We start from the raw sequence: 72,089 nt of genomic DNA, 5'->3' as shown, positions 1-72,089 counted from the left end.
CTGTGATTATTTAGCTCGTTAGTAAATAAATGATTAAGCCAAATGGTGTATGGATGATTCATAATTTAGGCTGGGTTCATGCAAATAACCAAGAATTCTACAACGTTTGAAATGAGACGTAAGGTAAAGAATATTTCATTAATAGAAGACTAATTGATAAGATAGTAAAATATCTGAAGAGTTATATTCGGAAAAGTATAGCTTTGTAATCTGAAGATTTTCCGTGGTGCCCCGACTTCCTAGTTAATTACATTTACATGATTAGTTTAATCACGTGCTAATAATTACAGAGAATTGATTTGATGAAATAACAGTCTTCACCTTTAATGATACTAAAGACACAACGCCTGTGATGAAATGTTTTCCACACACATAGCTACATTTAGCTCTAGGTCGGGTTTTTACACCTGGCTACGTGTTCATTGATCAACACAGCAGCTTTTCAGCAGCTTTTGTTATTTCTGTATGACAAATAAAATCAACGAGGAAGTTGCCTCTTTTATAATGTGGATCAATAAGAAAGAATGTTGGTTTTCCCCAATTTGTGGGCGCAGTCAAGGATAATTCCTTATTATTTCACTAATAACAACTGGGAGTATAAAAAATCTGGCAAATAATGACAGGAAGGCAGTTTATCAACTTCCATTCAACCTTCCAGGAAACTGAAATTTTGTAAAAACACAGGCTCTACAGGAAGCTATGAGAAGAGAGTGTACCGTAAAGTAATTAAGCATCAATTACAGACTTATAGACTTCTCACATGATACACCAAAGGGCCTACCGTAAGGCATGGCAGCACTAAGCTGGTAAGAACACAGATATACATCTGCTGAATTTAAAATAATATACAGTACATATAGCCCAGTCCTACTCCATCAAATAGCATAGCGTTCCATCACAACTACAAAGGAAGTAAAGAAGTGTATGGAGTGCCAGATCACCTACTCCTCAGACAGAAAACATTTCAATCTTTGACTGAAGCCACTGAAGACGTTTGATTTGGCAACAGGGATCTCCCTAATCAGTGTTTGTCTGTGTGTGTGTGTGCATGCGTGATACTTGCTGTTCCGCTCTGCACAATGGGAACATCAATCCGATCCCCACGTGCATGCTGCCTAGTGCCTACCCATGTAGACAGACACTGAGCAGCATAATATGCAGAACACAGGAGGCTGCCAGCCTGGTCCCAGATCTTTGCTGTCTTATTGTTAACTATAGGAGTTGGCAAGACAGCAATAACAGATATGACCAGGCTAGGAAGTTGCTGCTCCCTCTGAAACAGTGTCACAAGTACATCTGTAAATAGCCCACCCAATCTACCTACCTCATCCCTATACTGTTTTTATTTTATTTACTTTTCTGCTCTTTTGCACACCAGTATCTCTACTTGCACATAAAAAAAAAATAAAAAAAATAAAACAACACAGGTAAAGCCAAAATGTCCTTCTTTCTCTCTTGAAATGTGGCTGTGATCGCCTGATTAAAAGACAGAGTACTGCATTTGCATTACTTATATGGCATGGTTAGCTCAGTGAGTGAGAGGAGGCGTTAGATGCCTGGCAGGTACTGCAGAATAATGCCAACTCACCTGGCTCCTACTGAGCTAGTTGGAGAGAGAGGGAAGGAGAGAGAAATGGAAGGATGGAAGGATAGAGGAAGAGAGGGGGTTGGATGTAGAGAAGGGGAGAGAGAGAAGAAGGAAAGAGAGTGCAGATATAATTGACAAGGAGAGAGTGAAATACAGCGAAGCAGTAAATCAACCACATGGGGGGCTGAACTATTTCATCAAGACTAGACCTTGATATTTACCCTGAAGGCACAAACCTGGGAAGTTAATTGCTAATTATCGTCTCATCAGGCAGAGGATGCAGCAACAGAATTAGACAGGGGTTTACACTACTAGCCTGGATTCCAAACTGATAAGCTTTGAATGTTGAAACAACCAAATGGTGAAACAGACCATGTCAGTTTGTAATCCAGGCTGTAATGCTACTGCTATTGGTCAGCGGTTCAGTCCAATGATCCAATTAGAAATTAATCTGGTGACACTTTCTACGAGGCACATATTTTGGAGAGCATAGACATGTGTTTTATTAGTGCATTTATAATGCCTTATGATACACGTATAGGGCATTATAACAGTTGCTATGAGCTGTCATAGAAACTGAAGTGTGAGTATGTGCATATTTGAAAGGTAATGTGATCTAGTTGTTACTGTAGTTTCCCAGTGTAAGCGTTTCTCATGGGATACCACAATATTTGTTCCTGCAGGCATGAGAATGTTCTAGGCTTGTGCCGTGCGTGCAAAACCCTCTGAGATGTGTTTTTCAGGAACAACAGAAGACTAAGGCAGAGATTCACACAAACCCCAATGCAATGACTGTCTGGAATTCTGTATTGGAAGATTTCCCTTGTGAGTAGTTCCAAACATTTCTTAAACCCAAGCAAAACGTTGCTGGTTCCCCATGACCGAACACAACGTCTGTATGGCTGTATCAGCTTGACACCTGCTGTGAAGCTGAGGCATTCCCTGTCACAGAAATATGTTTTACCGACCATTACAATGATAGGAGGATCCTGCTGGAAACCTGCAAGCACGCGCACACACGCTCACTCACTCACTCACTCACTCACTCACATTCACAGACTGTCTTACAGAGAGAGAGAGAGTCCAGGGAACATCTTTCCTCCTTTGTCCTTCAAGTCACGCCACTCCGGCACTCTTGGTAATTAATGCAGTGAGGGTCTCTTAGATATATATTAGCAGGTTCAATGGAGAGAAGGGCTTTAAATTCAATCACTGAGAAACTCTCCCTTCTCTGGAGGACAAATGTGACCTCATGGAATTCTCAAGTCTGCAGGGGGTGTGATTATTTTATTATCTTATACTCAATAGGCTTCAAGGTTGATTCAAATGGCTGGAGGCAAAGTAGTCTGGAAATAAAGTGTATAAAATGCCACTCAACTCCACCCAGTAAATATACAGTACATCACATGGGTGCAGCAAAGCTTCACCCGTACTTCCCACCCACCTATGCATTAGAGCTCAGAGGATGTGCTTTGCACTGTAGAGGAGCTATCTACATGTAGTTATTCAAACTTATATTCAAGGACTTTTTCATTTGCATAGATTCTATGACAGAGAGTTGATGTGCTGCGAAATATTGGAAGTCCTGATATTCATGAAGTTTAACACCCTGGCATATTGACGAGACTGACACCTCATATTTCTCTGTGAACACACTAAAAACAGAACAATGATGGTCCAAAGCAGTCACACACACACACACACACACACACACACACACACACACACACACACACACACACACACACACACACACACACACACACACACACACACACACACACACACACACACACACACACACACACACACACACACACACACACAAACACACACACTTCAGAGTTGATGCTGATTTCCTATGGCAGAATAAAATGAAACCCTTGCAAATGAGTAACAGGAAGAGGGTATGGCGGCATATTGTGCCTGAATGGCATTGGCTTTATTGAGAGGAGAAAGCGGCGGTCGGTACAGGGTGCAGAGGAACCGCTGGCACCAAGACGGAGGGGAGGACTCTGAATGATAAATTGTCCCCTGGAGACAAGGACAAGCGGGGTGCGACTCCAAGTGGCCCAAAGAGAGAGAGAAATAAAGTGAGGGGGAGAGATAGAGGGTGGGAAGGAGGGAGAGAGGGAGAGGGGTGGAAGAAAGACGAAGAGAGAGAGAGGGGGGCGGGTGTTGGAGGACAAAGGGGAGTGTGATGAACGACTCTAGGAGCAGTGCAGCTGATGCCATGTCAGGGATAGAGGCTGCTGCACGTGGAGAGAGAGCATTCTCATGACATCACTGGCTGTCTGGAATGCTTGTGTAATGTGTGTGTGTTTTACTCTGTGTGTGTATGCTTTACTTTGTGTGTCCGTGTCTGCACATCGTAGAATGTATGACTGTACATACTTATATGTAAAATCCACCCAGTACCCTGCCCTGAACCTTAGTCACTGTTCTAGCTGACCTCCACCCAGTACCCTGCCCTGAACCTTAGTCACTGTTCTAGCTGACCTCCACCCAGTACCCTGCCCTGAACTTTTGTCACTGTTCTAGCTGACCTCCACCCAGTACCCTGCCCTGAACTTTAGTCACTGTTCTAGCTGACCTCCACCCAGTACCCTGCCCTGAACCTGTCAGATTTTGGATTAGTTATCACCCAAATGTCTATCAGCGTGCATTCAACCATTTAAAAGCACAGGAAAGTTAAAATGGGAATACAATGTCAGATATTGTGTATATTTATACAACATATTAATATGTTATCATTGTGGCCTGGATTGCAGTTGAGATTACATTAAAAGTGCCGTTCGAGATTCTGCCCAGATTATTAGAGCGATTGAGAGGATCTCCACAGCCTTGTGAAGACTTATGCATGCTATCTTGAACATGCTCGCTTTATATGATTACATAAGAAGAAATGTATAGTACAGTAACCTCAATGTGGCCATGGATGTTACTCATTTTAAGGTAGAATGTTACATTAGTTTGGAAGACTTAACTGTAGGCTATTTACTGTATTACAAAAGTAATATTGAATTGTGTTTGATTGACAACTCAACCAATTATCAACATTTAAATGAGATGTGTCTACTGCTTCGATAGTTCCATCTGTGCCACAGACTTAGTCTGGCTTTAATTCCAGTTTGTCTACAAATTAATAATTAATATGTTGGATTCACGTCCCCATCTCAACCAAAAATATAAGTTAAAATACAGTCGATGTCGGAAGTTTACACGCCCTCCACAAATGTCTTGTTAACAAACTATAGTTTGGCAAGTCGGTTAGGACATCTACTTTGCGCATGAGTCATTTTTCCAACAATTGTTTACAGACATATTATTTCATGTATCATTCACTGTATCACAATTCCAGTGGGTCAGAAGTTTACATTCACTAAGTTGACTGTGCCTTTAAACAGCTTGGAAAATTCCAGAAAATTATGTCATGGCTTTAGAAGCTTCTGATTGGCTAATTGACATAATCAGAGGTGTACCTGTGGATGTATTTCAAGGCCTACCTTCAAACTCAGTGCCTCTTTGCTTGACATCATTGGAAAGTCAAAAGAAATCAGCCAAGACCTCAGATAAAAAATTGTAGCCCTCCACAAGTCTGGTTCATCCTTGGAAGCAACTTCCAAATGACTGAATGTACCACGTTCATCTGTACAAACAATAGTACGCAAGTATAAACACCAAGGGATCATGCAGCCGTCATACCGCTCTGAAAGGTGACCTGTTCTGTCTCCTAGAGATGAACGTATTTTGGTGTGAAAAGTGTAAATCAATCCCAGAACAACTGCAAAGGACCTTGTGAAGATGCTGGAGGAAACAGGAACAAAATTATCTATATCCACAGTAAAACAAGTCCTATATTGACATAACCTGAAAGGCCGCTCAGCAAGGAAGAAGCCCCTGCTTCAAAACCGCCATAAAAAAGCCAGACTACGGTTTGCAACTGCACACGGGGACAAAGATCATACTTTTTGGAGAAATGTCCTCTCGTCTGATGAAACAAAAATATAACTGTTTAGCCATAGTGACCATCGTTATGTTTGGAGGAAAAAGGGGGAGGCTTGCAAGCTGAAGAACACCAGCCCAACCGTGAAGCACGGGTGTGGCAGCATCATGTTGTGGGGGTGCTTTGCTGCAAGAGAGACTGGTGCACTTCACAAAATAGATAACATCATGAGGAAGTACAATTATGTGGATATATTGAAGCAACATCTCAAGACCTCAGTCAGGAAGTTAAAGCTTGGTCGCAAATGGGTCTTCCAAATTGACAATGACCCCAAGCATACTTCCAAAGTTGTGGCAAAATGGCTTAAGGACAACAAAGTCAAGGTATTGGAGTGGCCATCACAAAGCCCTGACCTCAATCCTATAGAAAATGTGTGGGCAGAACTGAAAAAGCGTGTGCGAGCAAGGAGGCCTACAAACCTGACTCAGTTACACCAGCTCTGTCAGGAGGAATAGGCCAAAATTCACCCAACTTATTGTGGGAAGCTTGTGGAAGGCTACCCGAAACGTTTGATCCAAGTTAAACCATTTAAAGGCAATGCTACCAAATACTAATTGAGTGTATGTAAACTTCTGACTCACTGGGAGTGTGATGAAAGAAGTAAAAGCTGAAATAAATCATTCTCTTTACTATTATTCTGACATATCACATTCTTAAAATGAAGTGGTGATCCTAACTGACCTAAAACAGGGAATTTTTACTAGGATTAAATGTTTTTAATTGTGGGAATTGTGGAAAACTGAGTTTAAACGTATTTGGCTAAGGTGTATGTAAACTTCCGACTTCAACTGTATATGACTGAATCAAATCATATCAAACTAAATGAAGTTTAATTTGATATAGATGATCACAGGAGACTTTTGATATCATGAAAGCCAATCTGGAAAAGAAATCCGTAACATGTCTATTGACTTTACATCACTAGGGAATGACCAGTTCCTCATAGCATGACAAGTCCACAGACAGACATCTCCTATACAGCCCATGGACATATACAGTGCCTTGCGAAAGTATTCGGCCCCCTTGAACTTTGCGACCTTTTGCCACATTTCAGGCTTCAAACATAAAGATATAAAACTGTATTTTTTTGTGAAGAATCAACAACAAGTGGGACACAATCATGAAGTGGAACGACATTTATTGGATATTTCAAACTTTTTTAACAAATCAAAAACTGAAAAATTGGGCGTGCAAAATTATTCAGCCCCCTTAAGTTAATACTTTGTAGCGCCACCTTTTGCTGCGATTACAGCTGTAAGTCGCTTGGGGTATGTCTCTATCAGTTTTGCACATCGAGAGACTGACATTTTTTCCCATTCCTCCTTGCAAAACAGCTCGAGCTCAGTGAGGTTGGATGGAGAGCATTTGTGAACAGCAGTTTTCAGTTCTTTCCACAGATTCTCGATTGGATTCAGGTCTGGACTTTGACTTGGCCATTCTAACACCTGGATATGTTTATTTTTGAACCATTCCATTGTAGATTTTGCTTTATGTTTTGGATCATTGTCTTGTTGGAAGACAAATCTCCGTCCCAGTCTCAGGTCTTTTGCAGACTCCATCAGGAGTCCATTCTTCCAGAATGGTCTTGTATTTGGCTCCATCCATCTTCCCATCAATTTTAAACATCTTCCCTGTCCCTGCTGAAGAAAAGCAGGCCCAAACCATGATGCTGCCACCACCATGTTTGACAGTGGGGATGGTGTGTTCAGTGTGATGAGCTGTGTTGCTTTTACGCCAAACATAACGTTTTGCATTGTTGCCAAAAAGTTCAATTTTGGTTTCATCTGACCAGAGCACCTTCTTCCACATGTTTGGTGTGTCTCCCAGGTGGCTTGTGGCAAACTTTAAACTACACTTTTTATGGATATCTTTAAGAAATGGCTTTTTTCTTGCCACTCTTCCATAAAGGCCAGATTTGTGCAATATACGACTGATTGTTGTCCTATGGACAGAGTCTCCCACCTCAGCTGTAGATCTCCGCAGTTCATCCAGAGTGATCATGGGCCTCTTGGCTGCATCTCTGATCAGTCTTCTCCTTGTATGAGCTGAAAGTTTAGAGGGACGGCCAGGTCTTGGTAGATTTGCAGTGGTCTGATACTCCTTCCATTTCAATATTATCGCTTGCACAGTGCTCCTTGGGATGTTTAAAGCTTGGGAAATATTTTTGCATCCAAATCCGGCTTTAAACTTCTTCACAACAGTATCTCGGACCTGCCTGGTGTGTTCCTTATTCTTCATGATGCTCTCTGCGCTTTTAACGGACCTCTGAGACTATCACAGTGCAGGTGCATTTATACGGAGACTTGATTACACACAGGTGGATTGTATTTATCATCATTAGTCATTTAGGTCAACATTGGATCATTCAGAGATCCTCACTGAACTTCTGGAGAGAGTTTGCTGCACTGAAAGTAAAGGGGCTGAATAATTTTGCACGCCCAATTTCTCAGTTTTTGATTTGTTAAAAAAGTTTGAAATATCCAATAAATGTTGTTCCACTTCATGATTGTGTCCCACTTGTTGTTGATTCTTCACAAAAAAATACAGTTTTATATCTTTATGTTTGAAGCCTGAAATGTGGCAAAAGGTCGAAAAGTTCAAGGGGGCCGAATACTTTCGCAAGGCACTGTACAGCCATGCGATAGGAGGTCTGGAGACTGGAGACATGGCACACTTCTAGGAATTACAACTAACCTACGTGACCAGACACACTCTGTTTAGGAATCCTTTTAAACCGACTACATGGTGGTAATTCAGTAATTCGGTTACGAACCAAAGTAGGCCTCTTTGACGTGGCTTGAAAGCATACTTTGTGAGCATCTTTGAGATTGCTAGAAAGCATACATTGTGAGCATCTTTGAGATTGCTAGAAAGCATACATTGTGAGCATCTTTGAGATTGCTAGAAAGCATACATTGTGAGCATCTTTGAGATTGCTAGAAAGCATACATTGTGAGCCTCACAAATGGTGCCCAGTTTTGTTTTCTATGGCTGAATTGTTTAATGTTGTGTTAAAGTCAGGAGTAGCATATCTGATTGAATAATAACATTTTGTCTAGAGGGGACATGGCACAGTGAATGTCAAGTTCGTAAAAGGATTAATAAGAAACTCTAAACTGTACAGATTCCATGTACACATACAAAAATAGCAAACATTCCTGCATCATTTTAGAGCCATGTTTCCATAACTCAGTTGTCTAGTAGTTTTAAATATTTTAGGGGCGATATGCAGTATTGACTCTAATAAATGTCGAATGGGAGACATTTATGAGGACATTTCACTCTGGTTGTAAATGGAGAAAGTTCTTATCTTGGTGCCAAAGAGCTTAAACATGGATTTTTTATCTGGCATAATGGTAGGCCCACTGAGACAAGTCTGGGAAAATGTTCCTTTCTGCGAAAAATGTATCCAAAATGAATCGCTATCATACAAATTCTCTAATGTATTTGATTAGATAGTTAACTTTCTTTGACATACTTTTCTCAGTGCTCTCTTTCACACACACATGTACACACGCACGCACCCACCCACCCGCAGGCACCCACGCACACACACACGTACACACCTGCACGCGCACACATGCACGCACGCACAAACACGCGCACGTGTACACGCACACACCTGTGATTAGTCAGGTGAAAATCTCTCAGCCCCATGAGATCTTTGCCTGAACATGTTGCCTGCTATTATGCTGCCTACTACACTGTCCTACAGTCCCAGATCCAGAAGACTGGCTGCCTGGGGCGCAGGTTAGCATTTTTCATCATGAGTGGTCACTAGCTGGTACAGCTAGCTAAATCTGATTTTAAACCTAACCCTAACATTAACCACGCTGTTAACCCTAATGCCTAACCCAAACCTTAAATTAAGATCAAAAAGCACATTGTGGTTGTCATGAATTTTTACAATATTGACTTTGCAGCTGACCCATCTAGCGGAAATTGCTCAGTTATATCTCCAGGGCAAGATTCTTGATAACAAACGTCAACCTAGGGCAGGAATTTGTCTGAAAGTGTTTGCTCTCTATCTGCCCTCAGGGCAGCCTTTAGGTCTACTCCTGCCCTGGGACTGCTCTGGTCTGCTTACACCTGCCTCTCCACCGACTCATACCTGCCTAGGTCTGCTTACACCTGCCTCTCCACCGACTCATACCTGCCTAGGTCTGGTTACACCTGCCTCTCCACCAACTCATACCTGCCTAGGTCTGCTTACACCTGCCTCTCCACCAACTCATACCTGCCTAGGTCTGCTTACACCTGCCTCTCCACCGACTCATACCTGCCTAGGTCTGGTTACACCTGCCTCTCCACCGACTCATACCTGCCTAGGTCTGCTTACACCTGCCTCTCCACCGACTCATACTTGCCTAGGTCTGCTTACACCTGCCTCTCCACCGACTCATACCTGCCTAGGTCTGCTTACACCTGCCTCTCCACCGACTCATACCTGCCTAGGTCTGGTTACACCTGCCTCTCCACCGACTCATACCTGCCTAGATCTGGTTACACCTGCTTCTCCACCGACTCATACCTGCCTAGGTCTGCTTACACCTGCCTCTCCACCGACTCATACCTGCCTAGGTCTGGTTACACCTGCCTCTCCACCGACTCATACCTGCCTAGGTCTGCTTACACCTGCCTCTCCACCGACTCATACCTGCCTAGGTCTGCTTACACCTGCCTCTCCACCGACTCATACCTGCCTAGGTCTGCTTACACCTGCCTCTCCACCGACTCATACCTGCCTAGGTTACACCTTTCTATACCTCACTTTTCATACCTGCCCCTGTTCCTCCAAATGTGTATCACCATACTCACAAAGGCTTGTTTGTACATGTCCTGAGTTGTCCTGTTGTGTTCACAAGTGTCTGATTAATAGTGTGCAAAGCCTTAAAGTCCATCTCCTTAATTTGATTGAATCCATTATTTAAACGCTCAAAAAAAGCTGTTAAGATCCTTCTTCTTTTTTTAAAGTGGGCCTTTAAAAGTTGCTTCTCCCATCTTAGAAGGAAAACCCTTTGAAGAACCATTTTTGGTTCCAGGTAAAACCCTACTGCGTTCCATGTAGAACCCTTTCCCCAGAGGGTTCTACATGGAACCAAAAAGGGTTCTCCTATGGGGACAGCCGAAGAACCCTTTAGGAACCCTTTTTTCTAAGAGTGCAGAATGAGAAAGTATTTGTGATGACACTAACAGGATTCCAAAGGACTGTGTGAAATGAAAATGACAGTTAGCAACAAAACACCTGTTCCTGCATGCATTATTATATAGGAGTGACAAATGAGATGATTTCTGTGACGTGTTTCCTTGATGTGAACTAACTGTGACTGAGAGGAATCGCTTGTCATTCACGTTAATGCATCAACAATCAAAAGGGCAGATTAGAGGTTTGGCACCATGTGCTTTTTCCTCTTGTAGAGCCCACACGGGTCCATCTGACATCTGACCTGCAATGACCAGACAGTGAAGGTGGAGACGAAGCTTTATTAACAGCCATCTTCAGAGGCCTTCTAAAAGTAAAAAATGGATTTTCCATCCATAGAATGATAATTCAATTTCTATTTTAATTCCGTTTCCATGATTCCATCTCTGTTTCTCCACCTCTACAGAAGTAAGTCCCTGTGTGACAGGATACTGGACAGCTTAGCATTCTAAACAATGTAACATTTTATTTGATCCATAATACACCTGTACATTGAGTAGCACAATGAGTCATGCAATCTAGTACATATTAGTCCACCGCTCATTCCAATGGTTGCACTTTATGGAACTGGAGCATGTCTTACGTTATGGTGAGTCTGCACAGGTATTTTGGAGTGGCACATCAGACAGTAAGGACACAAAATATGTTCAACATCATATCTCAACATTTATCATATTTCAACATTTTGCCAGGTATAATCTGGTTTTAAACACCCAAATCCCCATGCAGTTAGTTAGTACCACTGTGAGTGAAGATGAATGCGAAGTGATGACATGGCACTGCTCTGCTGTTCACTTGACCCATTTAACACAAAACTTTACTGCCGGTGTGGTCCACCAGGAAATACGTTCTTCACCCAGGTGTATAGTAGCTCTACTGTATTTCTACTAAAACAGACCAGCACGACTTGCTTCGATAATAAATGGTCTGTCACCACAGCAGCTCGCAGGTTGTATATTGTCAACTAAGCAGCAACGACATGCAAGGCCAGGATATGTATGTGGTAAGCAAATCAATCCAGTTTTTGTGTTTCAGAAATGTTCCCAAACAACACTTCTAAAAGAAGTCAACGCATCAGATTTTTACATTTACAACAAACTGTAATACAGAAAGAAAGGCTTCCTTTTGATACTTTAGAGAAGGAATGCATAGACAGGCATATTCACAAACTAGGCCTAGAGAGATACCTCAGATATGTAGAGGAAGTGTTGAACATATAGTGTTAGAACACTATCAAACTAAAATGAGACACAATCTCATTCTACTGGCTGCAAGATACAGATGTAGGATCTTAATTTGATCACTCTTTTGTTGCTGAGAATTTTCCTGCACTTCAGGAAATGCAAACTTTTATTGTATTTAAGGCTTCTAAAATTTGTAATTTCCACTTTAAATTGTCAGACGAAAAATTTATCAACCCTAACACAATATGTCCATTCATAATAATCCACATAATAATTTACATTTCCTGTTGCTGCAGTATTATTTTCCTGTTGTAGCAGACAGGCTCAAATTAAGATCCAATCTCTGTAGTTTTTAAATTAACAGCAATCTTGAAAACCATAGTGGAGCTGAAATCTGAAATCTTACAGAGGGACGGATTGATTTGTCTATGAAGACAGCCATAGCCCAGCCCCCTAAAGGCTACTGTCTTCCATCTATATGTTCAGCATGTTCTCTGTCTAATCTCAAATCAATTGTACTAGCCTGGACCCAGTTGTATGTTGTCACAATGTAGCCAACTATGACAACTATAGAAAAGTTGACTATACAGTATTGGAACAGGTTACTGTTAGGGTAACCTAACAAGCATTTGGAGAGAGATAGGCTTACATGCTGCCAATAATCACCTATAACAATTTGTAATAATATTGAGTAACTGAGCACTCATTTATTGCAAGCCTTTCACAAAATAATGATAATTTTATGGTTTTATTACAATCAAAGAGCAAAAAGTGTAACTCTATTTGATTAAGAAATATATCTGGTTGTTGTTATTGGCTGTTGGTTGTTACTTTATTAATCAAATTTGTCACTTGCGCCGAATACAACAGGTGTAGTAGACCTTACAGTGAAATGCTGAATACAACAGGTGTAGTAGACCTTACAGTGAAATGCTGAATACAACAGGTGTAGTAGACCTTACAGTGAAATGCTGAATACAACAGGTGTAGTAGACCTTACAGTGAAATGCTGAATACAACAGGTGTAGTAGACCTTACAGTGAAATGCTGAATACAACAGGTGTAGTAGACCTTACAGTTAAATACTGAATACAACAGGTGTAGTAGACCTTACAGTGAAATGCTGAATACAACAGGTGTAGTACACCTTACAGTGAAATGCTGAATACAACTGATGTAGGCCATACAGTGAAATGCTGAATACAACAGGTGTAGTATACTATACAGTGAAATGCTGAATACAACAGGTGTAGTACACCTTACAGTGAAATGCTGAATACAACTGATGTAGGCCTTACAGGGAAATGCTGAATACAACAGGTGTAGTAGACCTTACAGTGAAATGCTGAATACAACAGGTGTAGTAGACCTTACAGTGAAATGCTGAATACAACAGGTGTAGTAGACTTTACAGTGAAATGCTGAATACAACAGGTGTAGTAGACCTTACAGTGAAATGCTGAATACAACAGGTGTAGTAGACCTTACAGTGAAATGCTGAATACAACAGGTGTAGTAGACCTTACAGTGAAATGCTGAATACAACAGGTGTAGTAGACTTTACAGTGAAATGCTGAATACAACAGGTGTAGTAGACCTTACAGTGAAATGCTGAATACAACAGGTGTAGTAGACCTTACAGTGAAATACTGAATACAACAGGTGTAGTAGACCTTACAGTTAAATACTGAATACAACAGGTGTAGTAGACATTACAGTGAAATGCTGAATACAACAGGTGTAGTACACCTTACAGTGAAATGCTGAATACAACTGATGTAGGCCATACAGTGAAATGCTGAATACAACAGGTGTAGTATACTATACAGTGAAATGCTGAATACAACAGGTGTAGTACACCTTACAGTGAAATGCTGAATACAACTGATGTAGGCCTTACAGGGAAATGCTGAATACAACAGGTGTAGTAGACCTTACAGTGAAATGCTGAATACAACAAACAGGTGTAGGCTTTACAGGGAAATGCTGAATACAACCGGTGTAGGCCTTACAGTGAAATACTGAATACAACAGGTGTAGTAGGCCTTACAGGGAAATGCTGAATACAACAGGTGTAGTAGACCTTACAGTGAAATGCTGAATACAACAGGTGTAGTAGACCTTACAGTGAAATGCTGAATACAACAGGTGTAGTAGACCTTACAGTGAAATACTGAATACAACAGGTGTAGTAGGCCTTACAGGGAAATGCTGAATACAACAGGTGTAGTAGACCTTACAGTGAAATGCTGAATACAACAGGTGTAGTAGACCTTACAGTGAAATGCTGAATACAACAGGTGTAGTAGGCCTCACAGTGAAATGCTAAATATAACAGGTGTAGTAGACCTTACAGTGAAATGCTGAATACAACAGGTGTAGTACACCTTACAGTGAAATGCTGAATACAACTGATGTAGGCCATACAGTGAAATGCTGAATACAACAGGTGTAGTATACTATACAGTGAAATGCTGAATACAACAGGTGTAGTACACCTTACAGTGAAATGCTGAATACAACTGATGTAGGCCATACAGTGAAATACTGAATACAATAGGTGTAGGCCTTACAGGGAAATGCTTACTTACAAGCCCTTAACCAACAATGCAGTTTTAAGAAAAACAAGTGTTAAGAAAGTATTTACTAAAATAAACTGAAGTAAAAAAGAAGAAAGAAAAAACAACAATAAAATAGCAGCAAGGGGGCTATATACAGGGGGTTCGGTTTAGAGTCAATGTGCGGGGGCACAGGTTAGTCGAGGCAATTGAGGTAACATGTACTTGTAGGTAGAGGTAAAGTGACTATGCATAGATAATAAACAAAGTGTAGCAGCAGTGTAAAATGCAAATAGTCTGGATAGCCATTTGATTAGCTGTTCAGGAGTCTTATGGCTTGTGGGTGGAAGCTGTTAAAAGACTTTTGGACCTAGACTAGGCACTCAACCCAATGACTGGGTTGGCTGGAGTCTGACTTTTTTTAGGGCCTTCCTCTGACACCGCCTGGTATAGAGTTCCTGGATGGCAGGAGGCTTGGCCCCAGTGATGTACTGGGCCGGACGCACTACCCTCTGTAGTGCCTTGTGGTTTGAGGTCGAGCAGTTGCCATACCGGGCAGTGATGCAACCACCTCTCGATGGTGCAGCTGTATAACGTTTTGAGGATCTGAGGACCCATGCCAAATCTTTTCAGTCTCCTGAGGGGGGATTATTAATCTGATCTAAGCTAAGAGAACACTGTAGTCTTTCATAGAACTGTCTTGGCTTCACTTTGTATCTCTCTGTTCGTTCTGTGTACAGTAAATGGCTTATGTAAACTCATTATGTAAGCATGACATTGTAACTGACAAGTGAGAATAATTAATTATATGTGTGTGTGTGTGTGCGCGCGCGTGACGGGCACACAGCATAACTCTCCTCAAATGACCTGGTGGTCAGTGTGCTGTGATAGATGTTTGTGAACGTGAGAATGTTAGCCGCGTGACGAACCAGCAGAGTTGCTACAGAACATAGCCTAAAGTACAGTATGCTATGAGCCTATGACAATGTACTCTACATGTCTGTGAATACTGAGCTGTTTGTGACTTGTCAGACACTGACAGCCACAGATGCCTAGGAGTCCATGGTCATCGGATAGGTCAATGTTTATAATAAATGCAAGCCCACAGTAGGCCTATTTGTCATTTTCCTCTGCTTGGCCTTCACAGCAGGCTCTTAAATCACTTCCTTAATGTGTCCTGGTGTAACGATCTTCGTCTTCATCAGATGAGGAGTAGGAAGGACCAAAACGCAGCGTGGTAAATGTCCATGATTATTTATTATAACAGAACACGAAAATACCAAATAACAAAGTGAACGTAAGAAATGAAAATCGAAACAGTCCTGAAAGGTGAAAACAGGAAACAACTACCCACAAACACCAGGTGGGAAAAGGCTACCTAAGTATGGTTCTCAATCAGAGACAACGATAGACAGCTGCCTCTGATTGGGAACCATACCAGGCCAAACACATAGAAAAGAAAACATAGAACAACAACATAGAATGCCCACCCCAACACACGCACCGGACCAAACCAAAATAGAGACATAAAAAAGGAAGGTCAGGACGTGACAGTACCCCCCCCCCCCCCCTCCCAAAGGTGCGGACTCCGGCCGCAATACCTAAACCCATAGGGGAGGGTCTGGGTGGGCATCTATCCGCGGTGGCAGCTCTTGGCCCACTTAGGTGGCGCCTCTGGAGCGGCGACCCTCGCCGCTGACCCTGGACTGGGGACCCTTGCAGCGGGCCCCGAATAGGAGGGTGACTCTGGCGATTCCGGACTAACGGGTGGCTCTGGCGGCTCCGGACTGACGGGCGGCTCTGGCGGCTCTGGACTGACGGGCGGCTCTGGCGGCTCCGGACTGACGGGCGGACTGAGGGTCCGGACTGGAGGGAGACTCTGGAAGCAGAAGACGCAGAGACAGCCTGGTGCATGGGGCTGCCACAGGGCCCACCAGGCTGGGGAGACCTACCAGAGGCCTGGTGCGTAGAGAAGGCACCGGATAAACTGGAATGTGGGGGAGCACTGGAACTCTGGTGCGCAGCCTTGGCACCAGATGCCTACTCTCGCATGGCACTTGCGGAGGGCTGGCCTACAGTTCTCCGGGCTATGAGCGCGCATTGAAGGCTTTGTTGCGATATGGGAAGCCGATACTAGATTCAATTTTGGATTGGAGATGCTTAATGTGAGTCTGGAAGGAGAGTTTACAGTCTAACCAGACACCTAGGTATTTGTAGTTGTCCACGTATTCAGAGTCGTCAGAGTGGTGATGCTGGATGGGCAGGCAGGTGCGGACAGTGAACGATTGAATAGCATGCATTTAGTTTTACTTGCGTTTAAGAGCAGTTGGAGGCCACAGAAGGAGAGTTGTATGGTATTGAAGCTCACGGGGTGAGATCTTGCGTGGAGCCCCAGATCGAGGGAGATTATCAGTGGTCTTGTATGTCTTCCATTTCCTAATAATTGCTCCCACAGATGATTTATTCAAACCAAGCTGCTTACCTATTGCAGATTCAGTCTTCCCAGCCTGGTGCAGGTCTACAATTTTGTTTCTGGTGTCCTTTGACAGCTCTTTGGTCTTGGCCATAATGGAGTTTGGAGTGCGACTGTTTGAGGTTGTGGACAGGTGTATTTTATACTGATGACAAGTTCAAACAGGTGCCATTAATACAGGTAACGAGTGGAGGACAGAGGAGCCTCTTAAAGAAGGTCTGTGAGAGCCAGAAATCGTGCTTGTTTGTAGGTGACCAAATACATATTTTCCACCATAATTTGCAAATAAATTCATTAAAAATCCTACAATGTGATTTTCTGGATTTTTTTTCTCATTTTGTCTGTCATAGTTGAAGTGTACCTATGATGAAAATGACAGGCCTCTCTCATCTTTTTAAGTGGGAGAACTTGCACAATTGGTGGCTGACTAAATACTTTTTTGCCAAACTGTATGTATTCAAATACTATTTGACATCCTTAAATTAATTTTTGCATTTGCTTTAGTCTGCCTGGTGTGCCAGATAGGCAGAGTTCGCAGTCTGGGACTGTTCTAAGCGTCAGACAAAGTAGAATCACAATTCAATGGCTCAGACACAATAGGTATGTGGCAGGGTCTACAGTCAATCACGGATTACAAAAAGAAAACCAGCCCAGTCACGGACCAGGATGCCTTGCTCCCAGGCAGACTAAATAACTTTTTTGCCCGCTTTGAGGACAATACAATGCCACTGACACGGCCCGCAACCAAAACATGCGGACTCTCCTTCACTGCAGCCGAGGTGAGTAAAACATTTAAACGTGTTAACCCTCGCAAGGCTGCAGGCCCAGACAGCATCCCCAGCCGCGCCCTCAGAGCATGTGCAGACCAGCTGGCTGGTGTGTTTACGGACATATTCAATCAATCCTTATCCCAGTCTGCTGTTCCCACACGCTTCAAGAGGGCCACCATTGTTCCTGTTCCCAAGAAAGCTAAGGTAACTGAGCTAAATGACTACCGCCCCGTAGCACTCACTTCCGTCATCATGAAGTGCTTTGAGAGACTAGTCAAGGACCATATCACCTCCACCCTACCTGACACCCTAGACCCACTCCAATTTGCTTACCGCCCAAATAGGTCAACAGACGATGCAATCTCAACCACACTGCACACTGCCCAAACCCATCTGGACAAGAGGAATAACTATGTGAGAATGCTGTTCATCGACTACAGCTCACACAGCTACAGCTTAACACCATAGTACCCTCCAAACTCGTCATCAAGCTCGAGACCCTGGGTCTCGACCCCGCCCTGTGCAACTGGGTACTGGACTTCCTGACGGGCTGCCCCCAGGTGGTGAGGGTAGGTAACAACATCTCAACCCCGCTGATCCTCAACACTGGGGCCCCACAAGGGTGCGTTCTGAGCCCTCTCCTGTACTCCCTGTTCACCCACGACTGCGTGGCCACGCATGCCTCCAACTCAATCATCAAGTTTGCGGACAACACAACATTGGTAGGCTTGATTACCAACAACGACGAGACGGCCTACAGGGAGGAGGTGAGGGCCCTCGGAGTGTGGTGTCAGGAAAATAACCTCACACTCAACGTCAACAAAACTAAGGAGATGATTGTGGACTTCAGGAAACAGCAGAGGGAACACCCCCCTATCCACATCGATGGAACAGTAGTGGAGAGGGTAGTAAGTTTTAAGTTCCTCGGCGTACACATCACAGACAAACTGAATTGGTCCACCCACACAGACAGCATCGTGAAGAAGGCGCAGCAGCGCCTCTTCAACCTCAGGAGGCTGAAGAAATTCGGCTTGTCACCAAAAGCACTCACAAACTTCTACAGATGCACAATCGAGAGCATCCTGTCGGGCTGTATCACCGCCTGGTACGGCAACTGCTCCGCCCACAACCGCAAGGCTCTCCAGAGGGTAGTGAGGTCTGCACAACGCATCACCGGGGGCAAACTACCTGCCCTCCAGGACACCTACTCCACCCGATGTCACAGGAAGGCCATAAAGATCCTCAAGGACAACAACCACCCGAGCCACTGCCTGTTCACCCCGCTATCATCCAGAAGGCGAGGTCAGTACAGGTGCATCAAAGCTGGGACCGAGAGACTGAAAAACAGCTTCTATCTCAAGGCCATCAGACTGTTAAACAGCCACCACTAACATTGAGTGACTGCTGTCAACATACTGACTCAACTCCAGCCACTTTAATAATGGGAATTGATGGGAATTTATGTAAAATATATCACTAGCCACTTTAAACAATGCCACTTAATATAATGTTTACATACCCTACATTATTTATCTCATATGTATACGTATATACTGTACTCTATGTCATCTACTGCATCTTTATGTAATACATGTATCACTAGCCACTTTAAACTATGCCACTTTGTTTACATACTCATCTCATATGTATATACTGTACTCGATACATCTACTGCATCTTTCCTATGCCGCTCTGTACCATCACTCATTCATATATCTGTATGTACATATTCTTTATCTCTTTACACTTTCACTCTTTACACTCGCAATAACATCTGCTAACCATGTGTATGTGACAAATAAAATTTGATTTGATTTTGATTTGATTCTATTGGTCCATTAAGCAAGGCAAGCTCAATCAAGCACATATGAAGTATTTCCAATTATTTCCCATAATATTTGAACCCTGACTTGATCACTACTCTAGCATGAGATACTGAGAGCAGTGTGGGAAACTATTTCCATTCATCAAATTTTCATGAGACAATCAGCTACAGCAGCAGTCTGTCTCTGTGAAACTCTCACTCATCTAGCAGACCCATATCAATAACACATGATGCACGTGACGAGGGTTGACTTTTCTACCTGGATCCCTCTGGTGGATAAAGTGAATTAGTAGGACTTATTCTGTATTTATGTGTTGTAACTAATTCACCTGAAGTAACTGGAAATCTTACAGAATGTAGCTTAAGAAAGTAAAAGAGCATGGGCAAATCTGGGATTTGAACCATAGCCCTCTGGTCAGAAACAGTACAGCTGGTTTATCTTAAACTGTACTTCTCATCTGTCTTCCAAGCGTGTACTCCTGCCTTCCTACTCATTATCTGATAAGCACGCCAACATGCTTTCACTTCAACCATGATCTCGCCTTCTACATGGATCTTTACAGTGCTGAATCAATTCAGGATAATACTTCTCTCTTTTAGTTAACAGTAGCTGCAGGGCATGGGGAAATAAAATGGTCAAACGTGGTTTGAAACTGACAAGGCTTGTCTGGGCTCTGGGCTATGCATTCAGTCAGTCAGTGCTCTCTCTCTTTTATAATCTCTCTCTCATTCTCTCTCTTTCAATCTCTCTCTCTGTCACTGAGCCTCAGGGGAACATGGGAAGGCGAGAGAGAGTCTCAAACTCTGGCGCTCTGAAACACCATTTACTCCTTGTGCACACTTCATGCACGGCCGATTAGCATCAGCTAAGTGGAATTTCTTGTCGCTCTGCTCTACGGTTTTAGCAGTGTGTTCTTCTATGTATTATTTCCTCTGAAACAGGCATCTCCATCCATGCGGATCGGCTGCTCAGAACTCAGAAGCGCTGATGGAGGCATTGAGCAGGGAGAGTTGGAGAGCAGAGGCTCGGAGCGGGTCATTAAACACTTTAAATCAGTGCTCTCACAGGGCCTTTTCCATAGTTGAAACACAGACATTTTGAACATAACATCCAATCACTTGAGACTAAAGTAGTTACATCTGTGTTCATTGAGTTGCTTCACTTTGAAATTTCGATAATTTCTTCTATGTCAAGGTACATTTCACACATATGATTCAGGTAATCCAACAAACATGGCATAATAGTATCTGTGGGCCACTGTGATTTGCATTCTTGTCCCATAGAGGGCAGCAGAGAGAAAACCAGTGCAAAAACAGAACACAGTTCATTCATTATAATTACATGTTAATCACCCTACAGGATCTTAATTTGAGCCAGTTTGCCACAACAGGAAAATCATCCTGCAGCAACAGGAAATGTGAATTATTATGTGGCTTATAATTCATGGACATTTTTGTAGGGGTTGATCTATTTTGATAAAACATTTTGATACAAAATTCTCAGCAACCAAAGAGTGTTCAAAGTAAGATCCAACATCTTTATTAATGGTCAAGGTGACTGAAACATATTGAAGAAACCATGCATATAAAACCATTCTAAATCCTGATTTTCAACATACATTTCTGACTGAGTCACATTTGAGCATTTATTTTTTTCTCTACAGTGGGGAAGTATTTAATTTCACCTTGAGTGGGTCTGTGCTATACTGAGCCTGTCTGACACGTCTCTTTGGATCAGACTCTTCTGGGAACTCTGCCTACTTACACTGCCATTCCCAGGGCCCACAAGACCTTAAAATATCCTCATCTCTTTATTCTGTGTGTCTATATCAGTATCATTTCACAGTAACTAAAACAGCTGGAACGGAACCCAGAGGTTTCTGCATTCTGTTATTTTCTTCCAATGGAATTCATGGAGCTGTGATTGTCCCTTAGCAACTGACTGTGTACCGCATTAGCCAAAGATCTGACAGCCAGGTGTCTTGGAGGAGGATTGGGAACACTCTCAAGGATAGATTCATGGCTACGTAGCCTACTTCATGGGCCCTACACCTATCGCAGTGGTCTCCTCCCCTCCTTCTGATACATCAGGTGTGTGTGTGTGTGTGTGTGTGTGTGTGTGTGTGTGTGTGTGTGTGTGTGTGTGTGTGTGTGTGTGTGTGTGTGTGTGTGTGTGTGTGTGTGTGTGTGTGTGTGTGTGTGTGTGTGAGTGTGTGTGACACAAAGCACCACAAATAACCTATTTCTAGTAACCCCATCAGCACTTTATTGTAATTGCTGTCTTGTATCAATGCAAAATAATTCCTACAGAATTCACCACACACAATGCAGTGAACTAATAACTGTTGGAATGGCTTGTCTTCCTCCTCAAACAACAAACAACAAGGAGCATTCATTACTTTTGAAAATTAAAACATTCATAAATGTAAGCTTTTCTGTTATGAGTTACTTAAATGCTTACATATACATAAAGTATAAATATGTAATAATATGGTAATATCCAACTGCAGAGGATAGAGTTGAGTTTAATGTGTTAAATTCCACAAACTTCAAAGTGTTTCCTTTCAAATGGTATCAAGAATATGCATATCCTTGCTTCAGGTCCTGAGCTGCAGGCAGTTAGATTTGGGTATGTCATTTTAGGAGAAAATTGGAAAAAAGGGTCCGATCCTTAATGGGTTTTAATGAATGTCTGCCCTAAAAAACACAAGGAGCATGAAGTAGAATTGAACAGATATGAAGCTTAAATAAACAAGTGACACTGGTAAGAGCCATATGCAGTTTTTCCTTGACTCTTAATAAAAGTCTTGAACAGATATGAAAGGAGCATCATTTTGAATTTGAATTCACCAAGTGGGTTTGCGTGTTTCTAGGGTTGTGAGTCACGGTCCAGGAGAGTTACAGTATATGTTGTAAATGAACCATAGAGGCCCAGTCTTCTGCCTCGGAGGGTGTGTCAGCCAGAGTTATACTTTTTTCAGCACAAGGAGGGTCTGACGGTTCAACTAACAAGAAAGAAGGAGAATAATCTAGGTGCGCGTCCCAAATGCCTTCATATTGGGGCGGCAGGTAGCCTAGTGGATAGAGTGTTGCGCCAGTAACCGAAAGGTTGCTGGATTGAGTCCCCAAACTGACAAGGTAAAAACATCTGTCGTTCTGCCCCTGAACAAGGCAGTTAACCCACTGTTCCCCGGTAGGATGTCATTGTAAATAAGATTTTGTTCCTAACTGACTTGCCTAGTTAAATAAAGGTAATTTTTTAAATATTCCCTTTATAGTGGACTACTTTTGGTCAAAAGTAGTGCACTATGTAGGGAATAGGCTGCCATTTAGGATGCTACCTAGGCTTGTGTCAGACCAGATATATTCCTTATTTATAACTGAACCCACTACACATGATTACATCAATGATTTACTAAATGTTTTATGTTTTTAAGTGAGGAATATAGAAGCATGGTTATTTTTTAACTTGGCGTTAAAGTAACAACACAATGGGCCTACTGCCATTTAGGCTGGCAAAATGTTAATCTAATTTCTTTAAAATATGCATGATTACATTAACATCAAAACAGACACATTGAAACACAGTACAACAATACAGTAGACCTTAAGGTAGACCTAAATACAAGACTATAAATGCAGTATTCAACCTCAAAGTAATTCCAAATCTGTCTGACCAGCACTCAGCAATCAGTACTCCTACTCTGAGAGGCTTTGTAGATATGGGCCCTGGTGTCAAAACTGTACCCTGTATCGGCCTAAACGAGACAACCAGAGTGATAATTGGTATGGTTGGTATACACCACAGACTCTACTGAGACAATCAGAGAGTTAATTGGTATGATTGGTATACACCACAGACTCCAATGAGACAATCAGAGAGTTAATTGGTATGATTGGTATACACAACAGACTCCAATGAGACAATCAGAGTTAATTGGTATGATTGGTATACACCACAGACTCCAATGAGACAATCATAGTTAATTGGTATACGTCACAGACACTAATAAGGAAATCAGATAGTTAATTGGTATACACCACAGAGACTGTGTTTAGACAGGCAGGCCAAGTCTGATCTTTTTTCCACTAATTAGTCTTTTGACCAATCACATCAGATCTTTTCACTTCAGCTCTTTTTCAGAGCTGATCTGATTGATCAAAAGACCAATTAGTGAGAAAAAAATTATCTGAATTGGGCTGCCAGTCTAAATGCAGACACTCTCTAATGAGACAATCAGAGCGTTAATTGGTATGAATGGTATACACCACAGACTCGAATGGTATACACCACAGACTCAGGGGGTTAATTGGTATGAATGGTATACACCACAGACTCAGAGGGTTAATTGGTATGACTGGTATACACCACAGACTCTAATGGTATACACCACAGACTCAGAGGGTTAATTGGTATGATTAGTATACACCACAGACTCAGAGGTTAATTGGTATGATTGGTATACACCACAGACTCAGGGGGTTAATTGGTATGATTGGTATACACCACCGACTCAGAGGGTTAATTGGTATGATTGGTATACACCACAGACTCAGGGGGTTAATTGGTATGATTGGTATACACCACAGACTCAGGGGGTTAATTGGTATGATTGGTATACACCACAGACTCAGTGGGTTAATTGGCATGATTGTATACACCACAGACTCAGAGGGTTAATTGGTATACAGCACAGACTCAGCGGGTTAATTGGTATGATTGGTATACACCACAGACTCAGAGGGTTAATTGGTATGAATGGTATACACCACAGACTTAGAGGGTTAATTGGTATACACCACAGACTCAGCGGGTTAATTGGTATGAATGGTATACACCACAGACTCAGAGGGTTAATTGGTAGGAATGGTATACACCACAGACTCAGAGGGTTAATTGGTATGAATGGTATGCACCACAGACTCAGGGGGTTAATTGGTATGAATGGTATACACCACAGACTCAGCGGGTTAATTGGTATGAATGGTATACACCACAGACTCAGAGGGTTAATTGGTAGGAATGGTATACACCACAGACTCAGAGGGTTAATTGGTATGAATGGTATACACCACAGACTCAGAGGGTTAATTGGTATGAATGGTATACACCACAGACTCAGAGGCTTAATTGGTATGAATGGTATGCACCACAGACTCAGAGGGTTGATAGAAATGCACCATAGAAAGGAGTAATTATTCACCAGAGACTAATGAAAGATCTGGGAAACCTGTCAGAGTCACACTCAGCAAGACATCAATGGAGGACTACAGTAGGAGATAATTACAGTAGGAGATAAATACAGTAGGGGAGAACTACAGTAGGGGAGAGCAGGAATGAGATTAGAGACACTCAGGATTGGGGAGTATCTGATTACATGTAATCAGATTACAAAAAATATTGTGATCTGATTACAGATACTTTTGGAAAAAAAATCATAATTACAGCTTGGATTACTTATTCATTCAGAAAGGATGTATGTGGAAAAAAATAACATTATGGCACCTTTCAGATTTTCTTAATTAAATTTTATTCAGCATTGAAAAAAGCATTGACCACAAGTCAGAGACCACAATGATAACACACCAAATGCGTGTGAAGGACTATTTTTTGTCTTCTTCTAATGCCACTTAAGGAGAAAGTAATCCAAACGTAATTGAAAGTCATCAGATTACGTTAATGAGTTTGGTTATTCCAAAAGTTACGTAATTGTATTTGTCCATGAGGTGTAGATAATGTGTCACCATTAGTCCACTAGTTTTGGAGTGACCGTTCAACCTAACCCAATCAATGACAGGATAGACAGAGAGTGGTGGATTTTTTCTTTCATTGGCCAATAGATAGCATCAGCACTCCAGGGTTTATATACATCATTGGTCACTCCCAACCACTCCTTCGCCATTAAACTGTGAGGAAAGAAGTACAAGTTCAATATCCCCTTCATGGCAACCCTCTCTAAGCAGTATGCCAATGGTAGGGTCCATACCACCACAGTGTCTGGAACTTATCATGGTGTGCAGGTGGAGGACGGGTTTCTACTGTCTCTGATGTAGTGATGGGTTAGCATATTTTAACATCGCTTACGCACATTCATTCTGTTAATATTGTGTGTGTGTACCTATTACATACCAAATTCACATTGTTATTGAGTCAACTATCAAAGGCCATGTACTGGTAACTGCCAGGAAACACTTGAGTAAATGAGGAAACACTTGAGTAAATGAGGAAACAATTGAGTAAATGAATATGCAAAGTACAGTATATTGAAAGCAGGTGCTTCCACATAGATGGTTCCTGCAGTGTTGCAGCAGCAAATGGGGATCCGGAATGAATACAAATACAAAAAATGTACATCCCATCATTCTTAGGGTCATGCATAAAAATGCAGGGCAGGCCATTATTTTGGCCATGCCCCCATTGGATGACATTGCTTCAATGCACAGGGCATGAGTGGTCACTGAATGAAAACGGTGTAAACTATATGCCATGGCCATCTCAACCTAGTTGAACACCTATGGGAGATTCTGGAGCAGCGACTGAGACACCATCAACAAAACACCAAATTATAGAATGTTTTGACGAGGAATGGTGTCACATCCCTCCAATAGAGTTCCAGACACTTGTAGAATCTGTCACAAGGTGCATTGAAGGGGAAATGGAGATACTAGTCAGTTGTACAACTGAATGCATCTTTCACATTTAACCCAACCCCTCTGAATCAGAGAGGTGCAGGGAGCTGCCTTAATTGACATCCACGTCTTCGGTACCAGGGGAACAGGTTAACACAAATCAAATCAATTTATATAGCCCTTCTTACATCGGCTGATATCTCAAAGTGCTGTATATAGTCAACTGCCTTCCTCAGGTGCAGAATGACAGATTTTTACATTGTCAGCTCTGGTATTTGATCCAGCAACCATTCGGTTACTGGCCCACCTCTCTAAACACTAGGCTACCTGCCGCACATTGAAGCTGTTCTGTCCCAACGCCCTATTAAGACATTTTAGGTTGATATGTATTTTATTTTGTCAGTAACCTGTACATTGCATGCATATTCATGTTAATGTTTGTAATTTTTCTTGTTCCTGTCAAGATCAAACCAGGCTCTGGTGTTGTGATATAAAGATGATTATATACTGGGTGGTTCGAGCCCTGAATGCTGATTGGCTGAATACCACGGGTATGACAAAACATTACGTTTTACTGTTCTAATTAGGTTGGTAAACAGTTTATAATAACAATAAGGCACCTCGTTGCGTTAAGGCACCTCGTGCTTAAGAACAGTCTTTAGCCGTGGTATATTGGCCATATACCACACCCCCTCATGCTTTACTGCTTAAACCCAATCAGAATTGGATAGAGCTAATCAGTTAGGTAAGCTAAGGCTAGCTTTTTCAAGCAGAAATTAGCATCCTGTAGGACAAACTCAAAAAAGGTCTGGGACATTGTAAAGTCCATGGAGAATAAGAGCACCTCCTCCCAGCTGTCCACTGCACTGATGCTAGGAAACACTGTTACCACTGATAAATCCACTATAATTGAGAATTTCAATAAGCATTTTTCTACGGCTGGCCATGCTTTCCACCTGGCTACCCCTACCCTGGCCAACAGCCCTGCGCTCCCTACAGCAACTCGCCCAAACCTCCCCCACTTCTCCTTCACCCAAATCCAGATAGCTGATGTTCTGAAAGAGCTGCAAAATCTGGACCCCTACAAATCTGCCGGGCTAGACAATCTGGACCCTCTCTTTCTAAAATTATCTGCTGAAATTGTTGCAACCCCTATTCCTAGCCTGTTCAACCTGTCTTTCGTATCGTCTGAGATTCCAATAGATTGGAAAGCTGCCGCGGTCATCCCCCTCTTCAATGGGGGTTACACCCTAGACCCAAACTGCTACAGACCTATATCCATCCTGCCCTGCCCATCTAAAGTCTTTGAAAGCCAAGTAAATAAACAGATCACTGTCTAGACACTCTAGACCCAAACTGCTACAGACCTATATCTATTCTACCCTGACTCTTTCTAAGGTCTTTGAAAGCCAAGTTAACAAACAGATTACCGAACATTTCGAATCCCACCGTACCTTCTATGCATTCTGGTTTCAGAGCTGGTCATGGGTGCACCTCAGCCACGATCAAGGTCCTAAACGATATCATAACCGCAGTCGATAAGAGACATTACTGTGCAGCCATAGTCATCGACCTGGCTAAGGCTTTCGACTCTGTCAATCACAACATTCTTATTGGCAGACTCAACAGCCTTGGTTTCTCAAATGATTGCCTCGCCTGGTTCACCTACCACTTTTCTGATAGAGTTCAGTATGTCAAATCGGAGGGCCTGTTGTCCGGACCTCTGGCAGTCTATATGAGGATGCCACAGGGCTCAATTCTCGGGCCGACTCTCTTCTCTGTATACATCTGTCGTGTCTTTACTATCATTAAATTGAAGACTTAGTTTTTATCAAAGATTCTCTGTAATTAGTATTACGAGATCAAACTGATTAATCATGTAACTGTAATTCACTAGAAAGTCGGGGCACCAAGGAAAATATTCAGATTACAAAGTTATAATTTCCCAATATAACCTTTCAGATATTTTCATATCTGATCAATAGTTTTCTGATTAATGAATTATTTACTTTACCTCACGTTAGTCTCATTCCAAACGTCGTAAATTGTTGGTTTTCTGCACCAACCCAGTCTTCACTATGAGTCATCCATACATCAATTGTCTTAACTCATTTATTTATTACTAAGCAATTCACAGAAATGCATAAACAAAACAAACAAAGTAAATATGGTTACAAGAAGGCCCTTCTTTGGACACTGTGTTAACTAACCTCCAGATGAGCTTCAATGCCATACAACTCTCCTTCCATGGCCTCCAACTGCTCTTAAATGCAAGTAAAACTAAATGCATGCTCTTCAACCGATTGCTGCCTGCACCTGCCCGCCATGACTACTCTGGACAGTTCTGACTTAGAATATGTGGACAACTAAATACCTAGGTGTCTGATTAGACTGTAAACTCTCCTTCCAGACTCACATTAAACATCTCCAATCCAAAATTAAATCTAGAATTGGCTTCCTATTTCGCAACAAAGCATCCTTCACTCATGCTGTCAAACATACCCTCGTAAAACTGACCATCCTACCGATCCTCGACTTCGGCGACGTAATTGACAAAATAGCCTCCAACACTCTACTCAACAAATTGGATGCAGTCTATCACAGTTCCATCCGTTTTGTCACCAAAGCCCAATACACTACCCACCACTGCAACCTGTACGTTCTCGTTGGCTGGCCATCGCTTCATACTCATCGCCAAACTCACTGGCTCCAGGTCATCTACAAGTCTCTGCTAGGTAAAACCTCGCCTTGTCTCAGCTTAAGGCTAAATTGGGTTTAGGGGTGGCCATTGCAGCACCCACCTGTAGCACACGCTCCAGCAGGTATATCTCACTGGTCACCCCTAAACCCAATTGCCTCTCCTTCCAGTTCTCTGCTGCCAATGACTGGAACGAACTGCAAAAATCACTAAAGCTGGAGATTCTTACCTCCCTCACTAGCTTTAAGCATCAGCTGTCAGAGCAGCTCACAGATTTCTGCACCTGTACATAGCTCATCTGTAAATTAGCCCATCCAATCTACCTCATCCCAATACTGTATTTATTTATCTGGCTCCTTTGCACCCCAGTATCTCTACTTCCACATACATCTTCTGCACATTCTACCATTCCAGTGTTTAATTGCTATATTGTAAATATTTCGCCACCATGGTCTATTTATTGCCTTACCTCTCTTATCCCACCTCATTTGCACATGCTGTATACAGCTTTTCTATTGCGTTATTGACTGTACGCTTGTTTATTCCATGTGTAACTCTGTGTTGTTGTATGTGTCGAACTGCTTTGCTTTATCTTGGCCAGGTCGCAGTTGCAAATGAGAACTTGTTCTCAACTAGCCTACCTGGTTAAATAATGGTGTTCTCAACAGGCCTACCTGGTTAAATAAAGGTGTTCTCAACTAGCCTACCTGGTTAAATAATGGTGTTCTCAACAGGCCTACCTGGTTAAATAAAGGTGTTCTCAACTAGCCTACCTGGTTAAATAATGGTGTTCTCAACTAGCCTACCTGGTTAAATAATGGTGTTCTCAACTAGCCTACCTGGTTAAATAATGGTGTTCTCAACTAGCCTGCCTGGTTAAATAATGGTGTTCTCAACAGGCCTACCTGGTTAAATAATGGTGTTCTCAACAGGCCTACCTGGTTAAATAATGGTGTTCTCAACAGGCCTACCTGGTTAAATAAAGGTGTTCTCAACTAGCCTACCTGGTTAAATAATGGTGTTCTCAACTAGCCTACCTGGTTAAATAATGGTGTTCTCAACTAGCCTACCTGGTTAAATAATGGTGTTCTCAACTAGCCTACCTGGTTAAATAATGGTGTTCTCAACTAGCCTACCTGGTTAAATAATGGTGTTCTCAACTAGCCTACCTGGTTAAATAAAGGTGAAATAAAATGTAAAAAATATATAAAAAACAAATAAAGTTAGTGTGGGAGAGGTGGAAAAATGATTATCAATCAATAATGACAAACCTCCTGGCATTGACAACTTAGATGGAAGCTACTGAGGATGGTAGCTGACTCTATAGCCACTCCTATCTGTCATATCTTTAATCTGAGCCTAGATGAAAGTCTTTGTCCTCAGGCCTGAAGGGAAGCCAAAGGAATTCCGCTACCCAAGAGCGGTAAAGTGGCCTTTACTGGTTCAGACCTATAAGCCTGTTGCCAGCTCTTACAAACTGTTGGAAAAAATGGTGTTTGACCAAATACAATGCTATATCTCTGTAAACAAATTCACAATAAACTTTCAGCATATTAATAGAAAAGGGCACTCAACATATACTACACTGACAGAAATGGCTGATGATTGGTTGAAAGAAATTGATAAGAAGATTGTGGGAGCTGTACTGTTTGATTTCAGTGCAGCCTTTGATATTATTGACTATAACTTGTTGTTGCAAAAAACGTATCTGTTATGGCTTTTCAACCTCTGCCGTATCATAGATTCAAAGCTATCCATCTAATAGAACTCAAAGGGTTTTCCTTAATGGAAGCTTCTCTAATGTCAAACATGTGAAGTGTGGTGTACCCCAGGGCTGGGGGTACACCACACTTCACCCCTAGGCCCTCTACTCTTTTGTATTTTTACCAATTACCTGATGATTCAATCATATACGCATCAGCAACCACAGCTAAACAAGTCACTGTTTTGGAATGGGTGGTCAGTAATAAACTGGTCCTGAACATCTCTAAAGTTAAGAGCATTGTATTTGGTACAAATCATTCCCTAAGTTCTAGAACTCTGGTAGTGAATGATGTGGCTGTTGAAAAGTTGAGACTAAATTACTTGGCATTACCTTAGGTTGTAAGCTGTCATGGCCCAAACCTATAGATTCAATGGTTGCAAAGATGGGGAGAGGTCTGTCCATAAATAAGAGATGCTCTGCTTTTTTGACACCACACTTCTAAAAGCAAGTTCTGCAGGTTAGTTTTGTCTTATCTTGATTATTGTCCAGTCGTGTGGTCTAGTGCTGCAAGGAAAGTCGTAGTTAAGCTGCAGCTGGCCCAGAAGAGAGCGACACGTCTTGCTCTTCATTGTAATCAGAGGGACAATATAAATACTATGCATGCCAGTCTCTCTTGGCTAAGAGTTGAGGAGAGACTGACTGCATCAATTCTTTTTATGACAATGTGCTGAAAATCCCAAATTATTTTCATAGTCAACTTACAAATAGCTCTAACACACACACACACACTTACCCCATCAGACATGCCACCAGGGGTCTTTTCACAGTCCCCAAATTCAGAAGAAATTCAAGAAAGCGTACAGTACTATATAAAGCCATTATTGCATGGAGCGTTTCATCTCATGTTGCTCAAATGAACAGCAAACCTGGTTTTAAAAAACAGATAAAGCAACACCTCACGGCACAACGCCTCTCCCCTATATAACTTAGAGAGTTTGTGTGTATGCATTGATATGTAGGCTACATGTGCCTCTAAAAAAATGGTTCTGTCCTTGAGCTGTTCTTGTCTATTAATGTTCTATATTAAATGTCATGTTTTGTTTTGTGTTGAACCCCAGGAAGAGTAGCTGCTGCTTCTGTAATGTTCTATATTAAATGTCATGTTTTGTTTTGTGTTGAACCCCAGGAAGAGTAGCTGCTGCTTCTGTAATGTTCTATATTAAATGTCATGTTTTGTTTTGTGTTGAACCCCAGGAAGAGTAGCTGCTGCTTCTGTAATGTTCTATATTAAATGTCATGTTTTGTTTTGTGTTGAACCCCAGGAAGAGTAGCTGCTGCTTCTGTAATGTTCTATTAATGTTCTATATTACAGTGCCTTGCAAAAGTATTCGGCCCCCTTGAACATTGCGACCTTTTGCCACATTTCAGGCTTCAAACATAAAGATATAAAACTGTATTTTTTTGTGAAGAATCAACAACAACAAGTGGGACACAATCATGAAGTGGAACGACATTTATTGGATATTTCAAACTTTTTTAACAATTCAAAAACTGAAAAAGTCATCTGACCAGAGCACCTTCTTCCACATGTTTGGTGTGTCTCCCAGGTGGCTTGTGGCAAACTTTAAACAACACTTTTTATGGATATCTTTAAGAAATGGCTTTCTTGCCACTCTTCCATAAAGGCCAGATTTGTGCAATATACGACTGATTGTTGTCCTATGGACAGAGTCTCCCACCTCAGCTGTAGATCTCTGCAGTTCATCCAGAGTGATCTCTGATCAGTCTTCTCCTTGTATGAGCTGAAAGTTTAGAGGGACGGCCAGGTCTTGGTAGATTTGCAGTGGTCTAAAACTCCTTCCATTTCAATATTATCGCTTGCACAGTGCTCCTTGGGATGTTTAAAGCTTGGGAAATCTTTTTGTATCCAAATCCGGCTTTAAACTTCTTCACAACAGTATCTCTGGTGTGTTCCTTGTTCTTCATGATGCTCTCTGCGCTTTTAACGGACCTCTGAGACTATCACAGTGCAGGTGCATTGATACGGAGACTTGATTACACACAGGTGGATTGTATTTATCATCATTAGTCATTTAGGTCAACATTGGATCATTCAGAGATCCTCACTGAACTTCTGGAGAGAGTTTGCTGCACTGAAAGTAAAGGGGCTGAATAATGTTGCACGCCCAATTTTTCAGTTTTTGATTTGTTAAAAAAGTTTGAAATATCCAATATATGTCGTTCCACTTCATGATTGTGTCCCACTTGTTGTTGATTCTTCACAAAAAAATACAGTTTTATATCTTTATGTTTGAAGCCTGAAATGTGGCAAAAGGTCGCAAAGTTCAAGGGGGCCGAATACTTTCGCAAGGCACTGTAAATGTCATGTTTTATGTTTTGTGTTGAACCCCAGGAAGAGTAGCTTCTGCTTCTGTAATGTTCTATTAATGTTCTGTATGATGTCATGTTTTATGTTTTGTGTGGACCCCAGGAAGAGTAGCTTCTGTAATGTTCTATATTAAATGTCCTGTTTTATGTTTTGTGTGAACCCCAGGAAGAGTAGCTTCTGTAATGTTCTATATTAAATGTCATGTTTTATGTTTTGTGTGGACCCCAGGAAGAGTAGCTTCTGTAATGTTCTATATTAAATGTCCTGTTTTATGTTTTGTGTGGACCCCAGGAAGAGTAGCTTCTGTAATGTTCTATATTAAATGTCCTGTTTTATGTTTTGTGTTGAACCCCAGGAAGAGTAGCTTCTGTAATGTTCTATATTAAATGTCATGTTTTATGTTTTGTGTGAACCCCAGGAAGAGTAGCTTCTGTAATGTTCTATATTAAATGTCATGTTTTATGTTTTGTGTGAACCCCAGGAAGAGTAGCTTCTGTAATGTTCTATATTAAATGTCATGTTTTATGTTTTGTGTGAACCCCAGGAAGAGTAGCTTCTGTAATGTTCTATATTAAATGTCATGTTTTATGTTTTGTGTGGACCCCAGGAAGAGTAGCTTCTGCTTCTGTAATGTTCTATATTAAATGTCCTGTTTTATGTTTTGTGTGAACCCCAGGAAGAGTAGCTTCTGTAATGTTCTATATTAAAGGTCATGTTTTATGTTTTGTGTTGAACCCCAGGAAGAGTAGCTTCTGTAATGTTCTATATTAAATGTCATGTTTTATGTTTTGTGTGGACCCCAGGAAGAGTAGCTTCTGTAATGTTCTATATTAAATGTCATGTTTTATGTTTTGTGTGGACCCCAGGAAGAGTAGCTTCTGCTTCTGTAATGTTCTATATTAAATGTCATGTTTTATGTTTTGTGTGGACCCCAGGGAGAGTAGCTTCTGCTTCTGTAATGTTCTATATTAAATGTCATGTTTTATGTTTTGTGTGGACCCCAGGAAGAGTAGCTTCTGTAATGTTCTATATTAAATGTCCTGTTTTATGTTTTGTGTGAACCCCAGGAAGAGTAGCTTCTGTAATGTTCTATATTAAATGTCATGTTTTATGTTTTGTGTGGACCCCAGGGAGAGTAGCTTCTGCTTCTGTAATGTTCTATATTAAATGTCATGTTTTATGTTTTGTGTTGAACCCCAGGAAGAGTAGCTTCTGTAATGTTCTATATTAAATGTCATGTTTTATGTTTTGTGTGGACCCCAGGAAGAGTAGCTTCTGTAATGTTCTATATTAAATGTCATGTTTTATGTTTTGTGTGGACCCCAGGAAGAGTAGCTTCTGCTTCTGTAATGTTCTATATTAAATGTCATGTTTTGTGTGGACCCCAGGAAGAGTAGCTTCTGCAACAGCTAATGGGTATCCTAATAAAATACCAAAAATATACTGCACAAATCATGTAAATGAAAGACCTGAAATGTTCTTACTTACAAAATATTTTTCTTGATTTAAAAAAAATTGGCAAACTCACACCTGTTGAAATACAAACACGGGTTTAGGAAAAGACAGACAGTCAGAATAAATACACCTTTATTTGACTCATTATAGACCTGATGATACAAATGCCACCACAGAACAATTAAATAACATACCAATCAGGTTACAGTTCTGAAATAACGGACCAATCAGATTACAGCAAGACAAAGGGACTGTACACTTTCCAGGTGCCCCCGGCCATCCCTCCCTCCTTGTATTAACTATTGGGTTATAAACCATTAGTGCTTCTCCTAACTGTACAAATAAAGCTCAACTACACCCCCTCCCCATCTATATCTACATCTAAAAGCAGTCACAGAGAGTTTGGCCCACTTCAGAGCCGGCCGGAAGCCATGTTGTTGCCTGCCACAGTGGATGAACCTTCCATTCATCCATCCATAAGGACTTTGTTATAGTTCTAATACTTGGTTTATGATTCTGTCAGTTATACTAGTGAACTTGGTTTATGATTCTGTCAGTTATACTAGTGAACTTGGTTTATGATTCTGTCAGTTATACTAGTGAACTTGGTTTATGATTCTGTCAGTTATACTAGTGAACTTGGTTTATGATTCTGTCAGTTATACTAGTGAACTTGGTTTATGATTCTGTCAGTTATACTAGTGAACCTGGTTTATGATTCTGTCAGTTATACTAGTGAACTTGGTTTATGATTCTGTCAGTTATACTAGTGAACTTGGTTTATGATTCTGTCAGTTATACTAGTGAACTTGGTTTATGATTCTGTCAGTTATACTAGTGAACTTGGTTTATGATTCTGTCAGTTATACTAGTGAACTTGGTTTATGATTCTGTCAGTTATACTAGTGAACTTGGTTTATGATTCTGTCAGTTATACTAGTGAACTTGGTTTATGATTCTGTCAGTTATACTAGTGAACTTGGTTTATGATTCTGTCAGTTATACTAGTGAACTTGGTTTATGATTCTGTCAGTTATACTAGTGAACTTGGTTTATGATTCTGTCAGTTATACTAGTGAACTTGGTTTATGATTCTGTCAGTTATACTAGTGAACTTGGTTTATGATTCTGTCAGTTATACTAGTGAACTTGGTTTATGATTCTGTCAGTTATACTAGTGAACTTGGTTTATGATTCTGTCAATATGTCTGCCATAGAGTTATGTGACATCTCAGAAGATTGCTGCTTTTTGGTTGAAACCTCAAGGGCCAAACTCTCTCTTTACATGGCTCTGTCTAACATTCTCCATTCTCCACACACACACACACACAATTCCTACAGTATCTCAGTCAACTATATACATAAATCCTTCAATATATCCTACAGTATCAAGATCACCCTAAATACCTCATCTGGTGAAAGGGGAATATATATTTTTCCCCCCTGCTCCCTCTCTCCCCCTGCTCCCTCTCTCCATCTATCCCCATACCTGTCCATCTCTCTCCCCCTCCTGCTCCCACTCTCCCTCCATCTCTCTCTTCTTCCTCCTCCCTCCCTCTCCATCCCCATACCTCTCCGTCCTGAAGAAGGTCTTCATATCTAATCTGTTCTGGCCTGTTGGGGTGAGGTCTGGTCTCCATGTATGGTCTGGGGAATGAGGTAGGGCTGACGTGTCTTCATGTCTGGTATGTGGTGGTCTCACTGGGGGGTGAGGAGGGGAGGTCAGGAGACGTGAGAATGGGAGGAGGGTGAGGTCTGGTCTCTTCATGTATGGCCTGGGGGTGTGAGGAGGGGGTAAGGTAGGGGAGGTGGGTTTTTCATGTGGTCTGGTCTGGGGTATGTCTGGGGGGGTGGAGGGTGAGGTTTGTTCTCTTCACGTATGGTCTGGGGGGGTGAGGTAGGGGGGAGGAAGAGGGAGGTGGTCTGTTCATGTCTGTTCTTCGTTGTTCTCAGTACTGGGGTTAGGGTTGTTAGTGTTGCTGTTGTTGGTCTCATCATTCTCTCTGCAGCTGATCCTGTCCAACTCTGCCTGGACATCACTCAGACCCAGCTTAGAACCTGCAACACACACACACACACACAGCTACTCAGCTCTGTCTGGATTTATATTTTAAACCACAAGAGGGCGACACAGGGCACATACACCCCTTCTGCCTATATAATAATGTTGTGTGTGTGTCCTACCTGACTTGCGAACAGTCCCTGGTGTGCTGTTGCCCGGTGGCGATGCTCCGGCCTTCTTGGTCAGAAGACTGTTGAAGAAGTTAGCCAGCACCCCCTCACTGGTCTGACCTGCTACACACACAGGGAGGGTTGGAGAATGTCATACAAAAAGGTGCAACATTTGAGCAGGGTCTGTGGTAAAATACCTAATTGCTTTTCTGCTGTAGTGTGTGGCATTAGCTACACACATTCACATCATGTAGTACCTGATAGGGGCATGGCGTACCTGATTGGGGCACAGGGCATGGCGTACCTGATTGGGGCATGGCGTATCTGATTGGGGCACAGGGCATGGCGTACCTGATTGGGGCACAGGGCATGGCGTACCTGATTGGGGCACAGGGCATGGCATACCTGATTGGGGCACAGGGCATGGCGTACCTGATTGGGGCATGGTGTTAGCAACGTTGGCTGCAGCTGAACGATTACTGGTCCTGGGAGAACCACTGGGACCTCTACTACTGCTGGACTCCTGTCACACACACAAGATCACATCAGTTTCCAGTATCTTAAAGAGAGAGAGAAAGAAATGAGGAAAAGAGAGAGAAAAGAGGACAAAGAGAGAGACAGACAGAAGAAAGAGAGATAGACTTACCCCTGGTCGTCCGGCAGATGCAGGAGGCTGTTTGGAGAGCAGCGACTGAAACCACAAAGACCCACATTAGAGAGAGAGAGAGAGAGAGAGCAACACCCACACACGTCACCATGTGTCAAGTCTCACCTGCAGCTTGAGCAGAAACACCTGGTCATCTTCAGCCTGAATCTCCTTCTCATGAACAAACTGACATAGGAGAGGATGTCCACAACGAGAGAGGAGGAGAGAGATTCCTATTAATTCATCTATCATTATAGTTTAGAATACAATGGAAAATGTGACGTTCACTAACAGTCTTTTTTGGGAATTACAAGATAGAGGTGAGGGGTTAAAGGTCGTACCTTTCTGACAGGCGGTTTGACGATGACCTCCTCAAAGATGTCGTCTAGTTTCAGCGTTTGGAAGTTCTCATGGAGGATAGATATCTTATTTTCATTATCCCACCCTGACGGACTGAAAGACAGGGTCACACACGCGCAAACTTAAAGAACACAGGGTTACACTCACACACACAAACACACTTACATGAAGACTGTGTCTTTCTCCACCAGTTGAGCAGGGTAGTGGAAGGGGAAACCGTAGAGTCTGTGAACCAGGTATTTATACAGAACATCCACATTCTTCATTTCCTTAACCGACGTATACAGCAGAGACGCCCCGTCTGACACAGCATTAAGGACAGTATCACTCACTACACGATCCAAGGCAGGCACAAAGAAATCAACCGCCATGTTGTCTCTACCTTTACACTGCATGCAGATGGAGTCTGGGTTAGTATGATGCTACGAAAAAGTGATCAGAGTTAAAGTGTGTGTGCGCACGTGTGTGGACGTGTTTAACTATACTTGTGGGGACCAGCTGGGACATTTAGTTAAAAACCCAGGTCAAATGCTATTTCTGGGGGGGTTTAAGGTTAAGGTTAGAATTATTGTTAGAATTATGTTTAGGAGCTGGGTTAAGTTTTGGGTTCAAGGTTGGGTTTAAGGTTGTGGACAGATTTCCTCTTTGCATTCACATTGCTATGTCTAGAAAGGAACCAATATCTTTTTCCAACATTCACTCAATGCGCTCTGTGTTTTTAAAAAGTGCAGGACAAACCATTCCATCAGAATGTGTTCTCGGAAGTTGGAAGTTTACACCCACCTTAGCCAAATACATTAAAATCCAGTTCTTCACCATTACTGACATTTAATCCTAGTTAAAATTCCCTGTTTTAGGTCAGTTAGGATCACCACTTTATTTTAAGAATGTGAAATGTCAGAATAATAGTAGAGATAAATAATTATTTCAGCATTCATTTCAATTTTTCACATTCCCAGTGGGTCAGAGGTTTACATACACTCAATTAGTATTTGGTAGCATTTCCTTTAAATTGTTTAACTTGGGTGAAACATTTCAGGTAGCCTTCCACAAGATTCCAACAAAAAGTTGGGTGAATTTTGGCCCATTCCTCCTGACAGAGCTGGTGTAACGGAGTCAGGTTTGTAGGCCTATACAATTTTCTTTCTGAGGTCTTGGCTGATTTTATTAGATTTTCCCATGATGTCAAGCACCGAGTTTGAAGGTAGGCCTTGAAATACATCCATAGGTACACCTCCAATTGACTCAAATTATGTCAATAAGCCTAACAGAAGCTTCTAAAGCCATGATATCATTTTCTGGAATGGTCCAAGCTGTATAAAGGCACAGTCAAATGAGTGTATGTAAACTTCTGACCCACTGGAATTGTGATAGAGTGAGTTAAGTGAAATAATCTGTCTGTAAACAATTGTTGGAAAATTACTTGTGTCATGCACAAAGTAGATGTCCTAACCGACTTGCCAAAACTATAGTTTGTTAACAAGAAATTTGTGGAGTGGTTGAAAAACAAGTTTTAATGACTCCAACCTGTGTACAGTGGGGCAAAAAAGTATTTAGTCAGCCACCAATTGTGCAAGTTCTCCCACTTAAAAAGATGAGAGAGGCCTGTAATTTTCATCATAGGTACACTTCAACTATGACAGACAAAATGAGAAAAAAAAAAATCCAGAAAATCACATTGTAGGATTTTTAATGAATTTATTTGCAAATTATGGTGGAAAATAAGTATTTGGTCACCTACAAACAAGCAAGATTTCTGGCTCTCGCAGACCTGTAACTTCTTCTTTAAGAGGCTCCTCTGTCCTCCATTCATTACCTGTATTAATGGCACCTGTTTGAACTTGTTATCAGTATAAAAGACACCTGTCCCCAACCTCAAACAGTCACACTCCAAACTCCACTATGGCCAAGACCAAAGAGCTGTCAAAGGACACCAGAAACAAAATTGTAGACCTGCACCAGGCTGGGAAGACTGAATCTGCAATAGGTAAGCAGCTTGGTTTGAAGAAATCAACTGTGGGAGCAATTATTAGGAAATGGAAGACATACAAGACCACTGATAATCTCCCTCGATCTGGGGCTCCACGCCAGAACCACACGGGGGGACCTAGTGAATGACCTGCAGAGAGCTGGGACCAAAGTAACAAAGCCTACCATCAGTATCACACTACGCCGCCAGGGACTCAAATCTTGCAGTGCCAGACGTGTCCCCCTGCTTAAGCCAGTACATGTCCAGGCCCGTCTGAAGTTTGCTAGAGAGCATTTGGATGATCCATAAGAAGATTGGGAGAATGTCATATGGTCAGATGAAACCAAAATATAACTTTTTGGTAAAAACTCAACTTGTCGTGTTTGGAGGACAAAGAATGCTGAGTTGCATCCAAAGAACACCATACCTACTGTGAAGCATGGGGGTGGAAACATCATGCTTTGGGGCTGTTTCTCTGATCCGTGTAAAGGAAAGAATGAATGGGGCCATGTATCGTGAGATTTTGAATGAAAACCTCCTTCCATCAGCAAGGGCATTGAAGATGAAACGTGTCTGGGTCTTTCAGAATGACAATGTTCCCAAACACACTGCCCGGGCAACGAAGGAGTGGCTTCGTAAGAAGCATTTCAAGGTCCTGGAGTGGCCTAGCCAGTCTCCAGATCTCAACCCCATAGAAAATCTTTGGAGGGAGTTGAAAGTCCGTGTTGCCCAGCAACAGCCCCAAAACATCACTGCTCTAGAGGAGATCTGCATGGAGGAATGGGCCAAAATACCAGCAACAGTGTGTGAAAACCTTGTGAAGACTTACAGAAAACATTTGACCTCTGTCATTGCCAACAAAGGGTATATAACAAAGTATTGAGATAAACTTTTGTTATTGACCAAATACTTATTTTCTCTCATTTTGTCTGTCATAGTTGAAGTGTACCTATGATGAAAATCACAGGCCCCTCATCTTTTTAAGTGGGAGAACTTGCACAATTGGTGGCTGACTAAATAGTTTTTTGCCCCACTGTATGTAAACTGAGTGCAAAGCAAACCGAACTGAGACCACCTCTCGAGATGGTCTCAGTTCGGTTTGCTTTGCACTCTTTTAAGGGGTCCGCGTTCCTTGGAGTGTTCATTCTGCACAAAAAAATGAAGCGAACCGCACTAAGTTCACAGAAATAAGATGAAAGGGACCAAGTGTGAAAACACCCTTAGAATTAGAGGTTAGGGAAAATAGAGGTTAGGGAAAATAGGATTTTGAATGGGACTGAATCGTGTGTCTCCACAAGGTTAGTTGTGGGGACATACGTAAATAGTCTGGGTGGCCATTTGATTAATTGTTCAGCAGTCTTATGGCTTGGGGGTAGAAGCTGTTAAGGAGCCTTTTGGAACTAGACTTGTTGCTCCGGTACCGCTTGCCATGCAGTAGCAGAGAGAAGAGTTGATGAATTGGGTGACTGAGGTCTTTGACAATTGTTTGGGCCTTCCTCTGACACCGCCTAGTCTAGAGGTATAGCTATACAGGACTGTGTGTGTGTGTAAAGGATACACTGTAGACAGAAGCGTCTGATGTATGACTGAATGAAGTCCAGGTGTTCGTCTTTGTAGTCATACTCCTTCTCCAACGTACTGATGGCATCGCACTGCAACACACACAGGTTAGAGGTCAAAGGTAATATATGTAGTCATGCTCCTTCTCCAGTCAACTGATGACATCACAGCGAAACAAATAGAATAGGGACAACTCCAGTGTGTGCGTGTTCGTACCTTAGTGCAGACCACCACCATGGGTAGTCCCAGGTTGTGTGTGAGTGTGTTTTCGCCGAGCGGCAGCAGAACGTTCTCCTCCTCCTCACTCCTCCTCTGGGGGGCGCTCTCCTCCCAGCCAGGATCCACATACTCCTGGAACTGTCTGGCCACTACAGACAGTCACAAAGCAGGGGCCTCATTTATCCACTGTGCGTAGGCACAAATCTGTGCGTAAACCATGCGTGGGATTATTTTCACGCAAAGTGTGAGATTTATCCATATGAACATTTACTTAGCCATGACCATGCGCATGCACAGTGCCAAGTGGTGGAATAAGGAAACTGCTTGTCAAGAATAGAATGGGGAATATATATATGGAAAATGTGTGAATTTGGGAGAGTAATAATAGATTTTTTTAAAAATGTAAAAAGCTGTCATTGTATCTCCATTGTGAAATAATGCAACATCGACATAATTTTGACCACATCAGTGCATGTTACAATAATAACCCCTATACAGTCATTTGTTACAATAATAACCCCTATACAGTCATTTGTTACAATAATAACCCCTATACAGTCATTTGTTACAATAATAACCCCTATACAGTCATTTGTTACAATAATAACCCCTATACAGTCATTTGTTACAATAATAACCCCTATACAGTCATTTGTTACAATAATAACCCCTATACAGTCATTTGTTACAATAATAACCCCTATACAGTCATTTGTTACAATAATAACCCCTATTAAGTCAAATGTTAAATTAGAGATGTGTGTGAAAGTGAAAGCATTATGTAAATCCTATAAAAGACAGATAATGGGAAGTGGAATGAGAGATGGCTGATCTTACTCTGTTGGGCGATTTGGCAAACGCTGCATTTTACAGAGAGCGCGTTTTTAGAGACAGGTGGGACTTCTTCTGCAGAAAGTACAGATTGGTTTTTGGAAACGATATCCGATGAGCCAGTCAAATAGGATTTTTGTGAGGACTTAATAACTACTATAAAATAGCAAACACATGCCATTCAGGTGCACTTCCAAGTGCTATCCACCCTCTGGTATTTGGCAATGGGCACTTTTCAGCAGGAAAATGAATGGGTTCCCAAATACGAACGGACCAATAGACGACACCCACATCACTATGAAATCACCATCCCAAAATGATTTCAACTATGTGAAAAGGCTTCCACTCTTTATGTGCAGGTGATGCTATGTGATGCTTAAAATATGCTGCTGAATGTGGTGGCCAGGTGGAATGCGCGACTCGTTCATTCTGCAGAACAGCAATGTTGGCCTAAAAGCATACTTGAGGGAGCTGTTGAGGTTGGTTGGCTTATTATTTGAAGTATATTTGCCATTGCTAAAGCAACTCAATTGTCCTAATGGTCCTCTCTTTGTTGCTATGTCTTCATTTTTACTGGTCAAGCCACAACGGAGCGAGCCAAATAAAACATTTTGGTTCATGTCATTTTTGGTGGCTTTTTTTGGTTGCGCAGTTTTATTTCACGGTAAGGCGTTGTATATTCTCCACGGGTTAAATGGATGACTTTCACCATATGGTTAATTACGGACGTTTTGAAATTAGAACAGCCAAGGTCGTGCAAAAGCACTGAGAACAATTGTTATTTATCAAATGGTTCTCTCCTACCGGTGTGTATATGACTCTTATAGGATTCTTTGATAAATCACACTTTTTCTATGTGTACGACCATTATCAATTCCATTCGTAAGCAGTATTTTAGAATAGTTTCTACACAATATTGATAAATGAGGCCGCTTCCAATCATTTAATGCAGATAAATACCTGACACATAGAAATAAAAAAAAGTCATGACCAGCTGATTTTTAAAATATGTTTTTATTTTACCTTTATTTAACTGGGCAAGTCAGTTAAGAACAAAATCTTATTTACAATTACGGCCTAGGAACAGTGGTTTAACTGCCTGTTCAGATTTTTTTTACCTTGTCAGCTCAGGGATTCGATCTAGCAACCTTTCGGTTACTGGCCCAACGCTCTAACCAGTAGGCTACCTGCCGCCCCAATGTGTCAATACAATTTCATAAATGTCGACAGACAATTTGTTCGTTTGACATGGTGGGGTATTTTTGTGTCTGTAAAATTAATTATGCGGGAAATGGAGGCGGAAAGGCCTTTATGGGCAAATATTGATATAATAACCATCATATCAAAGTAAACGTGATGATATGGTGTGGGGTCCTCCCACTACGTCTCAGGAAACCATGCAGTTTATTAGGCTACAGATTAAATAAATTACGATGAACTTCACAGGGTGATGAGCTTAATGCTATTTTCCAAAAAATATTGATGGTCTCATTCTGGTGACACGATGATCGATGCTTAACTGCCTTTTGACAGAAATTTAAATCTCGCTTTTATCCATAATAATCTCTTCATGTAGACTAGTCTACCTGCACTGTTGGCTAGAGCACAGGTGTCAAGACCAGAGTGGGCACATTTGCTAAATAACGCAACAAAACCATTGGTAGAGTTGAAAATGCGATGGATGCGATTTTTATTCGGTACATGAAAAGTTAAGTAAAAAAGTACCTTTAAAAATGTGCACTACATCATCACACTGTGATTAGCCGCAACATGTCAGTTTGGTAGAAACATGTTGGTAGAAACATGTCAGTTTGGTAGAAACATGTCAGTTTGGTAGAAACATGTTGGTAGAAACATGTCAGTTTGGTAGAAACATGTTGGTAGAAACATGTCAGTTTGGTAGAAACATGTTGGTAGAAACATGTCAGTTTGGTAGAAACATGTCAGTTTGGTAGAAACATGTTGGTAGAAACATGTCAGTTTGGTAGAAACATGTCAGTTTGGTAGAAACATGTCAGTTTGGTAGAAACATGTTGGTAGAAACATGTCAGTTTGGTAGAAACATGTCAGTTTGGTAGAAACATGTCAGTTTGGTAGAAACATGTCAGTTTGGTAGAAACACACCACTGATGGGGAAATGTGAATATTTTCTTTATGCATATTTGCATAAAAATCTGTCGCCAATTGGATGGAAAGCGAGCTTTACACAGTCTTATTTTTGTGCAGTTGGTTAAAACCCTTTTCACAATGTCCAAATAGTCCTCTGCAGCACAGTTTCAGCAGCTTAGCTATCTAAAAGTCAGCTGAGCAAGCCAATAATATATCTGGTACCAGCCTGTTCAGGGTTAGGTCTAGGGCCTGTTTAGGGTCCTGTTTAGAGGTCAGAGGGTAAAACATGACGTGTGTTTGACTCACTTCTGTTCTCCAGCTCCCTCAGTGTTTCTGGGGGGACCCGGAGCTTGTCGATATGTTCCCTAGCGACAGCCGCCCACTTCTGAAGCGATTCCATGGCGACCCACGGCCGCGACAGGTCCACAGTAACCAATAGCAACGAGTCACCAAGCGCCTCTCGTTGCACAGCAACAGACTGCAGACCTTTATGGTACAGATCCCCATCTAACACCCAGGCATTACACCTGGTTTGGTCTACATACATACACACACACACACACACACACACACACACACACACACACACACACACACCACACCACACCACATTATAGACAGACCTAGTAGGTAGTGCCGAGTAATTAACCAACATTTCGAGGGTGGACGCTGTTTCTCTAGAGAGAAATCAAACCATTCACAAAAAAAAGTCAAGTCAAGAACTACAGTATATGGGATGCTGGGCTAAAGGGCGTTGTAGTTTTCATTAAGCAAATATTCAACCTTGTTCAGCGCAGAAATGTTGTAATTAACTACAATGACCATAAATTGAATGTTGATCATTTTTGGTTTTGTAATGTCAATTAAAAAGCTCCAAAATCATTTGAATATGTTTATTTCTTAATAAATTTTCTGATTCAAAATAATTATAAACCGAAAGCAACCTATCTAACCTCGAAAAGGACTAATCACTCAGCACTACTAGTGGTTAAAAGACAATGATGGTGTAAAAGGTCAAATGAAAGCTGTGATTGGTTACCGTCAATGTCGTCGTCATGGACACTGAAGTAGAGGTATTCCAGGCCACGCCCCTTCAGGAAGTCCTCCACACCCTGTAGTTTAGCAACCAGAGTGGTCTTCCCCGAACCCACTTCCCCTACACACACACCGAAAGACAGTCAGACAGGTATTTAACACATAACAATGATACATTACAATATTATACTATTAGGCCTATCAGTAAATACTGCAGAGTAGGCAGCATTCCTCACGCCATACTGATTAGCCTCTGTAGCAGAGGATTACCCTTGGGGTTGTTACTGCTAGGCGAATGTGGCTGACTGGACTCAGACAAGGATTGCTAGACACACACACATTCTACACAATGTCATATAAAAGCAACATAAAGCTTGACTGATAGCTGGTATCATATTGGTCCATCATTGTAATAGGAGAAGACAGGGTGGGGGAGAGGTTCATCACAGCTAGCACACGCACAGAGAGACAGACAGACAGATACCCACCCATGACCAGCACATTTTTCCCGGACGGTAGTTTAGATCTGGAGTGAGTCGATACTTCGCTCAGAATAGCAGACCTGCGGATAGATGGATAGAGCAGACCGTTCACTAGCTAACTTAGCTAGCTGACTGTCTACATGTACATCTTATAGAATCATTCCACTGACTAGCTAGTTAACTAGCTTATCATCACCAGCAGCATTCATCAATGCTAGCTATCGCTGGCTAGTCAATCTAAAAGCCGATGCAGAAATGCTAGCTCACTAAATAAACCACGCAATCATCAGACAGCATCATCATTCATTCGTAAACCTAGCCAATCTCTATTGCTAGCATCAATGGGCTAACCGCTGCTAGCTGTGTTAGACGGGCTGTCACTCGGAGTCTGAACAATAACAGTCGCTCTCCATCGAAAAGCTCCTCCTGGATCTAAACAGGCAGGTGTCAGTTGTTCCCACCATAAATCCTGTCCATCTTCGTCTTCAGTATTTGGTTGTTCGGCTGTGCTGTTTAGTCCACTGTTGTTGGAGGATAATAATGTACTCCTCCCTGACGCCGCCATCTTCACTGCTGCCAACCAACAAAGACCCGGATGTAACGCACAGTACTGGGCGTGGTCGTCCAGAAGAATAACACAATAAACAAACAACATTTGCCTAATTAATTAAACAACGAATTAAATAAACAGATCCATGCTAACTACAGATAAGATCCAGAGTGAAGGACTTCACTTTAATTTTTTGATTGGTGTATATTAAGTGACTTACTCATGCGTTTACATTGTGTTTTGTTAAATGTATTCCAGTTTAGATACTTTTCAACATTTCATAGAGTTGCTGTAACCATATTACTCTTTATTGCCAATATAATTAGCTTATTATATTATCAGATAGAAATATAGGTACTCATTCTGTAACCATCAATTGCTCTCTGGGGACCGTTTTATGGAATGTTTCATCCAGGTCAAAATTATCCTGTGTGTTGTTTTATAGTTGTATATAATCCTGGACTAAAAATCTATTTCAGTGGAGATTCACTATTGAGTATGCTTTTTAGTGCAGGGTTTACTCTGTATCCGGGACCCTTAGTGTCCTGTGTATTCATTTGATGTCATATAATCATTGTTGTAAAAACATATGATGTGGTATCACATATATTTAGTTCAGATTTGTCTTGCGTGCAAAGTTGCATCCAAAAAAGGTAGGACCAAATCTGATGGGGATAACATATGATAATCTAACACAACACAGCAGGATTATTCTGATCTGGATTACATGTTGAATGGATGGGCCAGCTCATCACACAGTAAAGTGCAGTCACTTCTATCCACCACTGGGTCACGCCGTTGTACCGTCACTGTACCCCCTGCCTGCTGCTCCCCGTGGCTCTACCGATACTAACTAACTACCGTTAACCGGCACTGTGCGACCCTCCTCATCATAATTCACTGGGAGGAGACAGAGGGAGGGAGAAAGACAGAAGTAGAGACAGATAAAGAGACAGAGAGAGAGAGAGAGAGAGATGTTCTCTTCATTCATACCGTGAGGACCCTGATGTACTGTATCCCCTGTCTGCGCATGGCTTGAGGTGCAAGGCTCAGTACCTACTGCTTAGCTGACGTACGGAGAGAGGGAAAGAAAGAGAGAGAGAGAGAAGCGGGATGGGTGCAGAGTGTGTGAGGACGGCGAAGTCACTGTGATTCCGCCCAGCAGTGAAGTTTCCTTCATCTCACTGCTCTGCCCGTCTCTATCTGGTACCTGAGGTGAGTTACTGGCTGGAACACTAATAAGGTATGGATGGGCACTGGGCTGAGTGAGTGTGTGTGTGTGTGTGTGTGTGGACACCCCCGTGTGCATGTTATAACTTGACAAAGGCTTTGGATGTTTGTTTTTTACATGCCACACACCCTGCTCAATAACATAAGAGTTATGGTTTGCAGTGTTATGTTATGGGATTGTAGGTTCAGTGTGTATGTATGTTTGTGTGGGCGTGCGTGCGTGCCACAGGTGACAGAGAGAGAGAGAGAGTGATGTGGTAGCTTTCTACGCCTGTGGAGGGATTACTCAGCATGGACCTTCCTGCCCTAATGATTCATTATTCATTATTATTAATGTCCTTAATGTCATCACTCACACACGCACGCGCGCACACACACACACACACACACACACACACACTGGAATTGTCCCCATGTTACTGAGTCCATCTAAAGGTCAAGGGTCAAGGGTAGTGGATCTCTGAGCAGTGATTGGTTCTGTTGCTGCCTTGTAAAGTTGTGATTGGACGGAGAGATACTCAGATATAGAATTCATTATCTGTCCATTTGTTATTCCCTACTCTGATTATCTCAGCTAAAAATAATCACCCCAGCATCCACACACACTGAGCGCATGAAATATAGAGGAGGAAGAGGACGAGAGAGGAGGAAGAGATAGTGAGAGAGAGGGGGAACGGGAGAGAGACGGAGAGAGCATACCTTGGAACAGAACTGGGTCATATTGAGTTTGCTACCAAACTGCAGGCAGTGGCATAAAAAAAGAGAGAAAGAGATGGAGAGAGAGAACACATACTGTATAATAGTGCAGATTGAAGTTGATGGAGGATTAATCTAGACCACGTGTCAAATTAATTCCACGGAGGGCTGAGTGTCTGCGTGTTTTCGCACATCCCTTGTACTTGATTGATGAATTAAGGTCACTGATTAGTAAGGAACTCCCCTCACCTGGTTGTCGAGGTATTATTTGATACGAAAAAAACAAAAACCAGCTGACACTAAGCCCTCCATGGAATGAATTTGACATCCTTGATCTAAACTATAGAATATTAAATGTAGAGGGTATACTAGAATGTTGACTAAACTACACTAGAATGTAGAATAGAATGCAGAATAGAATGTAAAATGGTCCAAAAACTGAAACATAGCACGGTGTGTGTGTTTGTCTGTGTGAGTTCTGACCTTGAACATAAGAGCATCTTCTGTTGTAACAGAGGGGTTTGTTTAGGATTGTGTGTTCTCCCTAAAGTGTGTGTGTAATGTGTTTTCTCACTTAAGTGTGTGTTTCTGTATGTGTGTGTGTGTGTGTGTGTGTGTGTGTGTGTCTGCAGGTCCTGTGTGTGTCCAGCATGAGTAACATCTATGAGTCTGCAGAGGCGACCCTCGGCCTGTGCAACTCTTCCTGTCTGACCAAGGTAGCTCATTAACACTTGATTGATTGATTGATTAACAAAGTGATTCATTGACAAATTGATCAATCAAATAATGTATTTATTGATGACAGGTTGAGCTGAGAGTGGCTTGTCGAGGGATCTCAGACCGAGATGCCCTTTCTAAACCAGACCCCTGTGTTGTACTCAAGATGCAGTCACACGGGCAGTGGTTCGAGGTACTCTCTCCCTCCATCTTGCTTTCTTTCACTCCCTCTCTGCCCTGTTTCTCTCCCTCTCTGTCTCTCTGTGCCTGACTCGATAAGAAAATAAAAGCTGACTTTGTATTTTGCCACAGTACACACACACACACACACACACACACACACACACACACACACACACACACACTCTCGTTCTCTCTCTCTCTCTCTCTCTCACACACTCTTGTTCTCTCACTTTCTCTCTTTCTCTCTCTCTCTCTCACACACTCTCGTTCTCTCACTTTCTCTCGTTCTCTCGCTCTCTTTCTCTCTCTCGTTCGCTCTCTTTCTCTCTCTCGTTCGCTCTCTCTCTCGTTCTCTCTCTCTCTCTTTCTCTCTCACTCGTTCAACCCGCAGCCACAGAAGTAGTTTCTTTCCTCTGAGAGTTTAAAGCTTCTTAGTAAAGACCAGAAGACCAGAACCAAATTCTTTGGAGTGGTTTATCAGGAGAATGCAGTTAGATGTCTCTAAATCCTAAACAATCTGCTCCCCTTATGTGGCTGGAATTTTGAAGAAACAAAGGAGAGGTCTTTTTTGGTTTAGTTGCAATTTGTTCACTATTATTAACAATTCAAGATTTTTGCTGAACAGGCTGACAAAGAGAATTCATAGCTCCAGGCTTTTAGTCTTCTTACTAACTGTAAGGCCTTACTGGTGGAATTATCTCCAGAGGTTCTCCCGGTGGGGACCTGAAACTATTGCTGTCCACTGCCATGTAGTGCTGAGCCTGAGAATGATGTCGCTGTCCGCTTCAATGGTGCTGAATTGTAAACATTACCGCTTGTTTGTTTACAATAATCACCATTGGATATTGTACTTGTGTGACAACTTGAAAGTGTGTTTGTGTGTATGCGTGTGTGCGTGCATGCCTGCGTGTGTGTGTGCCTTTGTGTGTGTGTGTGCGTGAGTGTGTGTGTGTGTGTACTTGCGTGTGTGCGTGTGGGCGTGTGTGTGTGTGTGTGCAGGTGGACCGGACAGAGGTGATCCGTAGCAGTATCAATCCAGTGTTTTCCAAGGTGTTTCTGGTTGACTTCTACTTTGAGGAGGTTCAGCGTCTTCGCTATGAGCTACATGACATCAGCTCCGCTCACAATGGACTCAGAGACACAGACTTCCTCGGAGCTATGGAGTGCACGTTGGGACAAGTGAGTGAATGTGAGGATAGGTGAGTGCACGTGAGGACAAGTGAATGCACGTGAGGACATGTGAATACACGTGAGGACAGGTAAATGCCCGTGAGGACAGGTAAATACACGTGAGGACAGGTAAATACACGTGAGGACAGGTGAATACATGTGAGGACAGGTAAATACACGTGAGGACAGGTAAATACACATGAGGACAGGTGAATACACGTGAGGACAGGTGAATACACGTGAGGACAGGTAAATACACGTGAGGACAGGTAAATACACGTGAGGACAGGTAAATACACGTGAGGACAGGTGAATACACGTGAGGACAGGTAAATGCCCGTGAGGACAGGTAAATACACGTGAGGACAGGTGAATACACGTGAGGACAGGTAAATGCCCGTGATGACATGTGAATACATGTGAGGACAGGTGTGTGCATGTAAGGACAGAAGGAAAGATTAGTGCGGAATCTGCTATAACCGTTTTCTACCTGTCTGTATGTCTGTCTGTCTTTCTGTGTGTGTGTGTGTGTGTGTGTGTGTGTGTGTGTGTGTGTGTGTGTTGCAGATCGTGTCCCAGAGGAAACTGTCCAAAGCGTTACTTAAACAGGGAAACACTACCAGCAAGTCCTCCATCACAGTACGAAGCTCTCACGCACACACACATACACACACGCGCTCGCGCACGTGCACACACACACAAACAGACGATACAAGCTCAGATGATGATGATGGTATTTCCGCTCTAGGTAACATCAGAGGAGTTATCGGGTAATGATGACTACGTAGAACTCTCCTTCAGCGCTCGCAAACTAGACGACAAGGTGACTATGTGTGTGTGTTCGTGTGTGTGTGTGTGTGTGTGTACATACAAAATGCAGTGGGTTTAAAAATTAGTACATGTCTTCAGAGATGAAAGAGTATAATACTGAGGGAAAAGCGGAAGGAAAGGGGAAGGAAAGGGGAAGGTGGAGGAGGGGATGAGAAGAGAAAGAAGAGGAGAAAAGTAGGAGGAGAGAAGGTGAAGATGAGGAGAGGAGGGAGAGAATGAGGAGATAAGGTAGAGAAGAGGAGAAGATAAGGTGGAGAAGAGGGGGAGAAGAGGAGGAGAGAAGGTGGAGACGAGGAGGAGAGGAGGGGGAGAAGAGGAGGAGAGAAGGTGGAAAAGAGGAGAGGAGGTGGAGAAGAGGAGGAGAGAAGGTGGAGAAGAGGAGGAGAGAAGGTGGAGAAGAGGAGGAGAGAAGGTGGAGGAGAGGTGGAGAAGAGGAGAGAAGGTGGAGAAGAGGAGAAGGGGAGGTGGAGCAGAGAAGGAGAGGAGGGGGAGAAGAGAAGAGAAGGAGAGGAGGGGAAGAAGGGGAGATGAGAAGGTGGAGAAGAGGAGGAGAGAAGGTGGAGAAGAGGAGAGGAGGTGGAGAAGAGGAGGAGAGGAGGTGGAGAAGAGGAGGAGAGGAGGGGGAGAAGAGGAAGAGAGGAGGGGGAGAAGAGGAGGAGAGAAGGTGGAGGAGAGGAGGTGGAGAAGAGGAGGAGAGGAGGGGAGAAGAGGAGGAGAGGAGGGGGAGAAGAGGAGGAGAGAAGGTGGAGGAGAGGTGGAGAAGAGGAGAGGAGGTGGAGAAGAGGAGAAGTGGAGTGGGAGAAGAGGAAGAGAGATGGAGAAGAGGAGGAGAGGGAGAAGAGGAGGAGAGGTGGAGAAGAGGAGAGAAGGTGGAGAAGAGGAGAGGAGGTGGCGAAGAGGAGAGAAGGTGGAGAAGAGGATGAGAGGAGGGGGAGAAGAGGAGGAGAAAATGAAGAGTGAATATTCCTTAGCTTATTATTCCTTAGCTTCCTTAAAGACAATTATGCATGTATGACTGTAATTCACTTTGGATAAAAATGTCTGCTAAATGGCATATACATTTAAATTAAATAAAAAATATAAATTAGCGGAATAGACTGATCATCAAACAATAGACTGATCATCAAACAATAAGCTGATCATCAAACAATAGACTGATCATCAAACAATAGACTGATCATCAAACAATAGACTGATCATCAAACAATAGACTGATCATCAAACAATAGACTGATCATCAAACAATAGACTGATCATCAAACAATAGACTGATCATCAAACAATAGACTGATCATCAAACAATAGACTGATCATCAAACAATAAGCTGATCATCAAACAATAGACTGATCATCAAACAATAGACTGATCATCAAACAATAAGCTGATCATCAAACAATAGACTGATCATCAAACAATAAGCTGATCATCAAACAATAGACTGATCATCAAACTATAAGCTGATCATCAAACAATAGACTGATCATCAAACTATAAGCTGATCATCAAACAATAGACTGATCATCAAACAATAAGCTGATCATCAAACAATAGACTGATCATCAAACAATAGACTGATCATCAAACTATAAGCTGATCATCAAACAATAGACTGATCATCAAACAATAAGCTGATCATCAAACAATAGACTGATCATCAAACAATAGACTGATCATCAAACAATAGACTGATCATCAAACAATAGACTGATCATCAAACAATAAGCTGATCATCAAACAATAGACTGATCATCAAACAATAAGCTGATCATCAAACAATAAGCTGATCATCAAACAATAGACTGATCATCAAACAATAGACTGATCATCAAACAATAGACTGATCATCAAACAATAAGCTGATCATCAAACAAAATGTCTTTGTTTTTCTGTAGGATTTCTTCAGTAAATCAGATCCGTTTTTGGAAATCTTCAGAATAAATGATGATGGCAGCGGATCACTAGTTCACAGAACTGAGGTAAGTCACACACACACACACACACGGTAGGAGCGCAGATTATGATAATGACGGGTGTGTGTGTGTTGTCAGACGGTGATGAACGACCTCAGCCCGGTGTGGAAGTCATTCAAGGTCTCTCTCAACACACTATGTAGCGGAGACCATGACCGCCAACTAAAGGTAAGATCACAACTATAACCTAACCATAATGTCTTCTAACCTAACCATAATGTCTTCTAACCTAACCATAATGTCTTCTAACCTAACCATAATGTCTTCTAACCTAACCATAATCAAACCAAATAGGTATTTTGGTGAACCACATGCATGTGATGATTATAAGTAATCTTGCCTACGACTTGAAGATTGGTGTTACCTCCCCAAAATAATGCCCAAGCTAGCTCAGCAGCGTGTGTGTGTGTGTGTGTGTGTGTGGTGGGACTCTGATTCTAAACGTTATTGTCTTCATGAATAAACATGAGGTCATTAATTATTCACTACCCTCTTAACTCCACGTGGCTCTTGTCAGCCCTGTTAGTGGGGAACACAAACACACACACAGTTACCTGTTTATAGACTCTCTGAGTAGAACAGAGGGACTGAGTTAGGTCAGATCTGAATCAGTGATCAGTTAGCACAAACAGAAGAAAATTCTTTAAAACAGAAGAGATACTACAAATATGATGACACATTTTGTTTCTCTGTTTGGAAATGTTTTCATGTTGCCCCACTGAACACGACTTAGCTGTCTAATGACTATTCCCAACCACAGCATTCTCTCTCTCTCTCTCTCTCTCTCTCTCTCTCTCTCTCTCTCTCTCTCTCTCTCTCTCTCTCTCTCTCTCTCTCTCTCTCTCTCTCTCTCTCTCTCTCTCTCTCTCTCTCTCTCTCTCTCTCTCTCTCTCTCTCTCTCTCTCTCTCTCTCTCTCTCTCTCTCTCTCTCTCTCTCTCTCTCTCTCTCTCTCTCTCTCTCTCTCTCTCTCTCTCTCTCTCTCTCGCTCTCTCTCTCGCTCTCCAGCTGAGTCCTTCTCAGCATCTCCAGATTAATATTTCACGGCCCCCCACCGAAACCAGCCATCAATCATTCAGCATGGCATTTCCGTGTGTGTTTTTCAGTGCACAGTGTATGATTGGGACTCCAATGGGAAGCACGACTTCATTGGAGAGTTCCAGACCACCTATAAGGAGATACGCACAGACCTGGAAGGGAGACAGGTACACCCTAACCCAAACCTTACTCTAACCCAACCCTAAAACCTGTCCCTAACCCAAACCTTAAAAACCCTAAAACCTAACCCAATCCTAAAACCTAACCCAACCCTAAAACCTAACCCAACCCTAAAACCTAACCCAACCCTAAAACCCAACCCAACCCTAACCCAATCCTAAAACCTAACCCAACCCTAAAACCTAACCCAAACCTAACCCATCCCTAAAACCTGACCCAACCCTAACCCTAACCTAACCTAACCTAACCCAACCCTAACTTTAACCCTAAACCAACCTTAACCCAACCTAAACTTAACCTGATCCTTAATGAGAAAATGTTATGGCTAAAAATGAATGATTTACTTTAATATGTCAAAAAAAAAAGAATACTTGCATTTGCATGTGGGTGTGTGTGTACGTGTAGATGCAATGGGACTGTATAAACCCTAAGTACCAGGTGAAGAAGAAAAACTACAGAAACTCTGGTGTCGTCGTCCTCAACCACTGTAAGGTAACACTCCTCCTTCCTTCCTATCACTCTCTCTTTATCCATATGGTTTAGAATCCTATTGAAATAGCATTGAAACACTTATAAAGCTGTTATGAATGCCCTTGTACAGTAAGCAAATTGTTACTCTGCTATTTAATAGCGGTATACTCGTGTTATTTCTACATGCACTTTATAGATGTATTCACACACATACACATGCACACACACTCATGCTCACACTCACACTCGCACGCACACACACACACACACACACACACACACACACACACACACACACACAAACTAACACAAACACACACACACACACACACAAACTAACACAAACACACACACACACACACAAACTAACACAAACTAATACACACACACTCAGGGAGAGGCTTCCTTTAACTGTGTTCTTTCTAATGGCAGATCATCAAGATGTATTCTTTCCTAGATTACATCATGGGAGGCTGTCAGATCCAGTTCACAGTAAGTGTGTGAATGGTGGTTATCTGGGGTGTGTGTGTGTGTGTATGATGGTTATCTGGGGTGTGTGTGTGTGTGTGTGTATGATGGTTATCTGGGGTGTGTGTGTGTGTGTGTGTGTGTGTGTGTGTGTGTGTGTGTGTGTGTGTGTGTGTGTGTGTGTGTGTGTGTGTGTGTGATGGTTATCTGTGGTGTGTGTGTGTGTGTGTGTATGATGGTTATCTGGGGTGTGTGTGTGTGTGTGTATGATGGTTATCTGGTGTGTGTGTGTGTGTGTATGTGTGTGTGTGTGTGTGTGTGTGTGTGTGTGTGTGTGTGTGTGTGTGTGTGTGTGTGTGTGTGTGTGTGTGTGTGTGTGCGTGTGTGTGTGTGTGTGTATGATGGTTATCTGGGGTGTGTGTGTGTGTGTGTGTGTGTATGATGGTTATCTGGTGTGTGTGTGTGGGTATGATGGTTATCTGGGTGTGTGTGTGTGTGTGTGTGTGTGTGTGTGTGTGTGTGTGTGTGTGTGTGTGTGTGTGTGTGTGTATGATGGTTATCTGGGGAATGTGTGTGTGTGGCCATGTAGGTGTGTGTGTGTGTGTGCATGATGGTTATCTGGGGTGTGTGTGTGTGTTTGTGCATGATGGTTATCTGGGGTGTGTGCGTGTGGTTGTGCGTCCATGATGGTAACCATCATGCACACACACTAGCTGGGATCTTTTAATGTTGACTGTACTATACTGACTCTGTTTTACAAATCTTTAATTGAGAGTAGTTTAACTTTTTGTATTGTTTGTTGGATTGGCAATGCCACTGTCAACCAGAGAAATATGCTGAGAAGGATTATCACCACAGCAAGCAAGGTACTGGATGAGATCTTTAAGGTCAGGGCCCTCCCCAAGGTACTTGGAGTCAAACAGACAGGCCTGGATGAGATCTTTAAGGTCAGGGCCCTCTGCAAGGTACTAGGAGTCAAACAGACAGGCCTGGATGAGATCTTTAAGGTCAGGGCCCTCTGCAATGTAATAGGAGTCAAACAGACAGGCCTGGATGAGCTCTTTAAGGTCAGGGCCCTCCCCAAGGCTCACAAAATCATTTTAGACCCAAGCCACCTCCTGTACCCGGACTTTGAGCTACTCCCCTCTGGGCGCAGGTATACGGCACCCCTTGGCAGGAAAAACAGAACTAGATAATAATTTGTGCCAGGTGTGAGATCCCTCCTAAATAGCTGGGGCTAATGTTCCTGTCAACTCAGTTAGGCTAGCAGGCTAATGTTCCTATCAACTCAGTAAGGCTAGCAGGCTAATGTTCCTGTCAACTCAGTAAGGCTAGCAGGCTAATGTTCCTATCAACTCAGTAAGGCTAGCAGGCTAATGTTCCTGTCAACTCAGTAAGGCTAGCAGGCTAATGTTCCTATCAACTCAGTAAGGCTAGCAGGCTAATGTTCCTATCAACTCAGTAAGGCTAGCAGGCTAATGTTCCTATCAACTCAGTAAGGCTAGCAGGCTAATGTTCCTATCAACTCAGTAAGGCTAGCAGGCTAATGTTCCTGTCGACCCAGTGAGGCTAGCAGGCTAATGTTCCTATCAACTCAGTAAGGCTAGCAGGCTAATGTTCCTATCAACTCAGTAAGGCTAGCAGGCTAATGTTCCTGTCAACTCAGTAAGGCTAGCAGGCTAATGTTCCTATCAACTCAGTAAGGCTAGCAGGCTAATGTTCCTGTCGACCCAGTGAGGCTAGCAGGCTAATGTTCCTATCAACTCAGTAAGGCTAGCAGGCTAATGTTCCTATTAACTCAGTAAGGCTAGCAGGCTAATGTTCCTATCAACTCAGTAAGGCTAGCAGGCTAATGTTCCTATCAACTCAGTAAGGCTAGCAGGCTAATGTTCCTATCAACTCAGTAAGGTTGGCAGGCTAATGTTCCTGTCGACCCAGTGAGGCCAGCAGGCTAGTCTCTTTTTATTGCTATGTAACTGTTATGAAAGTTGTAATGTCAATTTGTTTTGTATTTAAACGGCACTTTAAACGTGTACATGACACTGCAACCAAATGTCCCCATGTGGACAATAAAGTCAGTAAAGTAAAGTGTGTGGTTGAATGCAGCCAGATGATGTCTGATTTATCTCTGTATGAAATGGCCATGTCACCATAGTGACTTGGTTCCAACCTTTATGTTGTGTGTGTGTATCCCAGGTGGCCATAGACTTTACAGCATCAAACGGAGACCCCGGAAACAGCTGTTCTCTCCACTACATCCATCCGTACCAGCCCAATGAGTACCTGAAAGCCCTGGTGGCTGTGGGAGAAATATGTCAAGACTACGACAGGTAACTTATCAATTATGTATATTATCAATAACCTAATCAATGAGCTGTAATAGGACAATCGTGATGATTGCATCTAGCATGTTTGGTTTGGGCAAACAGTTCCACATTGCGTCATATTAGTTATTTGTGAATCTCTCTCTCTCTCTGTCTGTCTCTATTTCTCTCTCTCCATCTCCTCTCTCTCGCTCTCTAGTGACAAGATGTTTCCAGTTTTTGGGTTTGGAGCTCAGATCCCACCTGACTTTAAGGTTAGAGATATTCAATCAAAGCGGATCTGGAGATGTCTGGGGAGTGCTGTTGTGGAGTCATCTAGTTGATCTTCAAAACGGTGTGACCATGCTAGAAAATATCACACTATGTTGGGAGGTGTGTGTCTGTGTGTGTTTAAACTCCCCTCTCACACATTTTCAGGTGTCACACGATTTTGCCGTGAACTTTGATGAAGACAATCCGGAATGTTCCGGTGAGCATCACGCCTGTCACACCTCTAACACACACACACACACACACACACACACACACACACACACACACACACACACACACACACACACACACACACACACACACACACACACACACACACACACACACTGTACAGCTGGTACGGGTGGGAGATGGTATTTTTAGCTGAGCCTCTAAAACACTAATCTGAATGTGTGAAATGAGCCCCCATACACACTTTAGACACCTGGCTTGGTGGAATGTGTGTGTGTGTATCTGTGTGTGCGTGGTTGCGTGGTTGCGTGAGTGTGTATGTGCGTGCGTGTGTGTGGTGTGTGTGTGTGTGTGTGTGTGTGTGTGTGTGTGTGTGTGTGTGTGTGTGTGTGTGTGTGTGAGCCGAAATCTTAAATACACCAACTGTGTGTTATCTGCAAAGACAGGTTTCCTTGTTCAGTAGAAAAGAAGGAGAATGTTTGAGCTACTTCACCACTGTGGAGTTGTGTTTGTGTTTGTGTGGGTGTGTGTGCGTGCATGTGTGTGTGTGTGTGTGTGTGTGTGTGTGTGTGTGTGTGTGTGTGGGTGTGTGTTTCAGGTATCCAGGGTGTGGTGGAAGCCTACCAGGCCTGTCTTCCTAAGATCCAGCTGTACGGACCGACCAACATTGCTCCCATCATACAGAAAGTTGCTTCTTCTGCCTCAGAGGAGATGCACACCATGGAAGCTATGGTAAGACAGAGATCAGTGATCATTCATCATTTTGTATAAACGTTACACACACATTACCCAGATAAACGGCTCCTTTCTTTTGACCAATCAAAACATCTGCTGGCTGAATATAATATTTTGAATATTTTTGTTCTGAACCTGTTGACAGACTAAACACTACATTTGAACCAGTGCCTCCTTCATTCTCTCTTCTGCCTCGCTCTCTCTCTCTGTCTCTGTCTCTGTCTCTCTGTCTCTCTCTCTCTGTCTCTGTCTCTGTCTCTCTCTCTGTCACTCCCTCTCTCTCTCACTCCCTCACTCTCTCTCCCTCTCACTCCCTCTCTCTCTCTCTTTCGCTCCTGCCTCGCTCACTCTCGCTCCCTCTCTCTCACACTCCCTCTCTCTCTCTTTCTCTCTCTTCTCTCCTCTCTAGGAGTATTTCATCCTATTGATCCTAACAGATGGAGTGATAACAGACATGGCTGACACTAGAGAAGCTATAGTACATGCTTCCCACCTGCCCATGTCTGTCATCATAGTAGGAGTGGGAAACGCTGACTTCAGTGACATGCAGATGCTGGATGGAGACGATGGAATACTCAGGTTAGTCTGTTATACCTCTCTGCATGTCATGTCGGTCTCTTTAATAAGAACATTTATGATGTTCATGTAATAACTCATAATTAATTAAATAATTAATTATATAATAGGGTAATGTTTTTTCAGGTCCCCAAAAGGAGAACCTGTTCTCAGAGACATTGTCCAGTTTGTTCCCTTCAAAGACTTCAAACACGTAAGTCTGTTTGTGTGTCTGTGCGTGCGTGTGTGTATGTGTGTATGAATAACGAGCAGTGACGTGGTCTAGCTGCGCTGGTCAAAACAAATTTATCCATTGGCTATGTGTGTGTGCGTGCATGTGTTTGTCTCTGTGTGTGTCTGTCTGTGTCTGTGTGTGCATGTGTATGTGCGTGCCCATGTGTGTGAGTGTATTTGCATGTGTGTGTCATGATGTATTTCAATTTTGACAGGCGGAGAAATCAAATAATTACTTCACATGCTCCAAGCAGAACAGATATAGAGAGACAGAATAGGGAGAGGAGGTTAAAGAGAGGGGATTTTCTGTCCTGTAGTTTCCTTTCAATGAGCATCAGAAAGACAAAGACCTTGAGAGACCTAGTAATAACAGGTAGATGGGAGAGCGGGAGTGAGAGGAAGGGGAGCGGGAGAGAGAGGGAGGGAGGGACAGAGGGAGAGAGAGGGGAGAGAGAAACAGACAAAGGGGTTGGTGTAATCACTGTACAGTTTAAATACCAGACAGCAAAAGTCTTTGAGGAGTCAGTGCACTCGCAAGTGTGTGTATAATATCTGTGTTTGTGTGTGTGTGTGAGGTTGTATAACTTGTGTGTGTAAACGTGTGTAATGTGTGTGTGTGTTGGTGTGTGTGTGTCTCCCCAGGCGTCCCCGGCTGCGCTAGCTAAGAGTGTGCTAGCAGAGGTGCCCAATCAGGTGGTGGATTACTACAATGCCAAAGGAATCCATCCCAAATGTCTGTCTGACTACGACGAATCTACCAGACCCTTCAGCCCCTGACCACACACATATACACGTATTCATCACACACACATTAAACACACACACACATTCACATGTTATAAACAAAAACTAATACATACTCACCCATACACACACACACCCTGCATACAGTAGTGTAGCTCAGAGAAGTAGTTTGGTGGGTTTAACTATCAATCATTCAAATGTGTTTAGAAAGTCCGGAACCTAGGAAGAAACCTAGAAAGGAAGCAGGCTATGAGTGGTGGCCAGTCTTCTTCTGGCTGTGCCGGATGGAGATTATAACGATCATTCAGAGTTTCTCTACTGCTCCTGCTGTCTCTAAAGAGTTGAAAAGGTGGCACGTCTGGTGAACAGGTCAGGGTTCCATAGCCGCAGTCAGAACAGTTGAAACTGGAGCAGCAGCACGACCAGGCGGACTGAGGACAGTAAGGAGTCATCAGGCCAGGTAGTCCTGAGGCAGGAGAGGGAGAAGGAGAGGGAGAGGGAGAGAAAAGAGAGAATTAGAGAGAGCATACTTAAATTCACACAGGACACCGGATAAGGCAGGAGAAATATTCCAGATATAACAGACTGACCCTAGCCCCCTGACACATAAACTATTGCAGCATAAATAATGGAGGCTGAGACAGGAGGGGTCAGGACACACTGTGGCCCCGTCTGACGATACCCCCAGACAGGGCCAAACAGGCAGGATATAACACTTTGCCAAAGCACAGCCCCCACACCACAAGAGGGATATCTTCAACCACTAACATACTATCCTGAGACAAGGCCGAGTATAGCCCACGAAGATCTCCCCCACGGCACGAACCCAAGGGGGGGCACCAACCCGGACAGAAAGATCACGTCAATGACTAAACCCACTCAAGTGACGCACCCCTCCTAGGGACGGCATGGAAAAGCACCAGTAAGTCAGTGACTCAGCCCCTGTAATAGGGTTTGAGGCAGTGAATCCCAGTGGAGAGCGGGGAACCGGCCAGGCAAAGACAGCAAAGGCGGTTCGTTGCTCCAGTGCCTTTCCGTTCACCTTCACACTCCTGGGCCAGACTACACTCAATCATAGGACCTACTGGAGAGATGAGTCTTCAATAAAGACTTAAAGATCGAGACCGCTGTTTGCTTAGAAATTCTAGGGACAGTAAGGACCCCTGCGTCTTGTGTCGGTATGTACGGCAGGACCAAATCGGAAAGATAGGTTGGAGCAAGCCCATGTAATGCTTTGTAGGTTAGCAGTAAAACCTTGAAATAAGCCCTAGCCTTCACAGGAAGCCAGTGTAGAGAGGCTAGCACTGGAGTAATATGATCACATTTTTTGGTTCTAGTCAAGATTCTAGAAGCCGTGTTTAGCGCTAACTGAAGTTTATTTAGTGCTTTATCCGGGTAGCCGGAAAGTAGAGCATTGCAGTAGTCTAACCTAGAAATGACAAAAGCATGGATACATTTTTCTGCATCATTTTTGGACAGAAAGTTGCGTAGATGGAAAAAGCTGTCCTTGAAACAGTCTTGATATATTCGTCAAAAGAGAGATCAGGGTCCAGAGTAACGCCAAGGTTCTTCACAGTTTTATTTGAGACGACTGTACAACCATCAAGATTAATTGTCATATTCTACAGAAGATCTCTTTGTTTCTTGGGACCTAGCATCTAGCATCTAGCATCTAGAACTAGCATCTCTGTTTTGTCTGAGTTTAAAAGTAGAACATTTGCCGCCATCCACTTCCTTATGTCTGAAACACAGGCTTCCAAGGGAGGGCAATTTTGGGGCTTCACCATGTTTCATTGAAATGTACAGCTGTGTGTCGTCCGCATAGCAGTGAAAGTTAACATTATGTTTCCGAATGACATCACCAAGAGGTGAAATATATAGTGAAAACAATAGTGATCCTAAAACGGAGCCTTGAGGAACACCGACATTTACAGTTGATTTGTCAGAGGACAAACCATCTACAGAAACCAACTGATATCTTTCCTACAGATAAGATCTAAACCAGGCCAGAACTTGTCCGTGTAGACCATTTGGGTTTCCAATCTCTACAAAAGAATGTGGTGATCGATGGTATCAAAAGCAGCACTAAGGTCTAGGAGCACAAGGACCGATGCAGAGCCTCGGTCTGATGCCATTATAAGGTAATTTACCACCATTACAAGTGCAGTCTCAGTGCTGTGATGGGGTCTAAAACCAAACTGAAGCGTTTCGTATATATAGTTTGTCTTCAGGAAGGCAGTGAGTTGCTGTGCAACAGCTTTTTCTTAAATGTTTGAGAGGAATGGAAGATTCAATATAGGCCAATAGTTTTTTAAATATTTTCTTGATCAAGGTTTGGCTTTTTCAGGAGAGGCTTTATTACTGCCACCTTTAGTGAGTTTGGTACACATCCGGTGGATTGGGAGCCGTTTATTATGTTCAGCATAGGAGTAGTTTAGTTGGAATAGGTTCCAGTATGCAGCTTGAAGGTTTAGGGGCCATGATTATTTTCATCAATGTGTCAAGAGATATAGCATTAAAAGACTTGTGTGTCTCACATGATCCTAGGTCTTGGCAGTGTTGTGCAGACTCAGGACAACTGAGCTTTGGAGGAATAGGCAGATCTAAAGAGGAGCCCGTAATTTGCTTTCTAATGATCATGATCTTTTCATCAAAGAAGTTCATGAATTTATCACTGCTGAAGTGAAAGTCATCCTCTCTTGAGGAATGCTGCTTTTTAGTTAACTTCGCAACAGTATCTTATTTTCCTCAATTAAGTTGGAAAAATAGGAGGATCGAGCAGCAGTGAGGGCTCTTCGATACTGCACGGTACTGTCTTTCCAAGCTAGTCGGAAGACTTCCAGTTTGGTGTTGCGTCATTTCCATTCCAATTTTCTGGAAGCTTGCTTCAGAGCTCGGTATTTTCTGTATACCAGGGAGCTAGTTTCTTATGACAATTTTTTTTTGTTATTAGGGGTGCGACTGCATCTAGGGTATTACGCAAGGTTGAATTAAATTCCTCAGTTAGGTGGTCATCTGATTGTTGTGCTCTGACGTCCTTGGGTAGGTGGAGGGAGTCTGGAATGGTGAATCTTTGGGTTGTCTGAGAATTTATGGCACGGCTTTTGATGATCCTTGGTTGGGGTATGAGCAGATTATTTGTTGCGATTGAAAACGTAATAAAATGGTGGTCCGATAGTCCAGGATTATGAGTAAAAAAAATAATATCTACAACATTTATTCCACGGGATAATGATTGTGGCAGTGAGTAGGTCCGGAGACATGTTGGACAAAACCCAATGATGGCTCCGAAAGCCTTTTGGAGTGGGTCTGTGGACTTTTCCATGTGAATATTAAAATGTTTCATATTTTCTGCCATGACTACAAGGTAGGAATTCAGGGAACTCAGTGAGGCACACTGTATATGGCCCAGGAGGCCTGCAAACAGTAGCTATAAAAAGTGATTGAGTAGGCTGCCTAGATTTCATGACTAGAAGCTCAAAAGACGAAAACGCAGTCTTTTTTTGTTGTTGTAAATTTACATTTGCTATCGTGAATGTTAGCAACACCTCCGCCTTTGCGGGATGTGCTGGGGATATGGTCACTAGTGTAACCAGGAGGTGAGGCCTCATTTAACACAATAAATTCATCAGGCTTAAGCCATGTTTTAGTCAGGCCAATCACATCAAGAGAATGACCAGTGATTATTTCATTGATTATAACTGCCCTGGAAGTGAGGGATCTAATATTAAGTAGCCCTATTTTGAGATGTGAGATATCACAATCTCTTTCAATAATGACAGGAATGGAGGTCTTTAGTCCAGTGATATTGCTAAGGCGAACACTGACATGTTTAGTTTTGCCCAACCTAGATCGAGGTACAGACACGGTCTCAATGGGGATAGCTGAGCTGACTACACTGACTGTGCTATTGGCAGAATCCACTAAACTGGCAGGCTGGCTAACAGCCTGCTGCCTGGCCTGCACCCTATCTCATTGTGGAGCTAGGGGAGTTAGAGCCCTGTCTATGTTCATAGATAAGATGAGAGCACCCCTCCAGCTAGGATGGAGTCCATCATTCCTCAGCAGGCCAGGCTTGGTACTGTTTGTGGTTGAGTCCCAGAAAGAGGGCCAATTATCTACAAATCTTTTGGGAGGGGCAGAAAACAGTTTTCAACCAGTGATTGAGTTGTGAGACGCTGTAGAGCTCATCACTCCCCTTAACTGGGAGGGGGCCAGAGATAATTACTCGATGCCGACACATCTTTCTAGCTGATTTACACGCTGAAGCTATGTTGCGCTTGGTGACCTCTTGGTGCTGAAGTGGATAACAATATCCATATACTCTCTACACTCGGCAGTTTTAGCCTTAGCCAACATCATCTTCAGATTAGCCTTCACGTCGGTAGCCCTGCCCCCTGGTAAACAGTGTATGATCGCTGGATGATTCGTTTTAAGTCTAATACTGCGGGTAATGGAGTCGCCAATGACTAGGGTTTTCAAATTGTCAGAGCTAATGGTGGAAGGCTTCGGCGTCTCAGACCCCGTAACGGGAGGAGGAGAGACCAGAGAAGGCTCGGCCTCTGACCCGTTGCTTAATGGGGAGAACCGGTTGAAAGTTTCTGCCGGCTGAATGAGCGACACCGGTTGAGCATTCCTACAGCATTTCCCTCCAGAAGCCATGAGAAAATTGTCCGGCTGCGGGGACCGTGCGAGGGGATTTATACTAACGTTACTATCTGTACTTATTGGTGGCACAGACGCTGTTTCATCCTTTCCTACACTGAAATGACCCTTGCCTAAAGATTGCATCTGAAGCTGGGCTTGCAGCACAGCTATCCTCGCCGTAAGGTGATCATTCTCCTGTATATTATGAGTACAGCGACTGCAATTAGAAGGCATCATGTTAATGTTAATACCTAGCTTCGGCTGGTGGAGGTCCTGACGAACCAAGTCCGGGATAAAAAAGTAAAAACTGTAAAGTTGGCAGGTAGCAAAGTAAGGTTAGCAACAAACTGCACAGCAGCACGTTAACAAGTCTACAAGTTGTGACCAGAAATGATGTCATAGAGCATTACATAGTGTATTACTGCATGTTGGCCCATTGGGTTTTATATCTTACATTATATCACATAGTCGGTTTGTATATGCACAACATACATATGCACTTGTAGACACACACACACACCTTTTAAAGGTGACTTTTAAGATCTGAACATTATTACATACAGCATAGGCTAAATAGAGATTAGTAAGAGACTTACCTTATAATAACATACAGTATTACTCCATTGTCTAGGGTTTTGGTAACATAGAAGACTTTGTAAACAAATAATGTATAGCTTCAAATCATGTTTAGAGTGATGTTGCTGTCATGGAATGTAATTCCTTCAGCACTAATGATATATTTCATATAGAATTAAATGCTATTTGCATGTAAAAATGTCATTGGATGAATGTTCTCTGTTGTTTTTGTTGGTGGCCCACTCTTTGATGGTTTGCACATCTTACAGAGTGTGGCTTTTAAGGGGTTAGGGTTGTATACTATAAGCTGTGTTATATACTTCCTTTTCTACAGGTTTGTTGAGAGTTTGCTAAATAAATAGATCATTACAATTTGAGGCATTTGAGTGAATAGCTATGTGTGTGTGTGTGTGTGTGTGTGTGTGTGTGTGTGTGTGTTTGCGTGCGCACGTGCGTGCTTGCGTGTGTCTGATGTTTCTGTGGATTAGGCACTTTACTGTATTACAGACCAGATCACATCATGTACTATTGTTTCCCAGATGCCCTTGTCTCTGTGTGACTGTGTCGGTCTGTTTATCTGTCTGTCTGTCTGTCTGTTTATGTCTGTCTGTTTATGTCTGTCTGTCTGTCTTTCTTTCTTTCTTTCTTTCTGTCATCTTCATGCGAACCACAAGGACATGCTCAATGCATCAGAACACTGGGAATAATCCCCATTCCGACTGGCATCATCAGTATTCTGAACATGGACACCAATTTCTCCAATTAAGCTCTCTCAAGAACTTGAGTTCTCTGGGATGGAGCGAGTGGAAAGAGGGAGGATGTTCTGTACAACTCAGGACCTTAGGAGGAAGGAGGGAGGAAGACAGGAAGCAGGAAGAGGTGAGAGAGAGAGGAGGAGGGCGAGGTCCTGGACATTTTATGCCCTGTTCAAAATCACCAAGACCTTACTTTATCCATCATCAACCAGCCATCTCTGTCAACCATCAAACCCACTGGCTCACATGTATCTACAAATCCCTTCTCAGCAAGACCCCCTTTGCAAATCAGAATTTGTTGATAAGACTTACCACTGACTGGAAACGTGTGGTAAAAAAAATAAATCACAATGTAACTCGAAAAAGGCAATACATATTCCTAACCATGTCCTACCATGGTGTATGTGTGCAGTGGCGACCCGTCATGTTTTTCATGTTATTTTCATGTTATTTTGGCATCAATATGTGTCACATATCAGTTTGCAAACAATGTAAAAAAAAAATTAAAAGAAGATATATCATTGAGTTAATAAAGACAAACATGGTCTCTTTTTTGTTTTCTTGAGTAAGGCAGCTCCAAAATGCAGGTGTTTCAGCCTAGCTCAGTGTTTCTGTGGTAGTGGGGCAAGCCAGCAGAAAATACGGAGCTTTGCGTCGTGATTGGCTCAGTGTTCTGTCACTCATAGGGACACTACGTCACCAACAAGTCTAAGGTGGAGCTAGAAAATTCAAGCCCCGTGTGTGCTGTCATAGAGTTACATTAGAAGTTACATCATACTTTCAAAATCTTAGCTAGCAGTCGTCATCATGAATCAAGTCGACATTCTACTGGCCAATCCTTTTTAATCCTTGTCATATGAAGATAAATAATGGAGATAAATTATAGGTAAAACGTATCGGTGCTCATCAGCCATTGGACATAAACATTACACGACAAGTTGGAAATCGCAAATTCAACAATGAGTGGTTGGAAGGAATCAGTGGCTAACTGCAAGCATTGCAAAGCAATCATTAGCCTGCTATTCAGTGGAGTGGCTGTGTGGTCCCAAGTCTATGATTAAGGGTCTCTTTTCCTAGTTTAAAATAAACATAAACATTCATCATTGGCCATGCTGTCAATGAAGCATGATTTGTGCATTGCTCAAAACAACTGTTAACTCGGAAATGCAAAATCTGACTTTAGTGAGTTCAAGACAACTGGGAACTTGGGATAAACAGCTACGACTGGGAAAATACGTTTTGAACTTTCATCCAACTCGGAACGTGGGTCTCTTTTTAGAGCTACGACCTGAAGATCACTGACGTCATCATGATTATATATTGTTTTCCAGAGTTCCCAGTTGTTTAAATTGTTCCCCATAATGTTGATTTGAATGGACTGAATTAGTCCAATCGACGAAGCGGAACTACATTTCCGAGCACCTGCGGAATTATTTCCGAGCCGTACCGGAAACCCTCAGGGTGACATTCCACAGCAGAGCACAGGCATGAAGTCATGGGATTGCTGCTAAATTGAAGCATTTTTCCACATTTGAGTTTTTTTCGGTAACGTTAGCCTCGTGAGTGAAATAATTAAAGAATGGCCGCGTGGACCTGCCGACATCTTCTCTACAGAGGAGCACGTGTGCTAGCGGGACGAACCGGAGCGGTAGCAGCAGCGGACAGGTAACGTTGACGCACTACAGTAGCTAGCTAACGTTACCTGCAGGCTCTACTTTAGCTAACGATACGGTAGTTGTTGTGAAAGGTAGTTAGTTAGCATTGCTGTTTTTGTGAAAGACGGCTAGCTGGCAACTAGAAACTGTAGTTTTAGTCAGTTAACGTTAGTTAGCTTTGTAGTTCTAGAGAACGTTAGTAAGTTACTTTAACTTAGGTTTAGGACTCAGCATCGGGACTCCCAATGTTGTGTCCCAAAGTTAAATACTCAGCTGATGTGACAGCCAACAGAGCCGCTGCCTACGAAATCCCAAGTGAAAGGGTTAGCTAACTAGTTCACTCAAATGACTTAAATTAACGTTAGCTACCTCGGAAGTAGTTTATAGACAAATCGGCTTTGGGGTTATCAAGTTAACGTTACCTAGCTATCCAACTGCTATATCTTACCCCTTTCTAACCAAAACCAATAAAAGTAAATGTATCATACCTATTCATCTCTTTCTCTGTCTACAGCTGTCTCTTTCAGAGTGTTCGGACAGTGAAGACCACAACATGGTGGGAGGAGCATCTGACGGAGGATAATAAATCATATATGAGGTTGGTCATGTGGGTGTATTCCACCAATGCATCGGAAGTACTGTAAAATATATGTAATAAGTATTGAATGAATTGCGTTCTTGCTTATTTTCCAGGAAGAGTCTGGGAGAGGAGTATAATCGACAGATAGCTGCTAAGCTCCACCCACTGAAGGATGAGCCCTGGCCCAGACAAGAATGGACAAAGGGTGTGTGTGTTTACTGTGTGGTGTGTGATGGTTATTGGTTTTCATTTGTGCTTGGGTGGGTGGGAGCATTAATGTGTGTATTAATCCAGAGAGTCGTCGAGTAGGGCTGGTTGCAGTGAAGTTGGGCATGGCCCCAGTCTGGACCAAAACAGGAGAGAGACACGTGGTGACCATGCTGCAGGTAACACACATGACACCACACGGTCACAATCTCACACACACAATCAAATCAAAGTCACAGGTGGTGGTGTGTGTGTTGTAGGTGCAGGATTGCCATGTGTTGAATTACCTGTCTAAAGAGGAGTACGATGGACACACTGCTGCCCTAATGGTGGGAGGGAAGAACGCATCGCCCTTCTACGTAAGTTCGAAGGCACACTGTTTAAAGCCATAGTGTATAAAGTAGTTCATTTACCCTTTCCCCTCTTACTCTCGCTCGCTCGCCCTGTAGAAGACAGATGAAGAGATGGAGATGTTTAGGTTGGCTGGAGTTCCTCCTAAACAGAAAGTCACCACCTTTAAAGTCTCTGACAATGCCATCATCAAACCAGGTACATACACACACCATCATCAAACCAGGTACATACACACACCATCATCAAACCAGGTACATACACACACCATCGTCAAACCAGGCACGTACACACACCATCGTCAAACCAGGCACGTACACACACCATCGTCAAACCAGGCACGTACACATCATCAAACCAGTATATACACATCATCATAATCATCATCAAACCAGGTATATACACACACCATCATCAAACCAGGTACATACACACCACCATCATCAAACCAGGTACATACACACCACCATCGTCAAACCAGGTACATACACACCACCATCGTCAAACCAGGTACATACACACCACCATCGTCAAACCAGGTACATACACACCACCATCGTCAAACCAGGTACATACACACACACCACCATCGTCAAACCAGGTACATACACACACACCACCATCGTCAAACCAGGTACATACACACCACCATCGTCAAACCAGGTACATACACACACCATCGTCAAACCAGGCACGTACACACACCATCGTCAAACCAGGCACGTACACACACCATCGTCAAACCAGGTACATACACACCACCATCGTCAAACCAGGTACATACACACACCATCGTCAAACCAGGCACGTACACACACCATCGTCAAACCAGGTACATACACACCACCATCGTCAAACCAGGTACATACACACCACCATCGTCAAACCAGGTACATACACACCACCATCGTCAAACCAGGTACATACACACACCATCGTCAAACCAGGCACGTACACACACCATCGTCAAACCAGGTACATACACACCACCATCGTCAAACCAGGTACATACACACACACCACCATCGTCAAACCAGGTACATACACACACACCACCATCGTCAAACCAGGTACATACACACCACCATCGTCAAACCAGGTACATACACACACCATCGTCAAACCAGGCACGTACACACACCATCGTCAAACCAGGCACGTACACACACCATCGTCAAACCAGGCACGTACACATCATCAAACCAGTATATACACATCATCATCATCATCAAACCAGGTATATACACACACCATCATCAAACCAGGTACATACACACCACCATCATCAAATCAGGTACACACACACCACCACCATCAAACCAGGTACATACACACACACACACACACACACACACACACACCACCACCATCAAACCAGGTACATACACACACACACACACACACCACCACCATCAAACCAGGTACATACACACACACACACACACACACCACCACCATCAAACCAGGTACATACACACACACACACACCACCATCATCAAACCAGGTACACACACACACACACCACCACCATCAAACCAGGTACATACACACACACACACACCACCACCATCAAACCAGGTACATACACACACACACACACCACCATCATCAAACCAGGTACATAAACACACACACACACCACCACCATCAAACCAGGTACATACACACACACACACACACCACCACCATCAAACCAGGTACATACACACACACACACACCACCACCATCAAACCAGGTACATACACACACCACCACCATCAAACCAGGTACATACACACACACACACACCATCATCATCAAAACCAGGTACATACACACACACACACACCATCATCATCAAACCAGGTACATACACACACACACACACCACCACCATCAAACCAGGTACATACACACACCACCACCATCAAACCAGGTACATACACACACACACACACCATCATCATCAAAACCAGGTACATACACACACACACACACCACCACCATCAAACCAGGTACATACACACATCACCACCATCAAACCAGGTACATACACACACACACCATCATCATCAAAACCAGGTACATACACACACACACACACCATCATCATCAAACCAGGTACATACACACCCACACCACCACCATCATCAAACCAGGTACATACACACACCACCACCATCATCAAACCAGGTACACACCATAGGAAACTAGTGAGTGGAGGATGGCTCATAATGATGCCAGGAATATATGGAAAACGTGTTTGATACCATTCTATTCATGCCGCTTGTGATCCACTCACACCATATACACACAGAGACTATACGAAAACACGCACACACATAAACACACTGCCATCATCAAACTAGGTACTGAATCCAACTACACTGTTAAACCCTATCTCTCTCTGTGTGTCTCCACTCAAGGGACTCCTCTCTATGCAGCACACTTCCGTCCAGGACAATATGTAGATGTCACAGCCAAAACGTGAGTTATGTCTCCACACCCTCCTCTCTGTCTAGCTCCCTGCCCTCATCTCTCTCTCTGTCTGGCTCCCTGCCCTCATCTCTCTATCTGTCTGGCTCCTTGCCCTCATCTCTCTCTCTGTCTGGCTCCCTGCCCTCATCTCTCTGTCTGTCTGGCTCCACGCCCTCATCTCTCTGTCTGTCTGTCTGGCTCCACGCCCTCGTCTCTCTGTCTGTCTGTCTGGCTCCACGCCCTCGTCTCTCTGTCTGTCTGTCTGGCTCCACGCCCTCGTCTCTCTGTCTGTCTGTCTGGCTCCACGCCCTCGTCTCTCTGTCTGTCTGTCTGGCTCCACGCCCTCGTCTCTCTGTCTGTCTGTCTGGCTCCACGCCCTCGTCTCTCTGTCTGTCTGTCTGGCTCCACGCCCTCGTCTCTCTGTCTGTCTGTCTGGCTCCACGCCCTCGTCTC

The 72,089-nt window shown here is 42.8% G+C and overlaps 3 protein-coding genes across 5 annotated transcripts in view; 2 read left to right on the top strand and 1 right to left on the bottom strand.

Moving 5' to 3' along the window:
- Positions 1–34,598: 34,598 nt before the first annotated feature.
- On the bottom strand, positions 34,599–46,488 carry dync1li1 (dynein, cytoplasmic 1, light intermediate chain 1). 2 transcript variants are annotated; one of them, XM_021572496.2, is made up of 13 exons: positions 46,329–46,488; positions 45,874–45,947; positions 45,390–45,506; positions 44,657–44,887; positions 41,408–41,559; positions 41,190–41,283; positions 37,828–37,963; positions 37,644–37,755; positions 37,429–37,488; positions 37,303–37,347; positions 37,089–37,179; positions 36,669–36,779; positions 34,599–36,542 (listed from the first exon to the last, which is right to left on the bottom strand). In XM_021572496.2, the coding sequence occupies exons 1-13, from the start codon at positions 46,430–46,432 to the stop codon at positions 36,412–36,414; spliced, it is 1,458 nt and encodes a 485-aa protein (XP_021428171.1). In that variant the 5' UTR covers positions 46,433–46,488; the 3' UTR covers positions 34,599–36,411. The 2 variants fall into 2 exon arrangements, with proteins under 2 accessions (XP_021428171.1, XP_021428172.1); XM_021572497.2 differs by having other exon boundaries at positions 36,669–36,776.
- Positions 46,489–47,384: 896 nt separating this feature from the next.
- cpne4b (copine IVb) lies at positions 47,385–60,532 on the top strand. The gene is made up of 18 exons (XM_036953265.1): positions 47,385–47,632; positions 48,976–49,059; positions 49,149–49,253; positions 50,243–50,422; positions 50,981–51,052; positions 51,162–51,236; positions 53,138–53,221; positions 53,294–53,383; positions 54,320–54,418; positions 54,837–54,923; positions 55,335–55,394; positions 57,567–57,700; positions 57,894–57,948; positions 58,112–58,163; positions 58,737–58,870; positions 59,283–59,452; positions 59,576–59,642; positions 60,305–60,532. The coding sequence occupies exons 2-18, from the start codon at positions 48,994–48,996 to the stop codon at positions 60,437–60,439; spliced, it is 1,665 nt and encodes a 554-aa protein (XP_036809160.1). The 5' UTR covers positions 47,385–47,632; positions 48,976–48,993; the 3' UTR covers positions 60,440–60,532.
- Positions 60,533–67,777: 7,245 nt separating this feature from the next.
- The window catches only part of mrpl3 (mitochondrial ribosomal protein L3), a 7,866-nt gene continuing 3,554 nt past the window's right edge, over positions 67,778–72,089 (top strand). The window contains exons 1-7 of one of the 2 annotated variants that reach the window (XM_036953263.1): positions 67,778–68,049; positions 68,554–68,637; positions 68,733–68,824; positions 68,914–69,005; positions 69,087–69,185; positions 69,276–69,375; positions 71,585–71,645. In XM_036953263.1, the coding sequence (XP_036809158.1) occupies positions 67,964–68,049; positions 68,554–68,637; positions 68,733–68,824; positions 68,914–69,005; positions 69,087–69,185; positions 69,276–69,375; positions 71,585–71,645 (614 nt within the window). In that variant the 5' untranslated portion in view covers positions 67,778–67,963. The remainder of the gene's footprint in view (positions 68,050–68,553; positions 68,638–68,732; positions 68,825–68,913; positions 69,006–69,086; positions 69,186–69,275; positions 69,376–71,584; positions 71,646–72,089) is intronic. The other variant, XM_036953264.1, reaches the window with a different exon arrangement.

Source organism: Oncorhynchus mykiss, chromosome 18 (genome assembly GCF_013265735.2).
Source record: "Oncorhynchus mykiss isolate Arlee chromosome 18, USDA_OmykA_1.1, whole genome shotgun sequence".
NCBI lineage: Eukaryota > Metazoa > Chordata > Actinopteri > Salmoniformes > Salmonidae > Oncorhynchus > Oncorhynchus mykiss.
Note: the sequence above shows the minus strand (reverse complement) of the source record. Positions and strands in the feature narration are given on the sequence as shown.

Excerpts from the sequence above, each read along its gene's own strand:
- cpne4b (XM_036953265.1), top strand. The coding sequence starts at position 48,994 with ATGAGTAACATCTATGAGTCTGCAGAGGCGACCCTCGGCCTGTGCAAC. Across the intron at positions 51,237-53,137 it reads CTCGCAAACTAGACGACAAG|GATTTCTTCAGTAAATCAGA; the intron begins GTGACTATGTGT and ends GTTTTTCTGTAG. Across the intron at positions 53,384-54,319 it reads ACCATGACCGCCAACTAAAG|TGCACAGTGTATGATTGGGA; the intron begins GTAAGATCACAA and ends TGTGTTTTTCAG.
- dync1li1 (XM_021572496.2), bottom strand. The coding sequence starts at position 46,432 with ATGGCGGCGTCAGGGAGGAGTACATTATTATCCTCCAACAACAGTGGA. Across the intron at positions 41,560-44,656 it reads GAGGGAGCTGGAGAACAGAA|TGGCCAGACAGTTCCAGGAG; the intron begins GTGAGTCAAACA and ends GACTGTCTGTAG. Across the intron at positions 37,180-37,302 it reads CATCTGCCGGACGACCAGGG|GAGTCCAGCAGTAGTAGAGG; the intron begins GTAAGTCTATCT and ends TGTGTGTGACAG.